Here is a 72,089-nt window from a genome sequence, read left to right on the forward strand (position 1 = left end):
CTGCAGTTAATTTATTTTTAAAGGTCAGTGTTGTCATGGTAATAGCTCACGAGGAATTTTACCATGTTTATACTTCCAAGCAGAGCACAACAACATGACCAGTGATGAGAGACTGTCACCCTGCTGATTCCATCGTGCTGTCGATGCATTATAATTTAAAACTTTAAAATATTTATACTTAAGAAAAAAAGCACAGGTTCAAGATTGCTCCATCACCTCAGTGGTGGTATTCCTCTTGTACCACCTTGCTAAATAAGTAATCCTGATCATGCGGTGATTGTATATTTAGCATTGTTCTGTCAGTTGTGTCAGTTCTTTTGAGTTGATTTGATTTGATTCATTATTGTCACACGTGTTAGTATACAGTGAAAAGTATTGTTTCTTGCGCGCTATACAGACAAAGCATACTGGACATAGAGAAGGAAAGGAGAGTGTGCAGAATGTAGTGTTACAGTCATACCTCGGGTGTAGAGAAAGAGCATTGTTGGAGAGTTTAAATCAGCTAGAATAAAGTTTTAGAAGCATAGAACGAGGGTAGAATTAGAGGGGATGCCCTCTTCTATCCTGATGTGGAGATGCCGGCGTTGGACTGGGGTAAACACAGTAAGAAGTTTAACAACACCAGGTTAAAGTCCAACAGGTTTATTTGGTAGCAAAAGCCACGCAAGCTTTCGGAGCTCCAAACCCCTTCTTCAGGTGAGTGGGAATTCTGTTCACAAACAGGGCATATAAAGACACAGACTCAATTTACATGAATAATGGTTGGAATGCGAATACTTACAGCTAATCAAGTCTTTAAGAAACAAACAACATGAGTGGAGAGAGCATCAAGACAGGCTAAAAAGATGTGTATTGTCTCCAGACAAGACAGCCAGTGAAACTCTGCAGGTCCAGGCAAGCTGTGGGGGTTACAAATAGTGTGACATGAACCCAATATCCCGGTTGAGGCTGTCCTCGTGTGTGCAGAACTTGGCTATCAGTTTCTGCTCAGCGACTCTGCGCCGTTGTGTGTCGTGAAGGCCGCCTTGGAGAACGCTTACCCGAATATCAGAGGCCGAATGCCCGTGACCGCTGAAGTGCTCCCCAACAGGAAGAGAACAGTCTTGCCTGGTGATTGTCGAGCGGTGTTCATTCATCCATTGTCGCAGCGTCTGCATAGTTTCCCCAATGTACCATGCTTCGGGACATCCATTCCTGCAGCGTATCAGGTAGACAACGTTGGCCGAGTTGCAAGAGTATGTACCGTGTACCTGGTGGATGGTGTTCTCACGTGAGATGATGGCATCTGTATCGATGATCCGGCACGTCTTGCAGAGGTTGCTGTGGCAGGGTTGTGTGGTGTCGTGGTCACTGTTCTCCTGAAGGCTGGGTAGTTTGCTGCGGACAATGGTCTGTTTGAGGTTGTGCGGTTGTTTGAAGGCAAGAAGTGGGGGTGTGGGGATGGCCTTGGCGAGATGTTCGTCTTCATCAATGACATGTTGAAGGCTCCGGAGGAGATGCCGTAGCTTCTCCGCTCTGGGGAAGTACTGGACGACGAAGGGTACTCTGTCCACTGTGTCCCGTGTTTGTCTTCTGAGGAGGTCGGTGCGCCACAGGGAAAAACCGCACCGACCTCCTCAGAAGACAAACACGGGACACGGCGGACAGAGTACCCTTCGTCGTCCAGTACTTCCCCGGAGCGGAGAAGCTACGGCATCTCCTCCGGAGCCTTCAACATGTCATTGATGAAGACGAACATCTCGCCAAGGCCATCCCCACACCCCCACTTCTTGCCTTCAAACAACCGCACAACCTCAATCAGACCATTGTCCGCAGCAAACTACCCAGCCTTCAGGAGAACAGTGACCACGACACCACACAACCCTGCCACAGCAACCTCTGCAAGACGTGCCGGATCATCGACACAGATGCCATCATCTCACGTGAGAACACCATCCACCAGGTACACGGTACATACTCTTGCAACTCGGCCAACGTTGTCTCCCTGATACGCTGCAGGAAAGGATGTCCCGAGGCATGGTACATTGGGGAAACTATGCAGACGCTGCGACAACAGATGAATGAACACCGCTCGACAATCACCAGGCAAGACTGTTCTCTTCCTGTTGGGGAGCACTTCAGCGGTCACGGGCATTCAGCCTCTGATATTCGGGTAAGCGTTCTCCAAGGCGGCCTTCGCGAAACACGACAGCGCAGAGTCGCTGAGCAGAAATTGATAGCCAAGTTCTGCAAACACGAGGATGGCCTCAACCGGGATATTGGGTTCATGTCACACTATTTGTAACCCCCACAGCTTGCCTGGACCTGCAGAGTTTCACTGGCTGTCTTGTCTGGAGACAATACACATCTTTTTAGCCTGTCTTGATGCTCTCTCCACTCACGTTGTTTGTTTCTTAAAGACTTGATTAGCTGTAAGTATTCGCATTCCAACCATTATTCATGTAAATTGAGTCTGTGTCTTTATATGCCCTGTTTGTGAACAGAATTCCCACTCACCTGAAGAAGGGGCTTGGAGCTCCGAAAGCTTGTGTGGCTTTTGCTACCAAATAAACCTGTTGGACTTTAACCTGGTGTTGTTAAACTTCTTACTCTTCTATCCTGCCAGGGAAAGAGGGAAGAAATGGGAAAGAATTTCGCTTACTTAGCGCCTTTCAAGTCCTCAGGATGTGACAAAATACTTCCCAGGCAATTAGGTTTTTTTTTTTAATGGTCACTATTGTTATGTAGGCAAAAACACCAATCAGTTGCACACAGCAAAGGTGCTGTGAACAGTATATGAAATAAATGATCCGTCAATCTGTTTTGATGGAACTCGCTGAGAGATAAATGTTGATCAGGGGAGATGATGGCCTAGTGGCATTATTGCTAGACTGTTAACACAGGAACTTAGCTAATGTTCTGGGGATCCTGGGTTCGAATCCCACCACAGCAGATGGTAAAATTTGATTTCAGTAAAAAAAATCTGGAATTAAGAATCTACTGATGACCATGAAACCACTGTTGATTGTTGGAAAAACCCATCCGGTTCACTAATGTCCTTTAGGGAAGGAAATCTGTCATCCTTACCTGGTTTGACCTACATGTGACTCCAGAGCCACAGCAATGTGGTTGACCCTCAACTGCCCTGGGCAACTAGGGATGGGCTATAAATGCTGGCCAGCCAGCGATGCCCATGTCCCACGATTTGATTTATTGTCACATGTATTAGCATACAGTGAAAAGTATTATTTCTTGCTCGCTGTACCGTTCATAGAGAAGGAAACTAGAGAGTGCAGAATGTAGTGTTACAGTCATAGCTAGGGGTAGAGAAACTTAATGCAAGGTAGGTCCATTCAGAAGTCTGACAGCAGCAGGGAAGAAGCTGTTCTTGATTCGGTTGGTACGTGACCTCAGACTTTTGCACCTTTTTCCCAACAGAAGAAGGTGGAAGAGAGAATGTCCGGGGTGCGTGGCGTCCTTAATTATGCTGGCTGCTTTGCTGAGGCAGTGGGAAGTTTAGACAAAGTCAATGGATGGGAGGCTGGCTTGCGTGATGGATTGGGCTAAATTCACGACCTTCTGTAGTTTCTTGCGGTCTTGTGCAGAGCAGGAGCCATACCAAGCTGTGATGCAACCAGAAAGAATGTTTTCTATAGAGCATCTGTAAAAGATGGTGAGCGTCATAGCTGATATGCCAAATTTCCTTAGTCTTCTGAGAAAGTAGATGGGCTTTCTAAACTATAATGTCAACATTGCGGGCGCCAGGACAGGTTGTTGGTGATCTGGACACCTAAAAAGTTGAAGCTCTCGAAACTATGAATGATTTTTTTTTAAAATGAGGACACTCAGAGAACTTGTGGCTGGTTTTTTTGGACAGTACCATGGAATCTTTTGTATCTAGTTGAGCAAATAGGCATGGCCTCACTTTAACATCACATTTGAAACCATCCAACTTCCACCCTGAAGTTCTCCCCTCAGCACTGCGCTGAAGTGTCGGCATACACTATGTGCTCAAGTCCTGGAGTGGTGCTTGCCACTTGTACCAATGTTCCCGCTAAGCTGTGTGTGTGCGCAGTCATGCAGGAATCTGGAAGGTGCCACACAGACTGCTCACAGGCTGTTCCCTGTAAGATAACATGTGTGTCATCACACAAACAAATGTAAAGGCGCCGAACTTTCAGATAAGTCGGCCACACACAAAGAAAATGCAACGGGAACATTACTTTGAATCTTTATTTTCTGACACACGGGGCGGGAATTTGTGGCCTCACTCGTCCTGAAAGCGTAAAATCCCACCTGAGGTCAATGGACCCTCCCTTGATCCTCCCCTCAACCGCTCCGATTCCTGTGGTGGACGGAAAGGTAAAATTCCGGCCATGGGCTACCACTGAGCTAAACTGACACAAGGAAGCATTTTAACGTGTGTTAAATGTATGGTTGTGTCTACTGCAAAAGGGTATTTCTAGCTTTTATTCTTTTGAAATAATAATGAGGGGCTAGGTTAGATGGTAGATAGTTGGAATCTGGTTTCTTGTGATGTGTGTTTAGTGTAGATCAGTGTATCTGTGCACACTAATGCAATGGCAATCACATCTCTCTCATGAATGGTTAATTAGTTCCTGTGTTCAAGTACTCATAAACTTATGTCACAGTCATTGGGAGAATTTCACAGCACAAACTGCTTAAAGTTGGCACTAATTGAGATTAAACTATTTAAACTACAGCTAGATCAGTAGCCTCAGAATTTCAATTCAAGTAGACATACATGAGGCTCAAAGTCAATGGCCAAGTTTCATAACAGAATTAAAATTATTCTTATTTATACACTACTAATACGAAAACCTGACTGCAACTGAAGGAACCACTATATAAAATCTTGACCATACAAATGATGTGAGACTCCACTTTGGTTACGTTTTTGGGCATTTTCATTCCAGAGCTAAGATACCCAGATAATACAAGTTTGCTCCTTGCCCATCCATGCTGAGTAGGCGTACAATCATACCTAAAATTTTAGGAATAGTAGGACCCAAAATCACGAGAAAGAATTTTTGGACATGATTTTAAATTGGCCAGCCAATTCACCGGGGAGGCCCTCACTGCCCAAATACAGGCAAGGGGCAACACTTTAGCTCAGTGGTTAGCACTGCTGCCTCACAGCACCAGGGACCCGGGTTCGATTCCTGACTTGGGTGCCTGTCTGTGCGGAGTCTGCACGTTCTCCCCGTGTCTGCATGGGTTTCCTCCGGGTGCTCCAGTTTCCTCCCACAGTCTGAAAGACATGCTAGTTAGGTGCATTGGCCATGCTAAATTCTTCCTCCGTGTACCTGAGCAGGCGCCGGAGTGTGGTGACTAGGGGATTTTCACAGTAACTTCATTGCAGTGTTAATATAAACCTACTTGTGACATTAATAAATAAACTTGAAACTTTAAACAGAAATGGGGATTAAGTGGACAGCAGTGAGGCGTGAATGTTTTAAAGAAGGAGCTGGCTGCCTTTATTTTGGTTCCTGGTTTAGTGGAGGATGGAGGAAGGAGAGGAACAGCGAGCGGCCCACCAGAACGACAGACACCCAAACCGATGTGGTTTTAATGTTCACTTGGAGGCGGTGTCAGAACCCTATCACATTCTTTACCCAGAAATCAACAGGAGAAGGCCCATCAGCCCAAACAGTCTCGGCAGAAAGTGGCAGAGGAACCGAGTAGATAAGTCTTATGAAGAATACCTGGAGTCAATGCTTTATTTCCCTTATTCTTTGGTGGGATGTGGGCATCGCTGGCAAGGTTGGCATTTATCATCCATAGATAATTCCACTTGAAGTGAATGGCCTGTGAAGCCATTTCAGGGGGGGGCATTTAAGAGGCCAGGCCAGGATAAGGAGGGCTAATTTCCTTCCATAAAGGACAGTCGTGAACCAGATGGTTTTTACAACAAAAGTTGTCATGGTCACCATTACTGAGACCAGCTTTATATTCCAGTTTCATTAATCCAGTTCAAATTTCACTGCCACTGTCTTCTTCATGAAGATCACGAAACCAGAGATGAGGACAAGGAGAAGGTTCATGGAACCTCGAGACTAATGCCTACCGAGCCCCAAAGTGTAGGGCAAGGTCAGACGGCGAGCGGTACTATGTCCGGGCTGTGCGAGTAGGGTGTCGAATGTAGCTTTGAATGTTGTTGGAGTTGTTGTGTTGCTATTTTGTACTGTTGTGGTTTTACTAATAAAGCGTCATGGGAGCGGCACGGTGGCACAGTAATTAGCACTGCTACCTCACAACGCCAAGGACCTGGGTTCGATTCCCGGTTTGGATCACTGTTGTGTGGAGTTTGCACATTCTCCCCGTGTCTGCATGGGTTTCCTCCGGGTGCTCCAGTTTCCTCCCACAATCCAAAGATGTGTGGGTTAGGTTGATTGGCCATGCTAAATTGCCCCTTAGTGTCCCAGGATGTGTAGGTTAGAGGGATTAGCGGGGTAAATATGTGGGATTACGGGGGCAAGGCCTGGGTGGGGTTGTTGTCGGTGCAGACTCGATGGGCCGAATGGCCTCCTTCTGCACTGTAGGGTTTCTATGACTCTATGATCATGATCAGATGATGATTTTATGGGTAAATGTCTCCGGATATGCGAGCGGGAACTAACCTGATCTGGCTCTATTCTCGGTGGTGTGACATTCCGCTTGGCTGCAAACCATGGTCGAGGCTGTATTGATTATCGAGATCAGCCCCCTGCTTCTGCCGACAGTCCACCCGGCTGTGGTCCATCTGGTGGGAGACATTCAGATTCCATTCTGAAATGCGTGGCATACGTCAACGAGCGACGTAAAGACTCGGACAAGGCATTCGAGGGAGTGTCTCAAAAATTGCCACACTTTCCTGCACAAGAGTGGGGGATGTGTCAGAAAGTGTGGTGAATTATGCCTGCAAGATGTGCCTGTCGTAGTTGACTGTACAAACTGCGAGATCTGGGTATGGGTTTTGCAGCACTGCTAGTTGTGTGTTTACGGTGAGGCTGTAAGTGTTAGGAGTGTGATGCTTCGATAGAAAATGTCAGTTGGTAAGTGAATAGGGGGACTCCAGTTTTCACGCGATTCCGGCACTTAGAATTTTTTTGGGAGAATCCCAGTCATTGTGTTTCAATCCCCATAGGAATCATTCTTCTGTTGACTGTGTTTATGAATGTATTATTGTCCTATTCTAAAATTATTATCTGTCGTAAGGTGTCTTCCAACTGCCTACCTATCCCCTAACCTTTCTTATCATCCTGTTTCTGTGAATCTGTTTCCTCATGAACACTAATAAATCTGTATAACTCTCTGTCCCTTTATTCCCAACTGGTTGGTTGGTTGACTACTGCTCTGCTTAAAAGCTTCTGCCAACTGAACATCCTAAAGGAAGCTTGTGGAGATTCAAAGTAACAATAGTGTCAACTTTTCATTGACACCTACATTGTTCTGTTAATCAGAGGCACAGAGTTCTTGTACCATTTAATGGCCTGTCACCAATAGTCAACCTGTATACTGATCTCACCATACAAAAACAGGAATTGGAAACCATAGATGCTTACTGCACAGGAAGTGGCCAACTGACCTATTTTTGTCCAATTTTTACCCACTCAAAACCTCAATTACACTGAGTTAAAATTGAGCCCAGTATTGCGGGGGCGATTCTCCCAACCCGCTGTGTTGCTTTTGTAGCATAGCAGGCAGGGAGACTCCAGAGGAGGCCTTTTTGCGAGTTCCCTGCTGGGCGCCATGACCTCTGTGCATTTGCAGCAGCCGGGTTTCTGCCACTGTTAGCTCCACACTGGAAATCGGCGTGTAGCTGAATACATTATTCAAATAGGGATTTAATGTATTTGAATATCATTAAAGTAAAAGTAAAGTTTATTTTTTAGTCACAAGTAAGCATTAATACTGCAGTGAGGTTGGTGTGAAATTCCCCTAGTCGCCACACTCCGGCGCCTGTTTGGGGTCAATGCACCTAACCAGCACGTCTTTCAGACTGTGGGAGGAAACCCATGCAGACACGGGGAGAACGTGCAAACTCCACACAGACAGTGACCCAAGCCGGGAATCGAACCTGGGTCCCTGGCGCTGTGAGACAGCAATGCTAACCACTGTGCCACTGTGCATTAGCGGCCCGGGACTGAAGTCTCCGGGCCCGCTAGCATCTCCCCCCCCACCGCCAGGAGTGGTTCACTCCAGAGGGCTTTAGCATCGCTCACCACATGCGGAGAGCTGGCAGCCTGAAGCCGCTGGGGTGAAGGAGAGGACAATCGAGGTGCCCTAGAGGGTCGGGTGCCGGGGGGGGGGGGGGTGGGGGGAGTGTCCCCTGGGCATTGCCACCTTGGCAGTACCAGCCTGTTCCCCGGCACTGCCTAACATAGGGCAGTGCCATGGGGGAGGGGCCTAATGGGGGGTGGGATCTGTTGGGGGGCCGGGGTCCCTGGGGGGGCAATCAGTGCGGGTGGGGGGTCCCGCTGCCACTCTGCATTTTGGGCTGAGTGACAGAGAGAGTGAGGCCAGTGATTGGGGCTAGCGATCAGAGTGGTGGGGGGGGGGGGGGGCGGGTGGGGAAGCCTGATGGGGGGGGTCAGGGCTGCGGGGTGGTGGGGGGGGGCAGTCAGGGCTGGCTCAGGCATGTTCAGGGGTCAGCAATCTGGCTGTGGGGGTTACGCGGCCGACGATGCAGGGGTCACGGGGCTGGCCAGCGATTGAGAGGTCGGCAGACAGGGGCCACTGTGCATGCGTCGATCTCGCCGCTGACAGATTGGTACATGCACAGTGGCTCCACGCTCTGCTTTGTAGACAGATTCACACTAATGCACTCAGCAGTGTACAGAGAGTGGGAAATTCAGTTTGAAACTCCCATTGGAAAAAACAGCGTGATTTACTCCAATTTTTTTGGGAGAATCGCCCCCTGTGTCTGTGCGGGTTGTTGAAGCAATAAATAATTAATCCCAATGCCCTGTGCTTTCCCTATGATCCTGCATCTTCCTCCATTTCAAATACTTTTCCATAATTTCTTTAAAAGATATGAGGTTCTCTGGCTCAGTTGATCCTTGTGGAAAAACATTCCATACTCTGTCAATCTTCTGCAGAAATGAATTTCTCTCCCCCTTTACCCTCTCTCTCTCAGTGATCATGTGAAGTTGATGACCCCTCGTTATTGATTCCCCAAACCAAGGAAAAAGTCTTTCCTTATTCATCCTATCAAATCACGAGATAATATTGAAAGTCTTTGGGAAATTCACCTTAAACTTCACTAGGAAGAATCCTAGGATTCTTTGGGAGGCAAGGGATGAGATTGCAGAGCCTTTGGCTTTGATCTTTGGGTCTTCACTGTCCACAGGGATAGTGCCAGAGGACTGGAGAGTGGTGAATGTTGTTCCTCTGTTTGAGAAAGGGAATAGAAATGACCCTGGTAATTATAGACCGGTTAGTCTCACTTCGGTGGTTGGTAAATTGATGGAAAAGGTCCTTAGGGATGGGATTTACGACCATTTAGAGAGATGCGGATTAATCCGGGATAGTCAGCACGGATTCGTGAAGGGCAAGTCGTGCCTCACAAATTTGATAGAATATTTTGAGGAGGTAACTAAGTGTGTTGATGAAGGTAAGACAGTTGATGTCATATACATGGATTTTAGTAAGGCGTTTGATAAGGTCCCCCATGGTCGGCTTATGATGAAAGTGAGGAAGTGTGGGATAGAGGGAAAGTTGGCCAATTGGATAGGTAACTGGCTGTCTGGTCGAAGACAGAGGGTGGTGGTGGATGGAAAATTTTCGGATTGGAGGCAGGTTGCTAGCGGAGTGCCGCAGGGATCAGTGCTTGGTCCTCTGCTCTTTGTGATTTTTATTAATGACTTAGAGGAGGGGGCTGAAGGGTGGATCAGTACATTTGCTGATGACACCAAGATTGGTGGAGTAATGGATGAGGTGGAGGGCTGTTGTAGGCTGCAAAGAGACATAGGATGCAAAGCTGGGCTGAAAAATGGCAAATGGAGTTTAACCCTGATAAATGTGAGGTGATTCATTTTGGTAGGACTAATTTAAATGTGGATTACGGGGTCAAAGGTAGGGTTCTGAAGACTGTGGAGGAACAGAGAGATCTTGGGGTCCATATCCACAGATCTCTAAAGGTTGCCACTCAAGTGGATAGAGCTGTGAAGAAGGCCTATAGTGTGTTAGCTTTTATTAACAGGGGGTTGGAGTTTAAGAGCCGTGGGGTTATGCTGCAACTGTACAGGACCTTGGTGAGACCACATTTGGAATATTGTGTGCAGTTCTGGTCACCTCACTATAAGAAGGATGTGGAAGCGCTGGAAAGAGTGCAGAGGAGATTTACCAGGATGCTGCCTGGTTTGGAGTGTCGGTCTTATGAGGAAAGGTTGAGGGAGCTAGGGTTGTTCTCTCTGGAGCGGAGGAGGCTGAGGGGAGACTTAATAGAGGTTTATAAAATGATGAAGGGGATAGATAGAGTGAACGTTCAAAGACTATTTCCTCGGGTGGATGGAGCTATTACAAGGGGGCATAACTATAGGGTTCGTGGTGGGAGATACAGGAAGGATATCAGAGGTAGGTTCTTTACGCAGAGAGTGGTTGGGGTGTGGAATGGACTGCCTGCAGTGATAGTGGAGTCAGACACTTTAGGAACATTTAAGCGGTTATTGGATAGGCAATTGGAGCAGACCAGGATGATAGGGAGTGGGATAGCTTGATCTTGGTTTCAGATAAAGCTCAGCACAACATTGTGGGCTGAAGGGCCTGTTCTATGCTGTACTGTTCTATGTTCTATGTTCACTGTTGGATTGTGGAATTGACGGTTATGCTTAAAAAAAAACCACACTAGGATCTACAATATTAACAATATTAGAAAATGAATGAGTCAAGTCTCACCAATGTTCTCACACTAATTGAGTCATACACTGTTACTTCACCCAATAGCTTCTTTCCCCTATTGACTAGTCACTGAGAGGACCAATGAGAGTGAAGGTTTAGTTTTGTGCTTTATGTATAGCATATTGAAATCATGTTCTTCATAAACAAGTTTACAATGTTGTCACACGCAGCACACAGGGTATGTTTTATCCTCCGTTGTAAGTCTATTCCTACAATGCACATAAATCATATACAAATCATATATCCCGTTGCCAGGTGTAACCACTGCTCTGATCACATTTAACAAGAAGATAAAAGTAGGCATTTCGCCAGTGTCACATTGTAAAGCTGGCCTTCCTTAAACAAATCTAAGATCCCAACTAACAATGTAATGTATTTACAGCAACGTGGGAGTCAATCTCCCATGGTAACTGAGATACAAATCGCAATCACCATCCATTGCCAGTGTTTTCCTGATTTAAAATCCCACCCAAGGCTGGCCATCTAGTTTTAGATTGTCCAAATTTTCTTCATTTTGAGGGAAGGGCAGGTACATAAATGTAGTTGTTCCTCCAGCTCCCTGGTTTCCCCATTAACACTTCTGAGATTTTCAGTCAGAATTGACATCAGACTTTGATTAGGTGTCCATAGTTACTTTGAGGCATTAAGTACATCTATGTCATTGTCTTGGCTGTGGATAGTAGCAGGCATACTTTGCTAAACTCGTTTAGGATTTCTGAAGTATTGCACTTTCTTTTTTCGCCTTTTCTTACTCTTTCTGCTCTTTGACATCCGGGGATTTGCGAGTCCCACACTTCTGCTTTGCGAGGTCATATTTGACCTGAACCTTCTTTGGCCCATCCTTGACAGCCCCTCACTGCTCCTATTGTGATTTGCCAAATCACAATGGATTGCAGTGGTTCCAGAAGTCATCTCACCACCACCTTCTTGAGGGCAATTAGGGATGGGCAATAAATGCTGCATATCCCATGGATGAATTTTAAAGAAGTCTCAGTTCACTTATATTTTTCTTTATTTATTCCACATTAGTAGTTGATTTCTGAGTGACACTAAGCCGGCAGCTCACCTGCTTCTTCAGCTAAGGAATTATTAAAGTTTGAAGTTTTAAAGTTTATTTATTAGTGTCACAAGTAGGCTCACATTAACACTGCAATGAAGTTACGGTGAAAATCCCCCAGTCGCCACATTCCGGCGCCTGTTTGGGTACGCTGAGGGAGAATTTAGCATGGCCAATGCACCTAACCAGCACTTCTTTTGGACTTGTGTGAGGAAACCTGAACACCCAGAGGAAACCCAAATTATTGGCCTATATTACAGACTTGAGAGGAAATGAAAGTCTGATCTCCCTGCAGCACGTGTCACACACCCCAATATCACTTCTTCTTCCTCTTTTCCTCCCTCGCTGTTGGGAAATACCTGGACTTTGCTGAGTACCTCCCCTCAGTGGATCAGCTGATTTCTGAAACGTCATACGTTGGGAACCTCAGCTAGGGCCCTGGCACTGTGCGCAGTATGTTAAGTTTCTAAACATACAACATGCCTATAAATACATTACAGTTATTGACACTACGAGTTGGCAGCATTCTTGCCTCTGATTACAAAGTTATGCGTTCAAGTCCACTTAATGACTTGAGTATATTATCTTTTGTCCCTTTAGTGCAATACTAAGTTTTCGTTTGATTGCGAGGTGTGACTTATTTCAAATTACATGTTAAAACGGAGCCTTCTATCTGTTGAGGTTGACATGAAAGATAAATGGTCCTATTCAAAGCACAAGACATTTTCCGGGTCAACATTCCTCCCTCAACCAGTACTACCAACAAAATGCTGACTCGTCTCATTTTCTGTCTGTTGAATGTTGCTGTATGTGAAATTGGCTGTTGCATTTTTCTACACGATTAGAAGCACTTTGGGATGCCCTAAAATTATGATAACTTTAAGCATGTTCTTTCTTTACTCAGTGGGAAGTGTTTTAACTGTAATTAATCTCCTTTCAGAAGCCATCTCACCAAATGAGAATGAATGAATCTTTGCGGCCTCCCTTAGCAAGGATGAAGATCGGATTAAAGAACAACAGCTGAAGTATGAACAGGTTGGACCAAACAGCAGCCACCAACAGTCACTTCTCTCCGGACAGGCTCACTGGCCACGTAGACCAGGTCAACCATCATCGTGGCAAAGGGGACTCTGGTTACAGTTCCTTCTCGGCATCTTTCAATGCTCCAGAATACCTGTCTCTAGCTCATTGCAGTGAGAGTCCCAGGCAGTCAGGGAATGTATTCCAACAGGCTCCTGATTCACTGGCACTGCAACAAACTGACGCAAAACTGACATCAGTCATCTGTGATGCTGGCACTGAAGAGAGACTTGTGTTCCTATCAATGGCGAACTCCAATTATAATGGCCATGATGGGAGATATAATTGGTCAAACCCACCTCCTCCACCGATGCGGCGTGAAAGTTTCCTAGTTGCCAGGCAGCACGATGGTCTTGGCAGTTATTACAGCTATGATGGGCCATGCCCACAAGATGTGACAAAGAGATCACCAATTGAGAGCCAGGCACTAGAGGTGACTATTGAAAATAGTCAGCAATCTCCGGAGACAATGAACCTGCCCCTTGATAGACTTCCTTCTGATCATGGACAAGCCTATTCCCAGGCTCCATGGTGCAGACCTACTTTAAACATGACTGGTTTTGTGGGAAAATGCCATCATTCACTTGAAGGCGCAGACAATTTTACTTCCAAACAGGCTGAGAAGTCACCTCAGAGCAACCCAACTGGTTCACCTCCTTCTTTTATCCATCCCAGCTCTGGCGTCCCACTTGACTGTACAGAATCACAGCAACAAATCTACTGCGTACCATTGGCACATGGAATTAAGCCACTTCCCATTAGCCAGCAGCACCTTGAGCTACCAGCTGTACAAAATCCTAATAGAGCCAGTGAAAGCAATCAGAAAGTGGCATCATATTTCTACATGGCTAGCACATATACCCATGCATCTGCTCGGGAGCCCAGGCAAACAGAAGGCTTTTCAGGCCCTATCGTGGGTACGGGACCAGAGAAGATGACAGAACCCCAAAAACCTGAGGTAGATTCTAAGTTTCATGTGGCGCGAGGTTGCAAAGAGAGACAGGAGTCTTTGAATGAGATAAATGACAGACACATAGCACTTCAGTCACCTGGTCTGGACTTGCAACCTACATGTGGGGAATTTGGGCTCAGGGGACATAACACTAGCAGCAGCCAGATCTTCTACTGCGGACCCAGGGAAAACCCTCACATCCCTAAGCCACACCCTACGGTGCCTGAGTCAGCAATGCAGAGCAAGTATACAAGCCAAAGGCAAATGAGACATAACGTTGACAGTGCAGGACTTCGAATGATTCCACAGTCAGATGTTAGAAGTAGCTTCAATGTTCTAGAGAACCACTCAGCGAGACCAGTAGGAGAGTTATGTACTGATGGAGTGATCACTGCTGAAAATACGCCAATGTTGCACCGACTTACTTTTGAAAGCAGGAATATGGCTAAAAATGCAGCGCTGAATGCAAAACTGAAAAGGCAACTCGCTGAGGGGCCAAAGGAGGAATACAAACAGAGGGAAGGAAACCAAGACCCACGCAGGGGGATCCAGAAGAAAATAGCACAGCTTCGAAAGTGCAAGAATTCTTCCCAAGTCTTAGATGAATCTACTGAACCCAACCAACTGAATGAAGGATCTTCAGACGCCTTAGGCTCACTAACTGATTCTTCTAAAATTACTTATAGAAACCAAGTAAAGCATGCACAGACTAAGGTGCTGAGGGAGACCTCTTTCAAACGCAGAGATCTCCAGCTCAGTTGGCCAAACCGAGCTAAGCAGAAGCCCACCGAGAGGCCGAGCATTGCACATTTGCGTTCAGGTTCTTTGACAGACCCGAGGGATGTCCATGATGATTCAACAACCACCACCCAGTTATCACAATTATTCCAGGAGGATCTGGGAGCGAGAGCTCTGTCATCCCAGCACCAGACTGCCCGTACGGGGGGAAGGAAAAGACTAACGTTGCAAGAGAAGAAAATGTATCATTCGGAACCCGAAAAAATAAATCAGTTGGGTGTGCCGAGCATTTCAAGAAAAGGCACTCCTCCGTGGGAGCAGGAAAAGACCGTCAACTTCCCAAACATGCAGGGAGAAAGGAGTTTCGTCGCCTCAAGGCGGCAACTGTTTGAAACGACTTCCTCGGCATTTAGTGCGTCAACTGTAGGGTTAAGGCAGATCCAGCACAAGGCTCTAGCTGAGTACATGGATCGCAAGAGAAGTCAGAGACCTAGTAGCACAGAACCCATTGGTGACCAAAGGCAAATGGTAAAGTTGCAGCATCGGAGGTTCTCGGAGTGGAGTCACAATCCCTGTTCCAGCTTCAGCCCTGCAAAAGGGCAGAACATGTCTCGACACAAGTCTGCAGAGATACTGTGGGAACCATGGGATACCATGTCAGCAACCCCTGCTGTCTGCAGTGACGCATCTCCCGTCTGCGACAGCCAACGCTTCCAAAAGCAACAATTTGGCGTCACTACTTCCGGAATGTGCGTCTCAGCGGAGAATTTGCTGGACCAACTAAAACCTGTCCAGCGCCCGAGATCAAAGTCATCTCCATTGTCTCCACAGGTCTGTATCCAAATGTGGTTGAGTCATTCTGCTTTTTGCCTGGCAGGGCACTGGTCCCCTGAGTGGCGCAATCGGCAGAGCTCCTGCCTCTAAGCTGGGAAACCCTGGGTTCAAGTCCCACTTCAGGACTTATTGGCCACAGCAGAATCCAGCGGTGCTGGGTCCCCAGTATCGATAAATGGGGAGTGTTAGTGGCAGGAACGGCATCTGGGTAAACCTACCTATCAAATCCAATGAGTGATGGTTGATGTGAAAGGTAACTGACCAGCATTGCTATTGACAGAGGAAGCACGGACTGGGCCCTCTGAGTGCTGGGTCCAGACCCGATGGTTTTTAACTGGATTATGGTCCTATGTGAGGTGACTGGAGACAAGAAACGGAAAATTGGAACTGTGAAAACAGTGAGGGCTTTTTATAAAAGTTGTAAAATAATTTGAATATAGAATTTGAGATTTTGGAAATGTTCTGGAACTAAAACAATCAAGCGTGGGCGGCACGGTGGCACAGTAGTTAACACTGCTGCCTCACAGCGCCAGGAACCTGGGTTCGATTCCGGGCTTGGGCCACTGTCTGTGTGGAGTTTGCACATTCTCCCCGTGTCTGCGTGGGTTTCCTCTGGCTGCTCCGGTTTCCTCCCACGCTCTAAAGATGTGCGGGTTAGGTGGATTGGCTGTGCTAAATTGCCCCTTAGTGTCAGGGGGACAAGCTAGGGTAAATGCATGGGGTTATGGGATTAGGGCCAGGGTGGGATTGTAGTTGGTGCAGACTCGATGGGCCGAATGGCCTCCTTCTGCCCTGTAGGATTCTATGATTCTAATCTCTTAGTTCAAAAGTTCCGGTTACAAATCACCAGATTAACCCCAGGGGAACTCTGGCTAATGCTATTCCTCTTGCAAAATTTGTTTTGCATTTTCACATTTAACCACAATGAAATCCGAGTTTGAAAATAATTAATAGTATATGAGTTAGTTGGATGGTTTGTCAAGAATTGGAAGTGTTGTTACAATCCTTTGCAGACAAACATGGTGACACTTTTACCATGTTCTACAACATGATGTAGAATTACATAGAATACAGAGCACAGAAACAGCCCAACAAATACCGTGCTGGTATTTGTCCTTACAACCTCTTCCTTTTTTCTCTCACGTACTCGCTTAATTTCCTTTTGAAAGCATCTGAGCTACTTGCTACTCGTGGTCGCAAGTTCCACATTCTAACGCCACTCTCTGAGTTATGAAAGTTCTCCTTATTTCCCTATTAGATTTATTGGTAACTAAGTTATGTTGATGGCCTGAGTTTCCACAAGTGGAAACATTTCCTCCATACTTATCAGGCCCAACCTGTTCAAAATTCAAAAGGTAGGTTCTTGATTGGTCAGGGGATCATAGGTTATGGGGAAAAGGCAGGAGAATGGAGTTGAGAAACATATCAGCCATGATGGATTGTTGGAGCAGACACGATGGGCCGAATGGCCTAATTCTGCTCCTATACCTGAGGGTCTAAGATCTCAGCCTCTTTAATTTTTGTAATTTAATAGCTCCGTTCTGGTACTCTCCTAGTAAACCCTTTTTGCATTTCATTGTATGAATACCAGGAATTTCCATTGTACTGGCTGACTAATGTTGCCTAACTAGGATCCCATGCAAGTTTAACATGGGTCTTTTAAAATGTATTGAGTTTAAATCAAACAAAGAGACTGACAGATGTTTTTATTAAGCTTTGTTTTCTGGTGCAGAAGGATCCTGTTCCTGGTCTATGCTCTGAAACATTGAGGCAAATCAGTAGCAGCAACAACTCTTCCAGGTGGGTGACAAGATATCTAACTTTTGAAAAGGGCATGTCCTGTGCTTGAAGCTGCAACATTGCACAGGCAGAATTGAGGTGAAGGAGCTCTTCTCCCCTGTCCTGATGATACATTCCTGACCCTGCTATCCAGCGTGGGGATCATTCCACATGAAACACAGATCTGTGGCCTCAGTCAGAGAGTTGTGTCCATCTTGGGATGGAGCCATGGATAGGTATGTCTCCTGCTCACAGACCCTGCCATGACAGCAAGGGGAAGACAGTTACAAGACATCTTCTGATGCAGATGCTATTTTAATCTTTTTAAATTGAACAGGGTTCTCCTGGCACCTCTATATAGCAGCACTCTGAAATTACTTCCAGAGGCCCTTCCTACAGTCCTGTCCCATTCCTTCCTTTGGTGACTTCTAGGAATGTGTTTCCCTTATCCATCATTGCAATACAAATGTAGAGCCGTGTTTGCCACATTTACCTGTCTCATGGGCAGCCACAACTTCTACTGCTGCAACCAAACCACAGAAGGCAGAAGGTGGGCAGTCAGACCATGAAGCTCATCCCCAAGTTGCTTTCTGCCTGTTCGAGATCCAATGATAAAATCTCTGGGGCACAGGGGGAAATCCTATCCCAGTGTTGGAGAGACACAGGAGTTGAATGGTAAATGCTTAGATAGGGTAGCAACCCTGTGGGCAGTGCTAAGGTGCCCCTTGGGCAGTTCCAGGGGGCCGGAGATTTCAGTCCTGGGCCCGCTAATCGGATGGTAATGAAGATTTTAATATATAAATCAGCTCTGTGCCGATTTCGGGGATGGAACTGATGACGCTGGAAATCTGGCAACTGGAGACACGTGGAAGCCGTTACACCCAGTGGTGAGCCCGCTAAATGGTATGTCTCCCAGCCCAGCGGGCTGAGAGAATTGCGCCCATAACCTTTCTGGTTGGGAAATCCACGTCATCTTCCTTCTCTGCAACAAAGGATTAGAAAAGAAAAAAAAATGTATGGCTATGGGGAAAAGACTGGGGTGTGGGATTGGCTGAATTGCTCTTGCAGAGAGCTGGCATAGAAACGACAGGCCGAATGGCCCCTTTCCGTGCTGTAACTGTTGTACAATTCCAGTCAGTCAATAATTACAGCATCTAGAGAAGTTCACTCATTCACCAGCAGAGGGTGCAGTCAACTCTGCCTGACACAGCCCTGTTAGAAAAAGAATACATGGGGTCATTTTGGATCATCATATTTCATATGTTACTGGACTCTATTTACCTGTGATTATTTTAATCTGTCACGATTCTGCTCTCAGCAGATTCTATTTCCAAAAGGAGCTGGAAAAATAATCATAGAGTCCTACAGTGCAAGAGGAGGCCACTCGGCCCATCGAGTTTGCACCAACCACAATTCCACCCAGGCCCTATCCCCCATAACCCCATGCATTTACCCTAGCTAGTCCTCCTGACACTAAGGGGCAATTTAGCATGGCAAATCCACACATCTTTGGACTGTGGGAGGAAATCAGAGCACCCGAAGGAAACCCACGCAGACATGGGGAGAACGTGCAGACTCCACATAGAAAGTGACCCAAGCCGGGAATCGAACCCGGGTCCCTGGCGCTGTGAGCAGTGCTAACCACTGTGCCACGGTGTCGCCCATTTTAGCTGGAGTTTTATTCTATATGTGGGAGTCAGGACGAGAAAACATTCTAAAATCAGCTTTGCTTGAAACTTGTTAATTTTGTGACGTTTGTGCTCCAGTTCTGCACTCACAATCCAAATCTTGTCAATTTGTAATGTTCCCTCTCAGGCCCGTCACGGCGAAAATCAATTCTGGAAGGGAAGCAATTTCCTATTCAAAATGTAATGAAGGTGAGCGCGAAAGGATGGCACCCAGCATTCCGCTAAGAACAAGAGGAAAGTCCCTGGATGAATTGGCATCGTCAGGAGCCAGTACTCCCCAGCTCCTGAGCCAAAGCTCTGACCAGCTCCACTGCTTGGCGACTGACTTTGAGCCAGAATTCAAAACAGGAAATTTGGGATCTCTTGGAAGAAAGAGCGGAGCTCAAGCTAAATGGAATAATGTAGCGCAGACATTGAAAAAGGCGCCCGTTCCCCCACCGAGACTGTCCTTTTCTAAACAAAACTGGACTAAATTGAAGAGGGAAGACATGAAGTTAGGAACCAACCAGGTTGCAGCCGCCACTGTATTGGAGAGAGGTCCCAACGTGGCCAAGGTTCACGCAGCTTCTCTTGGTGCCGAACCTGCCTCTCCTGGACCCCCATCTCCACACTCCAGCCTGCCGTCACCAATCAGGAAAGTGGGAGATCAGCCGAACTCTCCTTCTTCTCAGTCATGCTGGGAGGATGAAGTGTTCGTTGAGGATTCCTCTACCATATCAGAGAATGATGCGACAGATCCTTGCTTAGCTTCTGAAAACATTTCTGTTCAACCGAACCTCACACCACAGCAACTCTCAAAACCATTCGCAATTTCACCCATGGAAATATCAACAAGTAAAGAAACCAAAATCATGACACAATTGACCAGGTAAGGCGACAGAGAGGGGTTTTATTTTTGCTCCATTGCAATTTTTAAATACTCTGACATTTATTTTACCCACAGACACCAGTAGTGAAAGGTTAAGAGTCTCGATTAGCTTGGATTCAGGTGTAGCAGAGTCATTGTGCTAAAACTAGAACCAGAGGGCACAACCTCAGGCCAAAGGGACGATCCTTTAAAACAGAGATGAGGAGGAATTTCTTCAGCCAGAGAGTGGTGAATTGGTGGAACTCTTTGCCGCAGAAGGCTGAGGAGGCCGGGTCATTGAATGTCTTTAAGACAGAGATAGATAGGTTCTTGATTAATAAGGGGATCAGGGGTTATGGGGAAAAGGCAGGAGAATGGGGCTGAGAAAAATATCAGCCATGATTAAATGCTGGAACAGACTTGATGGGCCGAGTGGCCTAATTCTATCCTATGTCTTATGTTCTTATGGTCTAATGTATTTCAGAGCTTCAGTCTTTTTTAAAATTCCTTTTATGGGGGGTCATTGGCTAGACCAGCATTCATTGCCCATCCTGAGTTGCCCTTGAGAAGGTGGTGGTGAGCTGCTTCCTTGAACCGTTGCAGTCGCTGAGGTGTAGGTATGCCCAGAGTGCTGCGAATATAAAACTCAGCATTAGGGACAAGATCACCCCATTGAGTGTAGTCAGTGTCTCCTTCGCTGCTCATGTTTCATGCTTCACCTTTGAAAGTGCCAGATGATAAAGACAGCATAAAGGTGAGCTTGGCATCAAAATTGCTACACCTCAAGTTGCCAGTTTGTTGAATGTCAATCTTGGTGCTGCTGAAAATGTTAATTAGTCGTGGAGGGGAGGCGGGGGAGGATGTGGAGGGTTATTGCTCTGTGGAGGCCTGACCTTCAATGTCACTGCCCATAGCCTCAGAAATCCTTAATATGGCTCTGCCGGTAAGTGAACAGGAATTTTCCTTTATATAAACCGGGGGATTAATCTCAACCGTGATCATAGTGGGAGCTACTTCTCATCTGAGCCGCAATCATGAGGAAAGTCTGTGCTGTTTGAGCTGATGCAAGAAAATAAATTTAAAACAAAATATACCTTTTTATACGAGCCCAAAAATATATTAAATGTTCTGATGTTATTTTCTGTGAAACTATCCTGCTTGGAGTCTATTAACTAAAAGTCTATTAGCTCAGGGCTGTATTAATAATCCTCATCACAACCTTTATTGCCTCACCAGGGAAATACAAGAACTATGTTGGAAAATACCTTTCCCAGCACATTTTCACTTTCTTTTCCTTCTCTGATAAAATGGTTACTGACCTTAAATGCAATACAGACAGTTGTGGTGGGTGCGTTTGGTAGTGAGGAGGAACCTCCTTAAACAAACTAAAAATTAACTCCTTCATTGTGAATCTGAGATGCTTGTCAAATGTCATCTTAACTCTAGCTTTTAGACCTGACTCCATGTTTTTCTCTCCTAGTGGAAAGAATTCACTGCCAACCAAGGAATCTGTTCAAACAAATCCTGGAAGAAGTGGCAAGGAACAGCGTTACAGGTACGTGCCATTGGAATTGGGATCTTTGCCAAACTGTGCAAGCACCAGTTTCGAAAGGCCCATGCCAACCTCTGTGGCACAAGTTGCAACATCTGTTGAAGGTGAAAGTGAGAACAGTAGGTTGTTGCCAGTAGAAAACGATCAAGATAATGGGGAAGAACCAACTCAACAACTTTCAACAGATCCAGATACCACCTCTGTCCATCCGAGGGTGAAGACAAAGTCCCCCGAAGATTTGAGAATGGAGGAGCTTATGAAGGAAATTATAGATGAGGATCGTTCACTAGCAGATGTCCTTGATCCCAATCCCAGAAGGAAAACGATAATGGATCTTGTGGAAGAGTTGTTTCGAAAGGATATCTTAGTGCTTGAAGCTTGTCAGAGGAAGCAAATGTATAATCAGACAATGGAGAAAGATACCAAGAATAAGTAAGTAGTTTAAGCATTTCTTTTTTATTCATTGTGGGATATGGGCGTCACAGGCTGGCCAGCATTTATTGCCTATACCTAGTTGCCCTTGGAGGGCAGTTGAGAGTCCAACCGCATTGCTGTGGCTCTGGAGTCACATGTAGGCCAGACCAGGTAAGGATGGCAGATTTCCTTCCCTAAAGGACATTAGTGAAGCAGATGGGTTTTCCTGACAATCGACAATGGTCATCAGTAAATTCTTAATTCCAGATATTTTTTATTGAATTCAAATTCCACCACCTGCCGTGCTGGGATTCGAACCCGGGTCCCCAGAACATTAGCTGAGTTTCTGGATTAATTGTCTCGCGATAATACCATAGGCCATCGCCTCCACTATGATATATATTTTGTGCATACTCTGCCAATAAATTATAGTGTGAAAGGATTACTGGAAACTGAGTGAGCAAAGTGATATCTTTAAGGTCTTAAAATCTGTCAATAATGATTTTGCAACAGCTGCCATCATGCTTAATGTAATCTGAAAAGTCATTTTAGCTATTAATTCTATTCTTTGACCTCCACTAATGTTGTATTGCATAGTGCAAGAATGAACTAGAATGCTTCTCCTTCCAATTTCTTCACTTCCTCCCAGCAGATTATTTGTCAGGTGTCGCCAGTACATCTTCATTGTTTTTTATTCATTCATTCAGGGGATGTGAGCTTTGCTGGCTGGGCCAGCATTAATTGCCCATTCCTAGTTGCTCTTGAATTGAATGCTAGGCCATTTTAGTCGGCATTTAAGAGTCAAACTGGTCACTGACCTCCATGCAAACTTTCTCTGCATGGAGGTCAGTGACCAGTGGAGTGCCCCAGGGATCTGTTCTGGGACCCTTGCTGTTTGTCATTTTCATAAATGACCTGGATGAGGAAGTGGAGGGATGGGTTGGTAAGTTTGCTGACGACACCAAGGTAGGTGGTGTTGTGGATAGTTTGGAGGGATGTCAGAAGTTGCAGCGAGACATAGATAGAATGCAAGACTGGGCGGAGAAGTGGCAGATGGACTTCAACCCGGATAAGTGTGTAGTGATCCATTTTGGCAGATCCAATGGGATGAAGCAGCAGTATAATATGAAGGGTACCATTCTTAGCAGTGTAGAGGATCAGAAGGACCTTGGGGTCCGGGTCCATAGGACTCTTAAATCGGCCTCGCAGGTGGAGGATGCGGTCAAGAAGGCGTACGGCGTACTAGCCTTCATTAATCGAGGGATTGAGTTTAGGAGTCGGGAGATAATGCTGCAGCTTTATAGGACCCTGGTTAGACCCCACTTGGAGTACTGCGCGCAGTTCTGGTCACCTCATTACAGGAAAGATGTTGAAGCCATTGAAAGGGTGCAGAGGAGATTTACAAGGATGTTGCCTGGATTGGGGGGCATGCCTTATGAGGATAGGTTGAGGGAGCTTGGTCTCTTCTCCCTGGAGAGACGAAGGATGAGAGGTGACCTGATAGAGGTTTACAAGATGTTGAGAGGTCTGGATAGGGTAGACTCTCAGAGGCTATTTCCAAGGGCTGAAATGGTTGCTACGAGAGGACACAGGTTTAAGGTGCTGGGGGGTAGGTACAGAGGAGATGTCAGGGGTAAGTTTTTCACTCAGAGGGTGGTGGGTGAGTGGAATCGGCTGACGTCGGTGGTGGTGGAGGCAAACTCGTTGGGGTCTTTTAAGAGACTTCTGGATGAGTACATGGGATTTAATGGGATTGAGGGCTATAGATAGGCCTAGAGGTAGGGATATGATCAGCGCAACTTGTGGGTCGAAGGGCCTGTTTGTGCTGTGGCTTTCTATGTTCTATGTTCAAACACATTGCCATGGATCTGGAGTCACTTATAGGCCAGACCGGGTAAGGATGGCAGATTTCCTTCTCTGAAGGAGATTTGGGAACCAGATGGGTTTTTACAACAATCAATTCATGATCATCATTGAACTTTTTAATTCCAGATTTTCTTTGAATTCAAATTTTACTATCTGCTGTGGTGGGATTTGAACCCGGTTCCCTAGAGTATTATCTTGGGTCTCTGGATTACTTGTCCAGTGACATTGCGCCACCATCTCCCCTCTCAAGATTGGGAGCAGGGTCAGAGGGGAATTATACACGGAGTTTAGTGGCATAGTGGGATATGAATTAATGCATCAGAAAATGGGTTCAGAGCAAGAGTGGTTGGGGAACACTAGTTGGGAAGTCAACTAACATTTAATAGCAACATTTTAGCTCTTTGTGTGATATGGAAACGGGTAAATACTGGACAGAAGTATTCTGCTCTGACACTGACAACATTCTCTTTCTCCAGTGTTATAAACGCTATTGATATGGTTCAAATGTAAAGTGATTATTGATTAGCATCCAGGGTCATCCTCAGCCCAAGCCATACAGAAAACCTCACTCACTCTCACCTTTCCCGAGTACATGACAGTGCCACTGAAATATGTACTGAGAACAATTGCACAAGATGTGCTCGAACTGCTCTCAGTGCCATCTGCTGCAACAGGCTGAGCCAGTGCTGGAGGTGAGCGGAGATGAGGGTCCAGCAGCGACATAATGTGTTACTGGTCATATGGCATCATATTGTGCAAAGATGTAACAAAAGCTATTCACACAATGGTGCACAGCAAGGAGCAATAACTAGCATTCCAATTTATTTAGCATTTAGAGTTTAATATAAAACTGTCAGATATCATTGATTTTTGGATCCATCAGTAATTCCCTGTGTTCCTATCATTTGCTCCATTGTAAATGGAGTGACTGATGTGACATTGACATGTTTAACTGTATCACACAGTCTCTCACACAGCCTAGGAAAGGATTGCAACAAGTGTGCAACACCATGGAGCTGCATTCTGCTCAACACCACTGTTTGGCAAATTTATCCTAAACAAGTCATTGTTGGGGTGTTTTATGCTATGCGCAGGGTGAATACTGACATGAGGAAGAGTACTTGATGCTCTAATATCATCCATATGGAAATAACATGCCATTGTCCCCATTGTGACATTTGTTTGATAAATGATTCTAGAAGTATTGTTCCATTGTTCCATGTGCAAGTATCATCTCTGTTCATTGATCGACCCTCACCTGAACAAGAGGTTTCTTTTTATTCATTTGTGAGACATGGGCATCGCTGGCTGGCCAGCATTTATTGCCCATCCCTAATTGCCCTTGTTCAGAGGGCAGTTGAGAGCCAACCACACATTGCTGTGGCTCTGGAGTCATTTGTAGGCCAGACCAGGTAAAGATGGCAGATTTCCTTCCCTAAGGGACATTAGTGAACCAGATAGGTTTTTTCTGACAATCGACAATGGTTTCATGATCATCAGTAGATTCTTAATTCCGGATTTTTAAAAATTGTATTCAAATTCCACCATCTGCAGTGGCGCAATTTGAACCCAGATCCCCAGAACATTAGCTGAGTTTCTGGATTATTAGGTTAATAATAATCCAGAAACTAAGGCACCGCCTCCCCACTATTAGACCTAATTTTGCCTTTTCCTAAACTTGCTCTTGAGCCCTTTGTCCTATTACCACAAATAGTGGTTGATGGTGTGGATCTACCTTTTTCAACCTGGTTACCATTTAAATGCAGTAAAATCTTTATTATATGTGAAATAACATCTCTAAGGCTGGTGTTCCTTCACCAGATTCCCTTTATTTACAAACTCAATTCCAATCCTCATAGTGCTTCAGGTACAAAGTCAGAATCGGAAGTCTCAATATATAAAGATGAGACTCACTGATTAGACAGGCAGTCATTACCTCAATCAGGGAGCTCATACTCCAAGAGGCCAACCTCATGGGCCTCAATGAGGTCATTACAATCTGGCAATAGATGGTGCCAGTCAATCAAAAATGCTGGTTAACAGAAATTTCCATCTATCAATGGCATACAGCTTTATGCTTGTAGCATGAGAAAAAGGGACATGCTATTAAAGTTTTTCATTTTGAACTCATCAGGACAGCTTGCAAGAAAATGGAGTTCAAGATGCAGGCCTGCTCATCCGATTTTTGTCCCTTTTTCCACCATAATCCTGCACAATCTTAGTGGGACCATGGCGGTGAACCAATGGTAGGGTTGGTTGGAACCAGTTAAAATCAGATTGAACCAATCCTTTCCCACTCTAATCTGGCCAGCTGCAAATTGAAATGATGGTGGCACAGACACATGGCGCCTGTCCTCTTGATTTCTCATGCCATCTCTTCCAGCAGTACAGCGGAAGTCATGCTGTAATAGTGTCGACTTTCCCAACCTAAATGGACAAACTTCTTTTTAGTGACAGAAATCCAAGTGGTAGCCCACATTACATAGATTTTACAGGACAGAAATAGACTATTTGGGTCAACAAGCCCACTCTGTTGCTCCATTCCTCTTCAGCTAATCCCTTCAACATATCCTTCTATTCATCTCTCCCTCATTAAAACACTTTGTATAGGAAATGACCTCAGACCCAAGAAAATGGGTTGGGTTACAGTGGAGTGTCCAGAAGTCCCTCTTCTGCTCCTAAAAGAGTGGAGTTGAGGCTGAATATCTTGCTGAATGGCAGTACTGACTTGAGGAGGCCCTGTGCTCTTCTCCTGTCCTATTGCTCATATTAAAAAAAATTCCCACCTGATAACATAAGAACATAAAAGCCCGGGGCAGGAGTAGGCAATTCAACCCCTCGAGTCTGCTCCACTATTTAGATCATAGATCACAGTGCAGAAAGAGGCCATTTGGCCCATCGAGTCTGCACCGACCACAATCCCACCCAGGCCCTACCCTCACATCCCTACATATTTTACCCACTAATTCCTCTAACCTACACATCTCAGGACACTAAGGGGCAACTTTTAGCATGGCCAATCAACCTAACCTGCACATCTTTGGACTGTGGGAGGAAACCGGAGCACCCAGAGGAAACCCACACAGACACGAGGAGAATGTTTAATACGATCATGGGCGATCTCATCCCGGCCTCAATTCCGCTTTCCTGCCTGATCACCATAGTCTTTCAGCCCCTGACTAAATAAAAATCTTCCCACCTCTTCTTTAAATTTACTCAAAGTCCCGACACCCACCATACTCTGGGGTCATGAATTCCACAGATTCATGACCCTTTGAGAGAAGTAATTTCTTCTCATCTCTGTTTTAAATCTGCTACCCCTTATCCTAAAACTATGACCCCTTGTTCTAGATTGCACCACAAGAGGAAACATCCTCTCCACATCTACTTTGTCAATCCCCTTTATCATTTTGTACACTTCAATGAGATCTCCTCTCATTCTTCTAAACTCCAAGGAGTATAGGCCTAAACTGCCCAATCTCTCTTTGCAAGACAAATCCCTCATCTTTGGAATCGATCTAGTGAACCTCCTCCGAACTGCCTCCAATGCAACTACATCCCTTCTCAAGTAAGGGGACCAAGACTGTACCTGATCTATTGCTACTCTCTATTGGAGGGAGGCAGGGAATTTCTCAATTGAGAATTCTCATCAACAGTTTTATGCTCTGGACTCATGCACACCTATTAAACACTTGCTTGGATCTCACTCAAACTTATTTAATCTAAGACTCTATTGGCCCTCCGCCCCCAAGAGATAGGTTTGAGAAGGATTTGAACCCACATCGGAGGATTGAAACTATATTATATTAGTTCACTGCATCACTCCAATCTCTTACTTTCTGAATGATATGTCTCACAATGATAGTTTGCTATTGGTAAAGTTACAGTAAGGGTAAGTGGAATCATGCTGGTCGTGTTGATGCCTGATATTCTGTAGTGTTAATGCAGACCATTGGAAGCATAACCCCCGCACTGTTATCCGATTCTTTTCATTAGAGATGAGCAAGATAATCAATCCCCATCTTCTACAAAAGAAGATTCCCAATCTGAAATACCAATCAAAGTTAATCAGGAAAAAGAGAGGGCCACGTGTGAAATGGAGTGCCCAACTGGTGCCACAGAGAAGAAGGTGAGTGTTTCATGATGAGATCCCAGTACATCTTTGTTCCTTTGAAGCCAATTTTGGGGATAATACTAAGCTTCTACATGCACCAGCTAACTCATTTTCTGCACTGCATTCCTGTTGCTTATACTCTCGGTACAATGCACTTTTTCACTATAGCAACATGACACGCTATCTTTGTGTTAACCACCTCTGTGCTTAGGAAGAATTTTCACCACGTCCTAATGCCCTTTCACAGGTGATAATCTTCAATGGCCTGCTTCATGGCTAGTGACCTAATAGTGGGAGATACCCTGCTACACTCTAATGCATACAATATTACTGCCCTCTTCCAGGCAACAGCATTATTGCCTCGTGCAACAATGTGTAACAAGAGATTTCTTCTCTGCAACAACATCATTAATGTATTCTTTGGAAGTAATTTTGTTGCAACGAGGATATCCTCACATTGTTACTAATTTGCAGGGATGTGATATTTTCACATTTAGTAGTTTTTGATTTTCTTTCTCTTGCAGAAGGTTTTGGGATTAATCATAGATTCCCTATAGTGCAGAAGAGACCATTCGGCCCATCGGCCCTGCACCAACTCTCTGATAGATTATCTTAATGTGGAGATGCCGGCGTTGGACTGGGGTAAACACAGTAAGAAGTTTAACAACACCAGGTTAAAGTCCAACCTCATCTTTGTCCATCTAAAGTTGGACTTTAACCTGGTGTTGTTAAACTTCTTACTGAGATTATCTTATCCAGGCCCTCTCTCCCACCCTATCCCTGTAACTCCACACATTTAACATGGCTAATCCGTCTAACCTACAAGTCTTTGGGCACCAAGGGGCAATTTAGCGTGGACAATCCACCTAACCTTCACACCTTTGGACCGTGGGAGGAAACCAGAGCACCCGGAGGAAACCCACACAGACACGGGCAGAATGTGCAAACTCCCCAGTCATCCAAAGCTGGAATTGAACCGGGTTCCTGGAACTATGAAGTAGCAGTGTTAACCACTGTGCCACCATGCTGCCCAAACTGTGCTTTGAGTGTTGTATTTTCAACCATACACTATAAGGAGGAATGCCACAGGTGTGGGCATTGAAATATGTATTAAAACCAGATGACCCAATATGAGAACAGTCACAACTTAGAATGTATTTCAAATTCATATGACAAGATTTATTTATTGTCTTCTCCCAGATCCCATTAACTGGGATGACTGGGAATAATTAGTCATCTCATCCCGGATGGTTAACAAGTATTCCCACCTTGTGGGGCAACAATTCTTTTTCATGGCTCAGCCTTGATGTGACTGTGGAGCATATATTTCTGGGCGAGTGGGTAGTCCATTTGGTTGACAGGCCTGCTGATGAATCAGCAAGAGGCGGCACGGTGGCACAGTGGTTAGCACTGCTGCCTCACAGCGCCAGGGACCTAGATTCGATTCTCGGCTTGGGGCACTGTCTGTGTGGAGTTTGCACGTTATCCCCGTGTCTGCGTGGGTTTCCTCTGGGTGCCCTGGTTTCCTCCCACAGTCCAAAGATGTGCGGGTTAGGTTGACTGGCCATGCTAAATTGCCAATCATATGGGGGACTAGCAGGCTCAATACATGGGGTTAAGGGGATAGAGGCTGGGTAGGATTGTGGTTGGTGCACACTCGATGGGCCAAATGGCCTCCTTCTGCATTGTGGGGATTCTATGATTCTATGAATCGCTGGATGAGAAAATGTCAAAGACGACAGCCCTCTGCTTCTTGGGGTCAGAATTAACAGACATTGGAAGGAAACCTATAGTTGGGAGTAGTTTGGGGTTTGAAAATCGGACTCCCAGCATATTCTTGGCCCTGAGCTACAAAACTAACAATTTAGGAAGTTGGATTTGGAAGTTGATATTTATCTAGAAAGAAAAACAAAGTAAGTCAGTCCCAGAAAGAAATAGGATGCTTGGTTTATCATTTTTTTTTGCATTTTTCAAAGAGAGAAGTGAGATGGAGTGGAGCAAAATTTTATTTGTTTGTGACTTTCGTGTGATCACTGGCCATTTCTGAAATTAAGCACCTTAACAATCCCTGCCTCACACTGTTGCACGAAGTATTCCTCTGTCTGCCTTCAAAATATATGGAAAATCACACGTGAAGACTGTCCAATTTAGATCACAAGGGATGCCATTGATATATGCTTGTGCTATAGAGGAACCAGCTCTGGAGGCATAATCATGTGACATTCGATCGCTTGATATAATCTGCTGTTTCTTTTTTAATTAAGTCCCTTTACTCCCCAACTCCTCCCCTTTCCAGGTTGAGTCGCTCTGTTTCTTCTTATAAGTACTTAGGACTGAATTTTATGGCTGCCATCACAGAGAGGAGGAGGGAGGAAGGGGCCTGGAAAATGCAGCAAGCCATTCAAAAGTCCATGGCCGGAATTCTCCGGCTGTTCATGCCGGCGGGATTCTCTGGTTCCACCGGCAGCACACTCCCACCCGCGGGTTTCCTGCCGGCGTAGGGAGACATTGATGGGAATTCCCATTTACAGCGGCGGGACCACAGAATCCCGCTGCCAGCAAACAGCGCGCACCTCCCGCCGACAGGAAACACGTGGCTGGGAGGCCGGAGAATGTTGCCCGATATATTTCTGTTGATATAACTTAATATGGGGCAGTGTGAGCATACTCCACCATGTGCCGCACACTGAGTGAAGACACACATTTTATAGAAAAAATATATACTTTAAGTGGATTCCTGATTATGTTGCACATAAAACGCAGATGACACCTTCACCCCATATTGTTGCTAAATCCTGAGATGTATATTAAGCAGCATGGCAAGGCCAGATTTTAAACCTGCCTGCCTGCGAGAACAGAAAAACCCAGTTTATCACATGATGGCCAAGCGCTTCCTGCAGCTTTTCCAATGTGTTCCAACCCACAGTCATTGTAAAAGGTCGAGGCTGAATAAAGGTTTAATTGCCAAAAACCTAATAACACACGTGTGCAACAAGATAAGACTGGACTACAAATGAGACTGCTCTTCTGGACTCCCTAACTCCAACTGTGAGACCTGCCTCAACCCGTAGTCCATGCCGATTGGCTTAGCGTCCTGCCAGGATGATCCAAAGGGTCCTCGCTGATCACCTGGCCTTCGGAACATGCCCCCCCACCCCCGATTCAAGGGCTATGCTATTTATTGCAGTCATTTTAACCACCAGGGTCAGGCAGAAGCCATTGTTAAAATCTCCCAGACTTCACATTGCTGAAACCAAATATTTTTATCACTCATGTTGGCCCCAACCTGTCGCTGTTACGCCCCAGGTTGGAATCAGGCCTGCTGTCTCTTGGGTGGATGTAAAGTTGCTAATGTGTTTAAAGAGAATGCGCATGCTAAAAATTGTTCTGCTTTGATTTCCAGAAGGAGTTAATTAACGCAATCAAATGTAAACTTCAAAAGCTTCAGCAAGCTAAAGCGAGCTTAAATGAAGATGTCAAAATGAATAGCACGCTAGGTGGGGATATTGAGGCCTGGGTCAACGATGTCTGCACACCGAATGAAATCCAGAAGTACAAGACCTTCATTGAGGACTTGGACAAAGTGATGAACTTGCTGCTGTGTCTATCGAGCCGTCTGGTGCGAGTAGAAAGTGCCCTGAGTAAAGTCAACGAGACCACTGACTTGGGAGAGAAGGTTTGTGCAATAATCCAGTTGTATTTGGTTTGGCATTTTACCAGAGCAGACATTACCAAAAGAACCAGGAAAATATTCTATTTGTTACTACCTGAATATTCCCAGTGATTTTAGCTGTGGATTCTTGTGGAATTTGGGATTCCCTTCCAGTGATAATCTAAGCACAAACCAAAATCACTTGCGTCACATTTTAAGGATTGTGTTCTAATGATTGTGCACTTAAAGCGAAAAAACGTTCAGGTGTGGACGCATTCCTTCTTCCTAGAAATACGGTATAAAACGGCATGTCACCGAGCATAGCCGGAATGTTACCGCCGGTGGGATTTTCCCATCCCGCTGCAGTGTACAGAGATTTTGCTGGGAGCCAAATTCCTCAACCTCGCTGCAGTGGGAACGTGGGGTGAATGGCCAGTAAGATCAAGCCCAATGTTTCATTCCTGAGAAGTATTTCCCATGTACTGCCAACAGTTAAATTTAACATTAGTGTTAGCTGATAACACGTTCACTTCTGATTCAGAAGTATGTAGATTTAGATTTACTTGGACACACAACTTGGGTTAATATTGAGAGGCGAATCTTCATCTGGGAAAACCCGACCTGTACACTTCCATGGCTGGCAAACTGCGCATCCCGTCATTCACAAATCATTTTTGCCTCAGATCACCCATGCCATTCATTTCACCCCAATATCCCATTTGTATCCTCCACAGCCATTTTCCCAGTATGATACGAAAAAAATATTCAAGATGGCATTGGAGCAAGGCGACTTCTTGCAAGCTGTGCCCAGCATAACCTTCAAATTCTATCTTTTACTCTCGTTCTATGACTCAAACTTCATTCTAACTCTTTTACTGTAACAATACATTCTGCACTCTCTCGTTTCCTTCTCTATGAATGGTATGCTTTGTCTGTATAGCAAGAAATAATACTTTTCACTGTCTACTAATATATGTGACAATAATAAATCAAATCAAAATCAAATGATAACTGCCAAGTAGCATTCATGTCACACAAGTGCCAGGCAGTAATCATCTCCAGCAAAAGAGCATCTAACCATCCCCACTTGAAATTGAATGGCATTATTATCACTGAATCCCCCACCATCAACATCCTGGGGTTACCATTGAATGGAAACTGAACTGTATCAGCCATCTAAATACTGTATCTACAAGACTGGGTCAGAGGCTGGGAATACTATGGAAGTAAACTCACTCCTGGCTCCCCAAATCCTATCCACCATCATCAAGGCACAAGTCAGGAGTGTGATGGAACACTCTCCAATTTCCTCGATACAAGCAGCTTCAACAACACTTAAAAAGCTTCTCACCATTCAGGACAAAGCATTGGGTTTGATTGGCACCCAAACACCACCTTCAACATTCACTCCCAACATTACTGACACACAGTGGCAGCAGGGTATATACCAACTACAAGCTGCACTGCAGCAACTCCCCAGGCCTCCTTTGACAGCATCTTCCAAACCCGTGACCTCTAATATCTAGAGGAACAAGGGCAGGGCAACAGAAGCATGAGAACATCACCACTTGCAAGTTCTCCTCCAAACCCACTCCATCCTGGCGTGGAACTATATCGCCCTCACTGTCACTGGGTCAAAATCCTGGAACTTTGTTCCTTACAGCACTGTGGTTCTGCCTACATCACATTAACTGCAACAGTTCAAGAAGGCGGCTGAACAGCACCTTCTCATGGACAAGTAGAGATGGGCCATAAATGCCTCATCCCATGAACAAATAACAAAAACTGGCCAACGTATAGTCCTCAAATTCAATTTAATATCAATGGAAAATATTTTACACTTGTTGGGAATAAAGAACATCTCACCATCTAATAAAAGCCTCCACATCATTTATTTAGGAGAAAAACATATTCTAGCATGTGAAATAAACCTTGTAACACTTGCAATCTGATTAGTGTATGTCAACAAACCAGAAACCACGTCAAAGACACCAGTTGTTACTGCAACTTCTTGAAACTGTCTTTAATGTCCAGATGACTGAAACCCATTAGTACTTGAAACTCAGCCAAGCATTGATAATGGCCACATGTGTCCAAACAATAGACTACTCTATTGGACATAAAGAAAAGAAGGCACTCATTTCAACCAGTCTTCTTTCCTGCCAGAGCCATTTAAATCACTGTAGAAAAGATGACAGCATATCCTGATAGGACACTTTGATGCATGTTTTTCTGCATTATGGTGCTTTCTCCATTGGAAAAGGGTCAACTTCCCTTTAAAGGACAGATCTAATACAGCACCTAATAGTGATATCTGGAGGTGTGAAAATGCTTTACACTGACCCTTCAGAATATTCCAGACTCCTCAGCAAGCTTTCCATTTTCTCATGAACTGACAAACATGACTTTCTATTAATGTGCTTCCAAAACCTTGCACTACCAGATGAAATTCTGAAAAATTGGTGCAGCCTGGTGGCAGAGTGGTTAACACTGCTGCCTCATAGTGCCAGGAACCCATGTTCCATTCCTGCCTCGGACGACTGTGTGGAGTTTGCACGTTCTCCCCGTGTCTGTGTGAGTTTCCTCCCACAGTCCAAAGAAGGGCAGGTTAGGGGGATTGACCATGATAAACTGCCCCTTAGTGTCCAAAGATGGGCAGGTTAGGTGGATTGGCCATGATAAACTGCCCCTTAGTGTCCAAAAATGGGCAGGTTAGATGGATTGGCCATGATAAACTGCCCCTTAGTGTCCAAAGTTGTCTAGGTTAGGGGGATTGACCATGGTTATAGGGATAGGGCAGGGGTAAGAAACTCTGTCAGAGAGTCGGTGCAGACCCGATGGGCCAAATGGCCTCTTCTGCACTGAAGGGATTCTATGATTCTATGAAAATAGAGTGTGGGCGAAAATCCAAATGTTGCCCTCCATTTAAAATGGGGAACCTGACCTCAGGGCGCAGGGTTGGAAATGCAAAGAAAAATCGGATTTCCTTCAGAAAAGCACTAAGTGTGGCCATTCGCACATCAAAACATGCCTCTGAACCCTGAGAAATATTCAGCCCTGAGAGAGTGCTGTATTATTCTGTGGAATGTAAAATTAAGGCCTGGCCTACCTGTTTGTGCAGATGTACAATATCCCTTCACCATATTCAAAGAAGAACACCAACAATTTTGCTTCAACCAAAATTTAAATCAATTGACCAGTTTGATATTTATTGGCTCTTGCTGTGTGTAAACTGGCTCCTGCAATTGCTCACTAAAAGCTGACTACACAACATGAATTCATTGTCCTTTGGGATATCTTCAGGATATAAGAAGGCAGCATATAAAAGGAATTTTTTGATGCTTATCTAAAGGGGTGAAGAGGCATCAGGACAGTGAATTCCGCACAGGCAACTCTGAAGTTCCCAAATTGATTGGACAAAATATACACGTGAGCAGAAAAATGGCAGTTGGGATTTAATATGAACATGAACAGCATGGTAGCACAGTGGTTAGCACTGCTGCCTCATAGCTCCAGGGACCTGGGTTCGATTCCCGGCTTGGGTCACTGTCTGTGTGGAGTTTACACATTCTCCCCATATCTGTGTGGGTTTCCTCCGGGTGCTCCGGTTTCCTCCCACAGTCCAAAGCTGTGCGGGTTAGGTGGATTGGCCCATGCTAATTTGCCCCTTAGTGTCCCGGGATGCGTAGGTTAGAGGGATTAGTGGGGTAAATATGTGGGGGTACGGAATGCGCCTAAGTGGGATTTTTGTTGGTGCAGACTCGATGGGCTGAATGGCCTCCTTCTGTACAGCAGGGTTTCTATGATTCTCTGAGCAAACTACTGCACAAAGGTTTAACAAACCTGAAGAGAAGCTCCTCAGGTGGGGTGGGGGTTCGGGGGGTGGGGGGGGGGGGGGTGGAGTCATTGGAGACGAAGGGGTTGCCTTTTCTGCCACCATCCCTTCTCTGTCTGGCGCATGGAGTGTTTGGGCGCATGGAGCATCTGGGCACATGGAGTGTCTGGGCACATGGAGTGTCTGGGCACATGGAGTGTCTGGGCGCATGGAGTGTCTGGGCACATGGAGCGTCTGGGCGCATAGAGAGTCTGGGCACATGGAGTGTCTGGGCGCATGGAGTGTCTGTCTGGGCGCTTGGAGTGTCTGGGCTCTTGGAGTGTCTGGGCACATGGAGTGTCTGGGCTCATGGAGTGTCTGGGCACATGGAGTGTCTGTCTGGGCTCATGGAGTGTCTAGGCGCATGGAGTGTCTGGGCGCTTGGAGTGTCTGGGCTCTTGGAGTGTCTGGGCTCTTGGAGTGTCTGGGCTCTTGGAGTGTCTGGGCTCTTGGAGTGTCTGGGCTCTTGGAGTGTCTGGGCTCTTGGAGTGTCTGGGCACATGGAGTGTCTGGGCTCATGGAGTGTCTGGGCGCATAGAGAGTCTGGGCACATGGAGTGTCTGGGCACATGGAGTGTCTGTCTGGGCTCATGGAGTGTCTAGGCGCATGGAGTGTCTGGGCGCTTGGAGTGTCTGGGCGCTTGGAGTGTCTGGGCTCTTGGAGTGTCTGGGCTCTTGGAGTGTCTGGGCTCTTGGAGTGTCTGGGCTCTTGGAGTGTCTGGGCGCTTGGAGTGTCTGGGCGCTTGGAGTGTCTGGGGGCTTGGAGTGTCTGGGCGCATGGAGTGACTGTCTGGGTGCTTGGAGTGTCTGGGAGTATGGAGTGTCTGTCTGGGTGCTTGGAGCACCTGGTTTCAATGGCTCTCAGGTTGGTGCAGTGATGCGTCCTTGGTGTCCTCTCCATATAGCAGGGTCTGCCCTGTCACTGGCAAGACACCAGTGGCTCCTCTTAATGTCCTCTAATAGGGGCATTAATTATCCAACGAACAGATAGACTCTCTGCACCCAGGCTACCACTGGAAAACTTCACCGGGACTGCATCAGGCAGCTGTCCCAACCCTCCTCTGTCCAATGTTACTGCTGCCCTCTCCCCTGCCCTCCCCTTCCATTCCTGCCACCCAGGGGCCAAATATCCAGAACCATCAGAAAAATACAAATTCTAGAGTGCAAACAGGACAAACTAACAAAAGATGTATTTAGAATTGGTATCACAAATTTTCTTCACACAAAAGAGTGATGAATATATGGAATAGATTTCCAGATGGACTTGTGGAAACTAGGTATTTAAGAAACAATTAGATGTTTCAATGGGAAGACTTTCTGGGTGGACGAATTAAAGTGAACCAAATGGTTTTCCTCATTTGTAATTATCTTGTGCTTCTGTGAAAAGCACTTTACCTTATCAGTTGTGGGGAGGGGACATTATAGAAAAAGTGCTGGTTTCATGGCAATTACCTACACATTCTATTGGCTGTGCCTTGACTGCGAGATTTGATGGGCGGCATGGATTTGCAGGAATCTGTGTTTATTACAACTCTGAACTTTCATCTTAATTTGCCTTTGCCTGAAGTGAATTTAACTAATCATTTACAGCAAACACTGCATCCACACTCAGTTAACTGGGTTTGCAACAATCCTCCTTTGGCTTTGTGACCACATAGCAGATAACTGAAACGTATGTTTTCACTGATATTTCGAGAATAAAGGAAAACAGAAGTGATTATTGCGGAGAACAAAGAACTTTACATCAAATTTTTCATAGAATTATCATAGAATCCCTACAGTGCAGAAGAAGGCAATTCAGCCCATCGAGTCTGCACCAACAACAATCCCACCCAGGCCCTATTCCCGTAATCCCTCATACTTACCCTGCTAACCCCCTGACACAAGGAGCAATTTAGCATGGTCAATCAACCTAACCCGCACATTTTTGGGGTGTGGGAGGAAACCGGAGCATCCGGAAGAAACCCACACAGACACGGGGAGAATGTACTAACTCCACACAGGCAGGGACCCGAGGCCGGAATTGAACCTGGGTCCCTGGTGCTGTGAGGCAGCAGTGCTCACCACTGTGCCACATGCAGCCCCAAAGGGGGTTTTCAAGGGAATTTTTGTTGTTTATTGACTGTTTGGCTGTTGCTGTATCTAAATTAGGAATAATTTCAGGCTCAATGTTCTAGACTCTCAAATAATGTGAGCAAACAGTAGAATGATGCAGATGAGCATGTGGTAGATATGGGAAGTGTAGGGCTTCCATTGTTTCATGCATGCAAATCACAATTGATAATAGCACTTAGCCTGTTAAAAGAAATTGCAGATTGATCAACAAGAGCTTACTTTCATGTAGTGCCTTTAACATAATAAAATGTCCCAAAGCACATCACACGAGCGTTATTTAACAGTATGCCACCAAGCTTCAAAGGGAGAGATTAGGTCAGATGACTAAAAGCTTGGTCAAAATTATAGGTTTAAAGTGTAGCAAAAAGGAGAAAAGCAAGGTAGAAAGGTGGAGCAGTGTAGTGAAGGAATTTCAGAGCTTAACCCATAGGCAGCTGAAGGCATAACCATCGGTGAAGTGAATACAATCAGCACCGCTCAAGGAGCCAGAATTAGACAAGTGCAGATGTCTTGGATTGGAGAAGATTATAGAGATTGGGAGGGGTGAGGCCGTGGAGGGAGAAGGGTGGCGTGATCAACTATGTCAAAAGCTGCAGACAGGGTCAAGAAGGACAACAGGGGATTATTTTCCTTTGTCACAGTCATACAGGATGTCATTTGTAATTTTGATAAGAATTATTTCAGCAGTGTGATATAATTTCAAATATTACCATAAAATGTTTCGATAAGGGTGTAAAAGCTGTTAATAAGTCAAATATCATATGGCACAAAACCTAGGTAAATCAATCGTGGTTGTAACCAAGCACAGACATGAAGAATCTCAGTTTATTTATTAGTGTCACAAATAGGCTTACATCAACACTGCAATGAAGTTACTGTGAAAACCCCCTAATTGCCACACTCTGGCACCTGTTCTGCTACACTGAGGGAGAATTTAGCATGACCAGTGCACCTAACCAGCATTGACAAAGGGTCATCTGGACTCAAAACGTCAACTCTTTTCTCTCCTTACAGATGCTGCCAGATTTTCCAGCATTTTCTCTTTCGGTTTCAGATTCCAGCATCCGCAGTAATTTGCTTTTATTCACCTTGCCAGCATGCCTTTCGGACTGTGGGAGGAAACCAGAGCACCTGGAGGAAACCCATGCAGACATGGGGAGAACGTGCAGACCCTGCACAGTGGCCCAAGCCAGGATTCAAACCCAGGTCCCTGGCACTTTGAGGCAGCAGTGCTAACCACTGTGCCCACCGTGCCACCCTCAGTTGTTAAAATATTAAGTAATTAATCTTGCTGCTGCATGTAAGCTCGCACATTCTGGCTGAACCGCAAACATGCCTCAGCCCTGACCACCTCAAACTGCAAAGCCTATTTTTAAAATGTAAGTGACAAAAAGGAGTAATGTGGATATTTTTTGATCAAGCAGAATGGTTCATTATCCTTGTCTGAGGAAACCACTGTCATTGTTCTGAAATGTTTTGGTAAGAGCTAAGAGTGATTCTCAAGCTAAATCAGCACAAGTTGCTATTTCATCATCAGAGCAATTGAGTCTGCTGATTCCTCTTGTCTGCTGCACAGTACAATGCTGAATCTTAGTGGAGAAAAAAGCTCAAATATGTTGCAGCAACTGCTTCACGAAGGGATTAACATTCCAGCGCAATAATGTACAAAAAGGTCACCTTAAAGTAGCACATTCTTGAGATACTCAGAGCACATCAGCTGATTTGATTCATGCATATTAGAGCTTCATTCCCCATTTGGAAATGCTGCTTGAGGAAAATATGAGTCCTTTATTCAGCCTTTTCATGATAAATTTATTTTGCAGGTTGTTGTAAAATCTAATGACAAGATTAAATGAGCAGCACAACAAAGCAAATTCAAATTCAATCATTGTCCTTCTGGCCTGTCTCAGATTGGCCAGAAATGTGACAAAGGATTTAGTTGAAAGAATCTGGAATTGTATAATGATAATGTGTAAGGAAGAAACTATATTTGAGACTTGAAGATCTCAGAATATCCAAGACTGACCTTGGTGTTAAAATTACAGCATTACTGATATTGGTATATGTTCAAAATATTCGAGTCAGAGATAACATTTTCTTTTGAATGAGACATTAGAACAACATCTACCTGTTCAGGTGGATATAAAATATGCCATTGCATTTTTTTTTAAAGAGAATGGAAGTCTCCGTAATGCCAAACCTTGAGAACTCCTCCCCACTGCTTGGCCATGTCTAGGTGTCTAAGAATCTGGGATGCCCCTTCTCAATGGGGAGGCAGTGGCACAGTGGTATTGTTGCTGGACTAGTAATCCAGAGACCCGGGGAAGTGCTCTGGGAACCCTGGTTCGAATCTCACCAGACGTTGGAATTTGAATTCAATAAACAACTGCAATCGAAAGCCTAATAATGGCCATGAAACCATTAATAACCCATCTGGTTCTGTCCTTGAGGGAAAAAATATCTGTTGCCCTTACCTGGTTTGGCCTATATGTGACTCCGGATCCACAACAATGTGGTTGACTCTCAAATGACCTCAGAGTTGGACAATAAATGCTGGCCCAGCCAGCTGCACCCACATCCCAGAAACAAATAAAAAACGTTTGCTACAGCCTAGGTAATCATTGCACAATGGTAAAGTCCAATGATTCATCACCTGTTGTCGTTATACTCTCATATCTGACCTCATGTTACCACATCCCAGTATTTGGCCAGGTACTTCCAGACCCAGAAAACTCCATCATAAACTGAACACCACATTGTCAAGCCTTAGTAACCCTCCACAGTGTTACTAAGGGCGGCACAGTGGCAGAGTGGTTAGCACTGCTGCCTCACAATGCCAGGGACCCGGGTTCGATTCCCGGCTTGGGTCACTGTCTGTGTGGACCTTGCATGTTTTCCCCGTGTCAGCGTGGGTTTCCTCCGGGTGGTCCGGTTTCCTCCCACAGTCTGAAAGACGTGCCGGTTAGGTGCATTGACCCGAACAGGCGCCAGAGTGTGGCGACTAGGGGAATTTCACAGTAACTTCATTGCAGTGTTAATGTAAGCCTTACTTGTGACTAGTCAATTAACTTTTTTTAACAAAAAAATCCGTGGAGTCCCCATCATTTTCTGAAATGCCAGTTAACCATTATCTAACATCTGACAACAATATGGTGAATTATCAGAATCACTGCAGCACTGAGGGAGTGCTGCATTGTCAGCAGTGCCTTCTCTTAGATGAGACATCAAACTTTAAGACTCTTTAAAGCCAGAAAAATATTTGTAGTTAAATATAGTATAATGTTCCTGCCCTTATAAAATAGCACATTCTCAGACTTACTGCAGCCAGTGAGGAAGGTTTGCTAGTTCTAATACAGGTTATTTTTTGTTTAGAAATCATTGAATGAAAGACACCGGATGCTCTCCCGCCAGCACGAAGACGCCAGAGGACTGAAGGAACATCAAGACCACCGAGAACGGGTGATCTTCAGTATCTTAACAAACTACCTCACTGAGAAGCAGCTTCAGCACTGTCAGCACTTTGTCCAGTTGAAAAAGGCTTTGTTAATCAAGCAAAAAGAGCTCGAAGAGAATCTCCGACTGATTGAGGAGCAACTTGAGTTTCTCGAAAGCACTCCTCAGATATGATTTCACTTTGCTGTTTCTCAAAACTAAACTGATCATTGCTTTCCCCCCCACACACACAAAAACCCACTAAAATCAAAAATAGATTGAGTAATCCAGTTCACAAAGTAGGTTAAAACAATCATTCCAAAACTAGCAAATTTTAACTGTACATTTGTTTTTACATGTAATAGCTAGATAATTAAATAAAATGAATTGGGGCTGTGCTATAGTAATAGAATCAACTAATGGCACACTGTTGCTTCTGGTTAACTTACTGGAAGCTTTTGTCTAAGTTGATAGCCATGAAGCAGAAGGACCCAGATTTTGCAGCCAGCGGTAAAGGAATGGTGCTCGTTGCTGACCTCGAAGAAGGTTGTCCACAAAGATCTAGTGATTTCTGTGGCATGGATTTCACCTTTCTCAATGTTAATTTGAATCTGGTGCCTAGTTAAGGGCACCTCCAGCTGTCCAACATTGCTGATGTCATTAAGCAGGGCAAGCACCCAATCATGTTGGAGAATTCTCACCAACAGCAAACCAGGAAGTCAAGTACACTAATTATCCTTCAATTTTTACCAGCATTTTACAGAATGAAATAAACATTTGGGCATGCATTAAGGTAGAAATATATATATATTTTCAAATGATTTAAAAATGTGAAATTTTATCATAATGGAGAAATTTAATATTCCATTCATATCGATTATCTTTCCAGGCCTGTGAGCTTGTTTAGCAATAACTAGGAACTTGATATACTGTTGAAAACTCAGTCACACCTCATTCAACAAGGTTAACTTTTTCAAATCTGCTACAGCAAGACTAGTAGTGTAAAAAGGGAAGGTCTCATCAGTTAATGATTTCGAATTCATCACATTTTGCAGAGACTTCAACTGCACACTCTCTGGAGGAGCACCGAATCACTGACAATAACTGCGGCATCTCTATTAAACTGTCCAACTCCAGATGTTCCTGTCCATTTCAGAGGAGTAATGACAATGACCACCATTGCCACTGCAGAATCTGGGTCAATATCACTCATAATTAGATGATACTGTTTCCATTGCAAAAAATACATAAAGTACATTACAAGATGCTTCTGCAATGCTCATACATGACTTAATCTTGGTGCCTGACTCTTTTAGGTTGAGTTGCTGCTCAAAGTGGCAGCAGTTCCCCCTTTAATAAACAATTTCTTCCATTAACTGTTAATAGGCTTTATTGTCAGTCTATAAAATATTTCCATTCCCAGAATTCCTCTGAATTCTTCACCAGCTTACTTTCTTATTTATTTATTTTTATAATATGGTAAAAATTTTGAATGATTCCACCCTTTAGCATTCACTCAACCTAGTCTGTTTTACAACCAGTCTGAAAGTGCTACACTGGTGGCCAACCTTCTACTGTTTCTCTCTTGCCATTGGGAAATGCCTTTGTTCCATCCAAGCGGTCGGACCACGACCATCTTTGCTCCTGTACATCTCGCCTGGTCTAACTAATATCAGAAGTGGGCACATGTTAAAGCTCAGCTACCATTCTGCCCCATCCCTTCACTTACTCCCTTTTCACCTTTGAACCAATTGAATCATTGTGCTGCAATGTCTAAATTAGCTTAGTTCCTTTTTGAGTCTCAGGGCAGAATGGGTACATTGTCGCAAGGAAAACCTTGGCCTCCCTCCCCTGAACTCACCCTTTTCTGCCTGAAAGACCCTTTCCAAGACCTTCCCTAACCATCACTTCCCCTTCTGGCAATTGCTCTGCACCCTCTTTGGAAGTGGAGTGGTCATTTTAAATGAGGCTTGAGAATTGAAATCACACAGACTTGAAATGCTGGCTTGCAATTCACACACGCACTGTGCCCGACACCGGCTCTGCTGGAAAATCAATTCCACATTTTGTCACAACGTATCGTATCAAAACCCTTTATGATTTTGCCAGCACCTCCCTTTAACCTTTCTTTTAATGAAAAGAGCTGCTGTATCTCTCATCTGCCTTTAGAACTGAAGTCTTTCATCCCCGTTATTGTCTCAGCGAATTACTTTGACACATTTTTCGTAGCCAGCCTTGACATCTTTGCTAAAGTAAGGCCTCCAAAATGAGTCACAATAGAGCATTAACCTCTTTGCTTTTGTATTCTATGCAGTAAAAATTTGTCTGGCTCTCTTTTCGAGACCAGAAACAGGGCTGCATCGGCAGCACACCTGCCAACTAGGCTGCCCCAAACTGGCCCAAAATTTATCTGCAGGCCTCAATTCAGTGACTTGTGCAAGTAAGTTGTCGAATGTCTGTTTTTGGTGGTTGTACGGAATGCCTACAAAGTTCCACATACCAATCCAGCACCACCGATCAGATAAATGATGTTACTCTCCAAAAGGCATCCATTTTTGCTGCTGTTTATCATTTGAAAATCATGATGACCAGTTTCTATTTGTATGTGCCTATTAATAACGCATATCTCATAGGATTTTTCAGCGATATAAGCATTTTTCCATTTGTGTATCTGAACTCCCAAAGCCTTTCTGCTCCTCGACATCTCTGTATCTATTTGTTGCTGTGGCAATGGAGCCTCGTGTGAACATTATTCCCTCCCCAAGTCAACAGACCTTGAGATTGGTGGGACCGGAAAATTTACTCCCATATCGCTACATGTTCTTCTCCTTCAAGTATTTATCCCTTTGAGGGCTGCTATTTAATCAGTATCCACCACATTACCAGGCACTGAATTCCAAATCCCAACTAATCACTACCTACACAAGACTCTCATGACACCACTGATTCATTTGCCAATCACCTTAAATCTACTTAAATATTTTATTATTTGAACACCTCTACCATATCTCTTCTTAACCTTCTCTGTTCTCAGGACAATGGACGAGATTTTACGGCCTCACTCATCCTAAAGCCGTAAAATCCTGCCAGTGGTCAACAGACCTTTCCATGGTCCGCCCCTCGCCCGCTCCGATTCCTGTGGCAGGCGGGACCATAAAATTCCGGCCCATATCCCTAGTGTATCTGTATAACTTCAATCCTTCATTCCTGGAAACATTCCAGTAAATCTGATCTGTATCCTCGCCAAAGGGTTCACATCCTTCTGAGAATGTGGTGTCCAGAATTGGATACGATGCTTCACTGGGGCTGAACTGATATTTTATATAGGGTTAGGACAACTTTCCGACTTTTGCATTCTCTGCATCTATTTACAAAGCCCAGAATCCCATGTGCATTATTAATTGCATTACCCTGCCACCTTTAAAGATTTGTATCTAAACCCCCCAGGTCTCTCCCTTCCTGCACATTGTATCATTTTGTCTCCTCATTCTTCCTAACAAAGTGTATCACACCAGACTGTCTTTCAGTTCTGTGTGTCCGCTCATTCCAACAGCTTCTCTTGAAGTTAATTACGATCTTCCTCAGTCTTTATTACACTCCAAGTTTCATACCAGAAACAAAATTTTGAAAGTGTGCTGTGTACACCTAAATCCAAATGTTTTAATTTAAAGGATATATCAAACGTCTTCATGAAGTTCCGATTACAAAAAAATCTTGATTTTAAAACTTAAAAACTTGATTTTAAAGCCGTAATCTCATTTCAGAGTTTTGATAAAAGGTTATAAACTGTTCTAGTTTCATCAGTCAGTTTATTGGCTTGTAATTATTTCTGGATATCTATTATTCTTTCCATCAATGTAAAAAAAAAGTTGTACATAGTAATTATTTTTCTTGCATTATCTTCTAATACTGAATGATCATACTGTCATGAATAAAATTTTGTACACTGCAGACCTATGTAAAAGTGTATTTTGCATCCATATATTTCAGCTTTAAGTGATGGCTTCTTAAAGGTGTTCTTTTCACTCATGGTCAACAACAAGAATGAAAAAAACATTCACCATTTACAGCAAGCGACAGAGTGATATTTTTCAAGCTGTAATACTTCCTGACATAAAGCCAATTATTCTTTCATGTGCAAGCAATTAAAAGAAAAGACACTTATTATTTGAAGAAGGTTGTGCCCATTTCATAAACATGGCTCTGTTTGTCAGATAGTGGAAGGTTTATTTCAAAGGCAGTGGACCAGGTCCTTGGGAAGTCAGGCCATCTCTGGAGACCTTCCGAAATGGCAGGTTGGACCTGACTGCTCAAGTCCCATCTCCACTTCTGACAGATTCCCTTTTTGCTGTTGGGGGGAAGGGGATGTGTGACTCTCACAAGTGGGAAACCTGAAGTCAGCAGGGCCGATTGAAAATCATGCTGAGTTCAAACAGACCCCGGGCAAGATTTTCAGGGTGGCACAGTTTCTCGTTGCCCCCGTTTGAAGAGTTGGCAGTGAGCACATCCCCGCCAACACTCTCTGCCCCATAGCAATTTTATGCTCCAACAAGCGGTAATTGGCTTCAGGCTGGATTTCTGTCCCTCAATCTGGGATCTAATTGGCCGGCAGTTCCTTAGCCCCTGCGACACCATCAGCTGCAGTGGTCAGGACAGGGGCTGCCAAAGTCCCATCTGACATGGAAGGGCGATGGGTGATAGGTGGGAGGTGGTAACGGCTAACTGATTCTAAAGCAACTGGCCTACCGATTGCCAACTCCTTCCACCCCCTCCCCCCCATCGCTGGCCTACCTGATCCCCTCCCCCCCCAATCGCTGGACCACCCGATCCCCCTCCCCCCCACCCAGGCCAGCCTCAGTCTCCCGCCCCCATAACCAGCCCCGATTTCCCCCCACCCGGCAATGTGCAGCTCCGATCGCCTCCTCCCTCCCTCTCCCACCAATCCCATTGTAGGGTGCGCAGCGGGTCCCCCCCACCACCACTGATTGGCCCACAGTAGGCCCCGCTGCAGTAGGCCCTACCCCATCTGGCCCTGCCATCTTGGCATTGCCCAGTGTCAGGGTGCCAGGCTTCATCCCCCCTGCCCCTGACCTCCTGGGGAGCCCTCAATCAATGGCTTCTGCCCCTACCAGTGGGGTGAGCACGCCTTGTCCCTGTTGATGGGCCCCAGTTGTAGACCCCGCTGGTGGGTACCTCTCCCGGTGGAGGGAGACACTAGTGGACCCGGTGAAATGTCAATCTCCATATGGTAATCAGCCACGCACCATTTTCCAGTGTGGGGCTGATTATGTCTAAAAACATAGCCTGGGAGACTCACGATCAGCCGGACGCAAGCAGCGCAGCGAATGGGAGGATCCCAGCCAAAATCTCTTTACAATAACTGTGGTGTATAACATTGTATTATTTTCATTCTTGCTTCCCTCCACCTATTGTTCTATTCTCTCCCGAAGGCACTGGGATATAGTTTCACAAGCACTGGGCATGCTCTAGCACCTCATCTAAATGGGCACTCCCTACAAATGTGAAGTGCAATTAAGCTCTACAAGATAGTCATTGTAAGCAGGTTTTTAAAAAACAAACACATTAAAGTTTAGTATTTGTGGCTCCGCATTGCCTGTGGATTCTCACAGACAAGTGATGAAAACTGCTTTATATTTCCCTCATTTGAGTTGGGTTTATTCTGCAGCAAGGCAACAATGTTTGTCACAGGGCACCCCTGGGGTGACAATTGAGAGTGAGTTTTCTCTTCCCTCATTCACGTGTGCCGAAGTCAACTACTGTAACTGAGAGAAATTAACACCAGCTGGTGATCAGGCCTGCAAGCTCCCTTGGCTGCATGAAACTATTCCTGCACAAAACTTCTAACCGGAAATTGTACAATTGGCGCTACTAATCAGTTTTACTTGAAATGAATGCTAAGGATTTCCCCTTGAGCCTCACTGAGTTTATTCATTGAGCAGTCGATCCACAAAGACAATGGGTGGGATTTTCCACCCATTCTCCTTCCAACCCCCACCCGCTGCAGCTGTTTTTCTGAAAGCTGAAGTGGTTCACCATTAGCCGCCGGTGGGATCTTCCAGTTCTGCCAATACGTATGGCATTTTACGTGGCTTGCTCAACCCACTGCCAGGGAATCATTGGGGCGCGGGGGGGGGGGGGGGGTTCACCTTCAGTGGGACCAGAAGACCACTCTGGTGGGAAATTATGGAAAATTTGGTCCAATGTTCAATCCCTAAGTTACGTACTTGCTATGGTAATAATGGAAGCCTTAAATCCGTGATTTGGGAAGGCAATGGCCTCATGGTATTATCAGTAGACTATTGATCCAGAAACTCAGCTAATGTTCTGGGGACCCGGGTTCAAATCTCTCCATGGCAGATGGTGGAATTTGAATTCAATAAAAAAAATCTAGAATTAAGAATCTATTGATCATGAAACCATTGTCGATTGTCGGAAAAACCCATCTGGTTCACTAATGTCCTTAAGGGAAGGAAATCTGCAGTCCTTACCTGGCCTGGCCTACATGTGACTCCAGAGCCACAGCAATGTGGTTGACTCTCAACTGCCCTCGGGCAACTAGGGATGGGCAATAAATGATGGCCAGCCAGCGACACTCATGTCCCATGAATGAATAAAATAAAAATTACAGGAAGTAAAATGAGTAAGAGTTTCCACTCCTGTCTGCTGTCCAGCAAGCCCTGCTGAAAATGCTTGCAGATAATTCTGATTTTGTGCAATTATGTAAAACAGGTGGTAGCGAATTGGCTGGTACTTTGTGATTAACTGTTGCACACTACCGCACAAAGTCAAAATAGTCCTCACTTGTGTGTGAAGATGTCAAGTGAGGACAAGGTCACATTTGGCAGTAATGTCGTTCCACCTCCCCCCATAGAATCATAGAATCCCTACATACAGAAGGAGGCCATTCGGTCCATCAAGTCTGTACCAACCACAATCCCACCCAGGCCCTATTCCTGTAACCCCCACACATTTATCCTGCTAATCCCCCTGCCACTAGGGTCAATTTAGCATAACCAATCAACCTAACTTGCACAAATTGGACTGTGGGAGGAAACCAGAGCACCCGGAGGACACCCACACTGACACGGGGAGAACGTTCAAACTCTGCACAGACAGTGACCCGAGGCCAGAATTGAACCTGGGTCCCTGGTGCTGTGAGGCAGCAGTGCTAACCACTGAGCCACCATGCTACCCCTGGAACTATTCTAGAACTATTATCTAGCAATGACAGCCTTCAAAGGAGGCGGAGAGGGAGAATTTTTTTTTAAAATTGTGCAGAGGAAAATAAAACTTTGGGGTAGATAGTATATGAGTTGGTATTTCCCTATGTTAAAAAACGATCTATATTTGAAGTATATCAGTGTTAACCTCTAGGCTGACAGAAAGGGAATTTACTAGGCTATTTTTCCCCCTGACTGATGATGTGTTATTTAGTATAAGTATATTTCTGTTTTAACATAAAATGAAGACCATAGAACTGATGTGATAAAATGATTGCTATTTTATTCAATGGCTGTGGAATCAAGAAGTGTTGCTGTTTAAATGCAAAGGAAAATCATGTTGATAAAGCCTGTGGAATGTGATCGTGTTTCCACTTGTTTTGGAGATGATATTGATAATTAAAAAGTTTGGCCTCAAGGCCTTTGTTACAGAATGATGGTATGGATTCATCCCCAAGCCTTCCCACCCTCTGTCTCCACAGATGGGTACATGCTGTGAACAGTCCAGAACAACATAAAGCACATTTGCACAAACACACCTGTGCAAGCACAGGCACATACAGTACTTATGACCAACCCTTGGAGACAGTAAATTAGAGAGAGAGAGTCATCCTACGTGGCATTTGAAGCAGCATTGTTAGGTTCTTGGGGATCACTTTTCTGTTCAACTGTTGCTGTGCTTTACCGGGAGAATGTGAAGAGGGAGAAAAAGGGAGCAGATACTCAAAAATAATTTAACTCAAAGATTTTACTGACTTTTTCAACTCTTAAGGAGCTGAGATTGGAGTGCACTGTGTCTGTTGAGCTGAGTTACATTTCACCTCCTCAGCAGCTATAATAATATAGCTACTATAGTGAGCCACATGCATACGGGAACAGCTAATTTATTGGTAATTACCTGGAAGAGGCGGCTTTACAATGGAAAGAATGGTCACCCTGTCAAAGCTATCTGGTCCGAAGCCTTGCCCTAGACAGTAAGCTTTAAAAGCCACACCATCATTTATATTTCATTCATTCAAAACAGCTAAAAATAGCAGATCAAATTATTTATTGAAGGCTAAGCTGGAAGAAGGAGGTTAGCGAGAAAGCCTCCATTTCACTTCCATTGTGGAGCCTCAGCTTCCCTAACTTTACAGCTATTAACTGTGAGTGAATGTGTTTCCACTGGCATCCCTGTAAAAAGCTGAACCAATACTCCAGCCGTCAGTACTGCATTAACATTGAAGAACATATTTGTCTTTTCTGTTGTTTCCTGTTAATCTAATTTTAATTTTTTAGTACAAAATCTTGTTTTTTTTCTCTCTATTCTTTCTCCACGTTTTGTCCCTTTCTCCCCCCCCCACCCCACCCCCCACCCCCCCCACCCCACCCCCACCAATCCCGACCCCTTTGCTAAAATGTTTAGTTGTTTCTCTCGACCTTGCTTTGGAACAATTGCATCCAACTCTTGCTTTGGAGAGCCAGTGAAAAACTGTACAGCCTGAGGTTTTTGCTGCTAATAAAGGTGATGTGGAGATGCCGGCGTTGGACTGGGGTGGGCACAGTAAGAAGTCTCACAACACCAGGTTAAAGTCCAACAGGTTTATTTGGAGTCACAAGCTTTCGGAGCGCTGCTCCTCCATCAGGTGAGGTGAGGTGAGGCTAATAAAGAGCTATTTCTGGTTCCAAAACGTTTCTTTGCTTCCTCTATGGATCACAATTTAAAACAGGTTTTAAAAAAAGCAAAGAAACTGAAAAAAAAGCAGTAGATCAAATGTAACAGACTGAAAACAAAAATCTAGGTTCGCCTTACCAGTGAGAAGGAACAAATAAATTCTAAAGTAAAACTTCTGTCAATTTATAAGCAAATGTTAAAAACTTTTTTATTTATTCTGATGGGAAATATACAATAATGAGATAGATAATGGGTGTATGTGTGATTTTTCAGAAATGTGCTGTCATTTTAAAATGACTGTGTACTGGGAGGTCTGCTTTGAACATACGGTGTATCTCTTCACAGACATGCCTGTGCAAGAGAACAATTAATGTGTTAATCCACCTCATAGTCTGTTTTGCTTATAATTCCCTGCAAACCTGGGGATGTGATTTGTGCACAGATGTGAACAGGCTTCGGTCATGTTCTGCTTTATTATTTTAATGATTCAGGAGAACGTTAAATAAGAGACAGACTAGAATTATAATCTTTAAACTATTATAATGGTTTATTACAAAAGAGTAAGCAGTATGAAGGAAATATAAGCAACGAGTGTCACGTCCTTCTGCCAGTCATGGACCCCGGTAACGCTGGCTGGTCTGGAGCTCGAGAGGTCCTGGCACCATTCGCGATACCAGTCTGAGGTGAAGTCCAATGTACCCGGGTTGAAGCACCCCTTTTACAGTGTGACCCAAACAACCTTACGTGAGACTTGGTATAAACACACATTTGGAAAACAATATTCAAAGATATCACTCGAAGGCCAGCATATTATTGTAGTGCATTTTTAGGTTTTCACAATATGAATATTGCTGTGCTGACTGGCGAATATCTTAACTCCTTACTTTCTATACAGATCACTATGTCTAAAAGTTCTTTAAATAGGTGAATCTTGCGTACGTTATAACAATGCTTTAAGTATTTTAAGACTTTATTTCTACAACTGAAGATTATTTTCAGCCTTCAGAAAGTTTTGATTTGATTTATTATTGTCACATGTATTAGTATACAATGAAAGGTATTGTTTCTTGCGTGCTAAACAGACAAAGCATAACGTTCATAGAGAAGGAGAGAGTGCAGAATGTAGTGTTACAGTCATAGCTAGGGTGTAGAGAAAGATCAGCTTAATACAAGGTAGGTCCATTCAAAAGTCTGATGGCAGCAGGGAAGGAGCTGTTCTTGAGTCAGTTGGTGTCGTCAGAATTTTGTATCTTTTTCCTGACGGAAGAAGGTGGAAGAGAGTATGTGTGGGGTGTGTGAGGTCTTGATTATGCTGGCTCCTTTTCTGAGGCAGCAGGAAATGTAGACAGAGTCAATGGATGGGAGGCTAATTTGCGTGAAGGACTGGACTTTGTTCATGATGCTTTGCAGTTTTTTGTGGTCTTGGACAGAGCAGGAGCCATATAAAGCTGTGATACAACCAGAAAGAATGATTTCTATTGTGCATCTGTAAAAGTTGGTGAGAGTCATAGTGGGCATGCCAAATTTCCTTAGCCTCCTGAGAAAGTAAAGGCGTTGGTGGGCTTTCTTAACCATAGCGTCAGCATGGAGGAGCTAGGGCAGGTTGTTGGTGATCTGGACACCTAAAAACATGAAGCTCTCGACCATTTCCACTTTGTCCCTGTTGATGTAGGTAGGTGCATGTCCTCCACCACGCTTCCTGAAGTCGATGACCATCTCCTTCATTTTGCTGACATTAAGGGAGAGATTATTGTCAGTGCACCATTCCACCAGATTCTCTATCTCTTTCCTGTACTCTGTCTCATTGTCAAGCTGTGCAAATTAAAGCCATCCCCACAACAGAGTGATGGTATTGATGTATGCAAAATTGGGAAAGGAAATTTCTTTTCCTTGTGAGAGTTGGGATGAGGCCATAGTTCAGAATCCAGCCTCAATACTTTGTTGAACATAGCCTTATTGATGCAATAATTCTGTCCATGAGCGATGCACCAGTTATAAGGAAATATAATATGGGAACTGGGCTGCTATTTTTCCTGAACTGACGTCAATGAGCAGAGTGGCATTACACCAGTCAGATCACAATTTAATAATCAGCTAATTTGGAATCAAGCTTCCTCTACCAGCTTCCACTTGATCCAAAAATTCTTGCTTGATGCTATCATCATTTGCTGGAGACGTTTGTGGTCGTATTCAACAAAACCCTCGCCCAAATTGTGGTCAGGCTTCCAATGTCTCAGTAGGCAAAGGCATTGCATCATTTGACACTGAGCTACACAGTTGGAGAAAGGCTCGTTTTGTACCCTCGCCAAACTGTATTCATAGAATCCCTACACTGCAGAAGGAGGCCATTCAGCCCATCAAGACTGGAGTACTGTGCTCAGTTCTGGTCGCCTCATTACAGGAAGGATGTGGAAAAGATTGAAAGGGTGCAGAGGAGATTTACAAGGATGTTGCCTGGATTGAGTGGCATGCCTTATGAGGATAGGCTGAGCAAGCTCGGTCTTTTCTCCTTGGAGAGACATAGGATGAGAGGAGACCTGATAGAGGTATGTAAGATGTTGAGAGGCATAGATCGGGTGGACTCTCAGAGGCTTTTTCCCAGGGTGGAAATGTCTGCTACGAGGGGACACAGGTTTAAGGTGCTGGAGGGTAGGTACAGGGGAGATGTTAGGGGGAGGTTTTTCACACAGATGGTGGTGGGCGAGTGGAATCGGCTGCCATCAGTGGTGGTGGAGGCAAACTCAATAGGGTCTTTTAAGAGACTCCTGGATGAGTACATGGGACTTAATAGGATGGAGGGTTATAGGTAGGCCTAAAAGGTAGGGATATGTTCGGCACAACTTGTGGGGCTGAAGGGCCTGCTTTGTGCTGTAGTTTTTCTATGTTTCTATGTTTCTAAGACAACAATTCCATCCAAGCCCTCTCCCCATAACCCTATGTATTTGCCCTGGTAGTCCCCCTGACACTGAGGAGCAGTTTAACATGGCCAATCCACCTGACCTGCACATATTTGGACTCTGGGAGGAAACTGGAGCACCCGGAGGGAATCCATGCAGACACAGGGAGAATGTGCAAACTCCACACGGACAGTATTAGCTAATCTGCACCCAGGCATCAGTGTCTGGGAGGGTGAAGTTGGTCTTGCTTTTCACTCCTCAGCTCTAACCAGTGTTCCCCTGCCCTCCATAGAAGGGTAGGCTCAAGTACCAATGACGTAGGAAGGAAGAGTGAGGAGGTCCTGAAGAGTGAGTATAGAGAGCTTGGTAGGAAGTTAAAAAGCAGGACCCCGAGGGTAGTAATCTCGGGACTGCTACCTGTGCCACGTGCCAGTGAGGGTAAGTGTAGGATGCTCGGGCGGATGAACACGTGGCTGAGGAACTGGTGTAGGGGGCAGGGTTTCAGATTTCTAGATCATTGGGACCTCTTCTGGGGCAGGTGGGACCTGTACAAGAGAGACGGGTTACACCTGAACTACAAGGGGACCAATATACTTGCAGGGAGGTTTGCTAGTGTTATTGGGGAGGGTTTAAACTAGATTTGCAGGGGGATGGGAACCAGAGTGCCAGAGCAGATAGTGGAGCGGGGGTGAAAATAAATGATGTTAATAGTTCATGCAAAATCACAAATAGAAGGGTTGCGTGTGGTGGTAATGATTTTCTGAGGTGTGTCTATTTCAATGCCAGGAGTATTGTGGGGAAGGCAGACGAGCTAAGGGCGTGGATTGACACATGGAATTATGACATTATAGCCATTAGTGAAACTTGGCTACAGGAGGGGCAGGACTGGGAGCTCAATGTTCCAGGGTTCCGATGTTTCAGATGTGATAGAGGCAGAGGGATGAAGGGTCGGGGGGTGGCATTGCTAGTCAGGGAAAATGTTACAGCAGTGCTCAGGCAGGACAGATTAGAGGGCTTGTCTACCGAGGCCATATGGGTGGAGCTGAGAAACAGGAAAGGTATGATCACATTAATGGGGGTGTATTATAGACCACCCAATAGTCAGCGAGAATTGGAGGAGCAAATCTGCAGAGAGATAGCAGACAACTGCAGGAAACATAAAGTTGTGATAGTAGGGAATTTTAATTTTCCACATATAGATTGGGACTCGCATACTGTTAGAGGTTTAGACGGGCTAGAGTTTGTAAAACGTGTTCAGGAAAATTTTCTAAATCAATATATAGAGGTACCAACTAGAGAGGATGCAATATTAGATCTCCTATTCGGAAACGAGTTAGGACAAGTGATGGAAGTGTGTGTAGGGGAACACTTTGGTTCCAGTGATCATAACCCTTACTATCCTTTTGCTCTCCAAAGATGTGCGGGTTAGGTTGATTGGCCAGGTTAAAAAAATTGCCCCTTAGAGTCCTGGGATGCGTAGGTTAGAGGGATTAGCGGGTAAAATATGTGGGGGTAGGGCCTGGGTGGGATTGTGGTCGGTGCAGACTCGATGGGCCGAATGGCCTCCTTCTGCACTGTAGGGTTTCTATGATTCTATGATAACGCCATTAATTTCAACTTGATCATGGATAAAGATAGATCTGGTCCTCGGGTAGAGGTTCTAAACTGGAAAAAGGCCAAATTTGAAGAAATGAGAAAGGATCTAAAAAGCGTGGATTGGGACAGGCTGTTCTCTGGCAAGGATATGATTGGTAAGTGGGAGGCCTTCAAAGGAGAAATTTTAAGAGAGCAGAGTTTGTATGTTCCTGTCAGGATTAAAGGCAAAGTGAATAAGAATAAGGAACCTTGGTTCTCGAGGGATATTGGAACTCTGATAAAGAAGAAGGAGAGAGATGTATGACATGTATAGGCAACAGGGAGCAAATAAGATGCTTGAGGAGTATAAAAAGGGCAAGAAACTACTTAAGAAAGAAATCAGGAGGGCTAAAAGAAGACATGAGGTTGCTTTGGCAGACAAGGTGAAGGATAATCCTAAGAGCTTCTACAGGTATATTAAGAGCAAAAGGATAGTAAGGGATAAAATTGGTCCTCTTGAAGATTAGAGTGGTTGGCTATGTATGGAACCAAAAGAAATGGGGGAGATATTAAATGGGTTTTTTGCATCCGTATTTACTAAGGAAACTGGCGTGGAGTCTATGGAAATAAGGCAAACAAGTAGGGAGGTCATGGAACCTATACAGATTAAAGGGGAGGAGGGGCTTGCTGTCTTGAGGCAAATCAGAGTAGATAAATCCCCAGGACCGGACAGGGTATTCCCTCGGACCTTGAAGGAGACTAGTGTTGAAATTGCAGGGGCCCTGGCAGATATATTTAAAATGTCGGTATCCACGGGTGAGGTGCCGGATGATTGGAGGAGAGTGGTAGTGGAGGATCGCTTCTCTGAGTGGAGGCCTGTGACTAGTGGTGTGCACAGTAAGAAGTCTCACAACACCAGCTTAAAGTCCAACATGTTTATTTGGACTGTTGGACTTTAAGCTGGTGTTGTGAGACTTCTTACTGTGTTCACCCCAGTCCAACGCCGGCATCTCCACATCATGACTAGTGGTGTGCCACAGGGATCAGTGCTGGGTCCATTGTTGTTTGTCATCTATATCAATGATCTAGATGATAATGTGGTAAATTGGATCAGCAAATTTGCTGATGATACAAAGATTGGAGGTGTAGTGGACAGTGAGGAAGGTTTTCAAAGCTTGCAGAGGGATTTGGACCAGCTGGAAAAATGGGCTGAAAAATGGCAGATGGAGTTTAATACTGACAAGTGTGAGGTATTGCACTTTGGAAGGACAAACCAGGGTAGAACATACAAGGTAAATGGTAGGACACTGAAGAGTGCAGTAGAACAGAGGGATCTGGGAATACAGATACATAATTCCCTGAAAGTGGCATTACAGGTGGATAGGGTCGTAAAGAGTGCTTTTGGTACATTGGCCTTTATAAATCAAAGTATTGAGTATAGGAGTTGGAATGTTATGGTGAGGTTGTATAAGACATTGGTGAGGCCGAATTTAGAGTATTGTGTGCAGTTTTGGTCACCTAATTACAGGAAGGATATTAACAAGGTTGAAAGAGTGCAGAGAAGGTTCACAAGGATGTTGCCGGGACTTGAGAAACTGAGTTACAGAGAAAGGTTGAAAAGATTAGGACTTTATTCCCTGGAGCGTAGAAGAATAAGGGGAGATTTGATAGAGGTGTATAACATTATGATGGGCATAGATAGAGTGAATGCAAGCAGGCTTTTTCACCTGAGGCTAGGGGAGAAAAAAACTAGAGGACATGGGTTAAGGTGAAGGGGGAAAAGTTTAAAGGGAATATTAGAGGGGGCTTCTTTACGCAGAGAGTGGTGGGAGTGTGGAATGAGCTGCCAGATGAAGTGGTGAATGCGGGCTCAATTTTAACATTTAAGAAAAACTTGGACAGGTACATGGATGAGAGGGGTGTGGAGGGATATGGTCCAGGTGCAGGTCAGTGGGACTAGGCAGAAAAATGGTTTGGCACAGCCAAGAAGGGCCAAAAGGCCTGTTTCTATGCTGTAATGTTTTATGGTTCTATGGTTCTATCATTAAGTCTCAAACAGAAAGATTGGCCTAAGGGCAGCTGATGGAATGGTGCCCCAGCCTGAGTAGCCACTTTGAGGCGGGGATGGTTAAGTGGAGCTATTTTGAAGAGAGGCCAGAAAAGAAAAAGAATGTTGAGTCACTTTTTCTTCTGCTGGCATCACAGCTCTTGAGTTTCCCAATGAGCCTGATGACCGACTGCAATCTTCTCATTGGCTGTTTTCTGACATTGCTGAGCTATGCATTGTGCCATGGCCTTTTATTAGTTAACCATTCAGCATTTGTCAAAATCGAGAGTGCTCCATTGGTCGGGATCAGGGTCTTTGATGCAAGACATGCAATTTTAGGAAACTGGCTAAACCAATCAGGTGATTTTTTTTAAAAGTATTTGTTCAGTGTGTGGGCAAAATTAGTATGACTGCCTTTATTGGCCATCCCTGGTTGCTCTCTCTGACATATTAAGACAGATCAAGATGCAAGGCACCTTAAGAGACAAAATAGCGGTACAAAAACTTGCATATGCTGGGGCAGCGCAGTGGCCTTACAGCGCCAGGGACCCGGGCTCAATTCCAGCCTCAGGTGACCGTGTGAAGTTTGCACTGTGTAGGTTTCCTCCGGATGCTCTGGTTTCCTCCCACAGTCCAAAGATGTGTGGGTTAGGTAGATCGGCTATGGAAAATTACTGTCTAAAGATGCGTAAATTATGGGAATTCGCAGGGTAAATGCATGGGGTTATAAGGATAAGGCCTGGGTAAAATGCTCTGGTGCAGACTTGACGGGCTGAAGGATCTCCTTCTGCACTGTAAGGATTCTAAATACAAAGATCTAAAGAGGAAAAATAAAGGGTCTCCAAGTTACAGTCATGCATTTTGCTGCTTGTTTGTACAGGCAGTGATATGAGCACACCCAGCAATATGAAACCAAAAGCAAGTTCTGTGACATTCCTTTCCTTCATGTTAAGATCAGTTTCATCAATGTGTTTAACAAAGGGATCCCTGATTCGGAAATATGTGACAAGTTAAACCAATATTTGGCCGTTTATTACATTATAGATAGAAACAGGGGCTGGCATTTCGCTGAAAATGTCAATAACCTGCAGTGCCTTTACAACTACTGCCTCTGAAATCGCACCTTTAGTGCAGAAAAAAAAATCCCACACTGTTTCATCGGAATATAATCAAAAACCCATTTGCACGATGGGTCTTTTCAATGTCAAAAGTATCATACCGCGTGCCATGTAATGTCCCTTACTTTATCATGAATATATCATTGCATTTGCACAATCAGACCACTGATCCCCATAGGTTTCTAAAGTAACTAGAAACATAATTTTTAATGTGAAAGTTTAACCCAAAAGTTCAGTAAATTACACACAAAGGCCTGATTAAATTCAGCCATTAAACTGTCTTTCATGTATTTGAGTTATTAGTTTTTTCTTGAAAGCCTGGATTTGATTATTATATTTTGTCTAGAGCTGTAACTTGGTGAGTCGAACAGTCGTTATGTTGTCTACATATTTTGTTGAGCTTAATTTTCTTGATGCATCCATGCCAGTAAACTGTAGTGATGGAATGTCATTACTTTAGTTTCTGACGCTTGCTGCTCTGGAGCTTTTGTTTAATAGAGGAATGCATGACTTCTAATGGGAATCAATTGCATTTGCACATGCTGATACAGTTATCCTTCTTCACCATACTTGATCTTAACTCTCGTCTATAATGCCAGGGGAGATTGACTAGTTCAACATTACGGTTCAGTGGCATAGAGAGGCACAGGCTGGATTCCTCGCGGTATTGAATTCTTACCATTAGTTACACAAATTTGAGATTTCTTGCTTTATTAGTTTTAAAGTTTATTTATTAGTGTCACAAGCAGGCTTACATTAACACTGCAATGTAGTTATTGTGAAAATCCCCGAGTAGCCACACTCCGGCGCCTGTTCGGGTACACTGAGGGAGAATTTAGCATGGTCCATGCATCTAACCAGCATGCCTTTGGACTGTGGGAGGAAACCGGAGCACTCGGAGGAAACCCACACAGACACGGGGAGAGCATGCAGACTCCGCACAGACAGTGACCCAAGCCGGGAATCAAACCCGGGTCCCTGGCGCTGTGAGGCAGCAGTGCTAACAACTGTGCCACTGTGTCGCCCCATTTGCACACATATGAAAGGCTAAGCATTTCCCCTTAAACTCTGTACATTAAAAATATTGATTTATTGACCCTTCACACGCTTTACAATATGATTAAGTCTAGGCTTTGCCTTATGTTACCGTAGGTGCTCGCTATGTTTCTCAGCTTCGCACATTTTCTGAAGTTAAAAACATATTTTATTTAAAAATATAGTTGTAATTTTAAGTTTAAAACTTATTCAAATGTATTGGCCTGTTTGTACTCAAATAACATTAATAAAAGTGAAATTGTGCTTTCATTTATCAGTGAATTCAAATAAAGCTGTCACAGCACTGTCCTGTGTGAAGATTTCTCACCACAGCTCTCTTCCTCACATGACAGGAAACAAGTTTAAAAAACTACAGGTCAACTTTATTTGAACAAAACTTCTGAAATTAGTCCTCTAGTTTTTCTTCAATTTCTGAAAGTTTTATAAATGGCAAGGGAACATATTGGTTTCAGCAGTAAGTGATGAACCAACATTCATGAATAATCTGACAAGGGAGATTCTTTCAAATAGTGATGGTAATATGTCGAATTTGATACTAGGTTTGAGAGTGAGAAGCAATGGTCACAAACCAATGCAAACTTTGAAGGCATAAGAAATAATTTGACCACAGTAAGCTGGGTTGAACTGTTCATAGATAAACTTGCAAACAGTGGGAATTATTCAAAATTGTATTTGGTATGACACAAAAGCAGTATGTACTAAAAAGGCCTAAATCTCCACGTTTAATTTCCACCGTCAATTGTCTACTAGATATCCAGCTTTGGGATTAAGTTGTCTCCAAAATGACAGTTTACGATAGAAAAATTGAATTAAATCAATGCTCCACTGGAGAACTCAGTGATCCAACACAAGGCAGATTGATCCACAGTACTCCAGGGCATTGACTCATTAAAGGGACCAGATTTATTCCCTCTCATCTCAGAATCACCATGAAAACAATGACCGAATGGGTTGGTTGGTCCTCACTCGACAAGCCCACAATTGCTTTGTGCAGTAGCAAAGGGGTTAAACACCAACAGTTATTTCTGTACATGCTTAGGATCATAAGCTTGAGCTATTACCAACGTGCACATAAGCTTTCTGGATTTGTGTAAATAAGCTGAGTCCCTCACGGTAGAGAGCATGCAGTTCATAATCAAATAAACAAGAATCTACTGTGGGATCTCTCTGTAACCTGAGCTGAAGATTCTTAAATACGCCTCAAAGTGGTGAAGATTCTGTGGGCTGGGGTGAGGGGAGAAGAGTGAGGGCACAGGGGCCTTCTGCTCACCATAGTGGCCTCCTAACCAAAAACTGCAGGGACGTAATCATTTAAAGATTCTGACCAAAGCACCTTGGACACATCAATGCTGCTGCAAATGATTTTGAGGCAGGAAGTCCAGGTCATTATTCAACTAAACATATAAATGTGAACAAAACACAAATCCCCACAAGGAATGACAGGTCAGCAGTAAAATCACTAAGTCCTGACAAAATTTATGAACTTCAGAGAGCCCACAACAAAACTCATTAAAGCGTTCTACCTGGGATAATGGGCAATCTGGGAGGCATGCCAGATATGAAGCCCCCCCCAACCATGGCCACAATGGTAGTCGGCTGCAGTCTGTGGGGCTATATTGTAACCTCTCTGTGGTAACACCAGAATTCTGACTCATGTCCCGCACATGCAGTAACCTCTGCTTTAATATTTTCATGTAACAGATAGTCAACTGACCATAAAAAAATTCTAGAAACAAAACGTGTTTATTACAAGACGGTGCTGTGCATAAACCACAGCACCGTAAACATTTATAAACTTTTGATTAGTGCACAAGATTACATTTTGACCCAATCACCCAAAAATCACCTATTAACACAACACCAGAAGCAGCAGCTTCATTGGTCCATTCTGTTCACTTTAAAAATGACTAAAGTGGTCAGAAGAACACTTCAGTCACAGGTCGACGTTTCAGAACAATCTCTTCTTGCTCTTCTTCCTCCTCGTTCAGTGAAGCAAAGTTCGTGCGCATTTTAGACCTTTTCTTGTGTCCACTTGGAGCAGTAAAGAACTTGCTTAGATTACTTGATTTCTTCAACGATTTGGAAAACTCCTGGAAGTTCATGTCATCAGCGAATGCACCCAGCAGAGTGTTCGTGCTACTCAGGATGGAAGATGCCACCTTTGAACCCCTTTTATGAGGAATAGATTCAGTGATGAAAGCCTCCGGGTCCCCCAACAACTGCCTCACTTTGAAGGAATTATCCTTGGTTAGGTAATGGTATGGCCTCTTGCCACTATAGTCCCTTAGAGTTGTTTTTGCTCCATATTTTTGTACCAGCTCAACAATGATATTCTCTTTGCCATGTATAGCAGCGATGTGCAAGGGAGTGTAACCACCATATGCTTTGTCATTGATGTCCATTGTAATGCCGTTGACCTCAGCTGTATCAACGATCCAACACATAATCTCACTGTTGCCGGATTTGGCTGCCCAGTGGATAGCGGTGAAGCCAGACATGAAATCCTTCTTCTCGGCCAGATAGTTGTCTCTCAGCAGCAGCCCCGACACTTGGGTCCAGTGGCCCAAGGCGGTTTTCACAATCCATTCGTGCTCGATGGGATCCAGCGGAATCTGATCAGAGAAACGAGCATCTTCGGCCAATTTCAGCAACCTAGACACTCTCTTTAGCTGAGGCGAGCTTGAACCTATCTCTGTCGGTTGGCTCCTTTTCATGTTGGATGCCCCTGGGGCATCTTGGTCATCCGAAACTGCTGCGCACCCATTCTTGATTGGAACGACATCTTCCAAACCCTTCTCCTCTGTGTGTTGATGGTGGCTCTGACAATTGGCATACCTATTGGCGTCTGGAGGCAGGCGGAGGGGGTACATATACGGCTTGGGTTTTTGGGTCGGTGCGGCCTTTGGAACTTTTGGAGCGTCCCCATCATTGGAATTAGCTTCATAGTTTCCGAGTTTTTGTTCGAAACTTAAATTGCTGTGGTCGGTGGGGGAAGGGGAGTCCGAGTGCTCAGGTTCAGAGACAATGTCAGTGGCAAGCACAGCATTAACCCCACCCGCAACTTGTTCAGATGAGTCAGAACGTACAGAGATTGAAGCACCCTCCCCAAATCCATCCTCCACAGGAGCTTGTGACTGCCAGGGGGGATTGTCCATGACCTCTTCAAGGCTATAGCTCTTGGTAAGGTGCAGACTGTGGTCCTCCCACCCCTGAGCCCCTGGATCCTGATGTTTGGTGGCAAAGGGGGCAGCCTCGGCGTTTCTCTGTTCCCCCAGGGGAGCTGGCAAGCCGCCCAGGGCTCTAACCTGAGTGGGTGACAGCGCAGAAGGGGCTGAATTCCTCCTTGCCCCCGGCTGATGGAAGCCCCCCGTGGCCTCAGCAACCTCCAGCAAGTCCCCCAAACTCTCCACCTTGCCCAGCACCTTGCCCCGCTCACTCTGCCGCCCTGCGGCCGGGGAGAAAGTCTGCGGAGCGCTCACCAGGTGCTGCAGTTTTTTCTTCAAGACCACAAACTTGACTCCTTCCTCTTCGCGCACCACCGCCACGTTATTAATGAACCTTTTGAAGAGCTCCCGGGCTTCTCGCTTTCGCTGGGCATCGTCGGATGCCAATTCGTTCCTGAAGTTGTGCAGCAGTTCCGAGTTCTTGACTTTGCCTCCAGCTTCCACTAGGAACTTAATGACCAGCTCTTGGCTCAGAACTGGCTCCATTTCACCTGGACTAAGGGAAGAGGAAATAAAAAACTCCACTCACTCGAGTGCTCCCCACTTCTCTCTAACGTAAAGGAATTGCTCTGCCCCGCTGAGCAAAGCTGTCATGAGGCTGAGTCCATCCACTCTCCCCCTCTTCCCTCCCCTTGTCTTTCCTGCAGTACCTGTTATTTCCGGAACAGGACTAGAGGGAGATTATCACACATTACGTGCGAGTGAAAACCAAAGGGAGGGGACTGCTTTGGAGTAGGGCTCTTGGGATTTGTAGTCCTGCAAAGTTTAATTAAACAGATTATGTGTGTTTCAATACTTGTGATCATCGCACCCCAGTCATATTGCAGCCCACTTTTATTCATGGTTATCAGGGGAAAAGAAAATTGAACAGGTTGTGGCAAGGAATTTTACCAGAAGGGTTGGGCCATTTGCAGATGACTGTGTGGTTTACCCATCAAGGAAAACTCCAGGTCCGGTCAGCTCACTGCAAGATTCTGGAATTGAAGAAATGGCGACACCACGATGGAAAATGGTTTTCAATGGCAAAAAATGCGGGGCGGAATTTTCCTGTCCCGCCCGCCATGGGAACTGTAGCAGGCAGAACAGGACCATGCAAAGGACCAGGCGAGCACAGCCAGAAAATCCCGCCCACTGTGTCACCAACAAAAGGGATCCACCAACAGTTCTGCAATTGAATTTGTCGACAGGTAGATAAATATAGGTGGATGCCAGAGGAGGTGGTAGAGGCAGGTACAATTACAACATTACAAGACATTTGGACAGGTGTATAGATAGGGAAGGTTTAGAGGGATATGGGCCAAACGCAGGCAAATGGGACTAGTTCAGTTTAGGAAACCTGGTCGGCATGGACAAATTGGGCCAAATGGGCCTGTTTCCGTGCCTTATATCTCTTGATACAACCGTACTTGGGGGTTCATCTTATAAACAATCTTCAATGGTCCAGAGGATGTTCACAAGAATGATCCCTGGAATGAAGATCTTGTCATATGAGGAACGGTTGAGGACTCTGAGTCTGTACTCGTTGGAGTTTAGAAGGATGAGGGAGATCTTATTGAAACTTACAGGATATTGCGAGGCCTGGATAGAGTGGATGTGGAGAAGATGTTTCCACTAGTAGGAAAAACTAGAACCAGAGGGCACAACCTCAGGCTAAAGAGTCAATCTTTTAAAACAGAGATGAGGAGGAATTTCTTCAGCCAGAGAGTGGTGAATCTGTGGAACTCTTTGCTACAGAAGTCTCTGGAAACCAGGTCATTATGTGTCTTTAAGACAGAGATAGATAGGTTCTTGACTAATAAGGGGATCTGGGGTTACAGGGAAAAGGCAGGAGAATGGGGATGAGAAAAGTATCAGCCATGATTGAATGGCAGAGCAGACTCAATGGGCCAAATGGCTTAATTTTGCTCCTATGTCTTATGGCCTTATGTGGATTCCACATTCAGCAGATATCATCCAAATCAAACAGGGTTCTTGGATTTCTGAGGAGGGATCTTAGGTATTGCGACAAAAATATCCAAGTTACCAAATATTTGTTCATCCAGAGTGCGAGTGTGCAGGTTCTCTGTTGGATCCTGATGTGGCAAGAGATATAAATAAGATTGAAGTGATCCAAAGATGTGCTGCACGATTCTGCATCAAACAGTATAGGAAATAGACCAGAGCACAATCCTTGATTGAAGTTTTGGAATGGGAATCATTACAGCAAAGGAAGGTGAAAAAATAGACTGACCATGTTCTACAAAATATTGACATGAACTGGTGAGACTTGGCAGAAACAAGAACCTGGTGTCCTCCAACAATAACAAAATACGAGGAAGTCATTCACTCAAACTGCAAAGACCATGGGCAGAATTTTCCAAAAGAAATGCCAGGTTTGACCTAAAAACCAACATGTTTCTCCCCAGAATCACAGTCAGATTTTCACTCCAAGGGGGGAGTTTTCCCATCCTGCCCTCCATGGAACCATAGCAGGTGGGGGGTGGGGGGCGGGGGGGGAGGGTTGGGCAGGGGGGACGGACGATGCAAAGGACTATTGAACTCAGATGAATTTTCCAGTTTTAGGGCAAGCGCAGCTGGAAAATCCCAACCCAAATCTTCTGACACTTTGTCACACAAAGCAAGGAAGTGTGTTTTACGGCATAATTCTGATGGGGCAGGGCCTGATACGGCCAGCAAAGCTGGCACAGAGATTGCGTGCCAGTTTTAAAGGCCGCCCCATCTCAAAATAAAGACACGGGCTCCTCTTCTCCCTATCCTCCCCACCCTCCATAGACGTTGGGACTCCCTCATCCATCCTTGCTGACATAATTCCTCCCCCGCCTCCCCATCTATCCTTACCGGCATTGTTACCCACCCCCCACATAATGGGAAACCCTCCCCGTCCCCTCCCCCAATAGGGTTCCCTGTCCTCTCCCCAGGCCCAACCCCTTGGCAGTGCCAACCTGACACTGCCAAGGTCCCAGGGGGCAGTGCCAGGGCAGTGCTCAGCCATGTCTCTGACCACCCGAGGGTAACATTGGCCTCCGCACCCCCAGTGTGCTCATTGACTACTGAAGAGCAGTAATAATTCCCAATGGCATGACATCAGACGGGACGGTCGGGAAATATCTGACCCCTCCAGAAGCAATGCCGTTCCGCCATTTAAGAATATTTAAATCTAGTTAAATTGGTAATCAGGTTCACGCCGTCTCTGGCTGTGAATCTGATGATGTTGCTGCCGGGGGTGGGGGAGGAGGGATAATCACATTTTGAGATCCTCCCAGCGCAAATTCCGTTATGTCTCTCTCGCGAGAGTTTGCAGCCATAATGGGATCTGCACCTGCGGCGAATTGGCCATGAAAATCCCCCTGCCAATTATTTCCGATGTGGAGATGCCGGCGTTGGACTGGGGTAAACACAGTAAGAAGTTTAACAACACCAGGTTAAAGTCCAACAGGTTTATTTGGTAGCAAAAGCCACACAAGCTTTCGGAGCTCCAAGCCCCTTCTTCAGGTGAGTGGGAATTCTGTTCACAAACAGAGCATATAAAGACACAAACTCAATTTACATGAATAATGGTTGGAATGCGAATACTTTCAACTAATCAAGTCTTTAAAAAACAAAACAACGTGAGTGGAGAGAGCATCAAGACAGGCTAAAAAGATGTGTATTGTCTCCAGACAAGACAGCCAGTGAAACTCTGTGGGGGTTACAAATAGTGTGACATGAACCCAATATCCTGGTTGAGGCCGTCCTCATGTGTGCAGAACTTGGCTATCAGTTTCTGCTCAGCGACTCTGCGCCGTCGTGTGTCACGAAGGCTGCCTTGGAGAACGCTTACCCGAATATCAGAGGCCGAATGCCCGTGACCGCTGAAGTGCTCCCCAACAGGAAGAGAACAGTCTTGCCTGGTGATTGTCGAGCGGTGTTCATTCATCCGTTGTCGCAGCGTCTGCATAGTTTCCCCAATGTACCATGCCTCGGGACATCCTTTCTTGCAGCGTATCAGGTAGACAACGTTGGCCGAGTTGCAAGAGTATGTACCGTGTACCTGGTGGATGGTGTTCTCACGTGAGATGATGGCATCTGTGTCGATGATCCGGCACGTCTTGCAGAGGTTGCTGTGGCAGGGTTGTGTGGTGTCATGGTCACTGTTCTCCTGAAGGCTGGGTAGTTTGCTGCGGACAATGGTCTGTTTGAGGTTGTGCGGTTGTTTGAAGGCAAGAAGTGGGGGTGTGGGGATGGCCTTGGCGAGATGTTCATCTTCATCAATGACATGTTGAAGGCTCCGGAGGAGATGCCGTAGCTTCTCCGCTCCGGGGAAGTACTGGACAACGAAGGGTACTCTGTCCACTGTGTCCCGTGTTTGTCTTCTGAGGAGGTCGGTGCGGTTTTTCGCTGTGGCGCGTTGGAACTGTTGATCAATGAGTCGAGCGCCATATCCTGTTCTTATGAGGGCATCTTTTAGCGTCTGGAGGTGTCTGTTGCGATCCTCCTCATCCGAGCAGATCCTGTGTATACGGAGGGCTTGTCCGTAGGGGATGGCTTCTTTAACGTGAGCCCCAGAGCGGAGAAGCTACGGCATCTCCTCCGGAGCCTTCAACATGTCATTGATGAAGACGAACATCTCGCCAAGGCCATCCCCACACCCCCACTTCTTGCCTTCAAACAACCGCACAACCTCAAACAGACCATTGTCCGCAGCAAACTACCCAGCCTTCAGGAGAACAGTGACCATGACACCACACAACCCTGCCACAGCAACCTCTGCAAGACGTGCCGGATCATCGACACAGATGCCATCATCTCACGTGAGAACACCATCCACCAGGTACACGGTACATACTCTTGCAACTCGGCCAACGTTGTCTACCTGATACGCTGCAAGAAAGGATGTCCCGAGGCATGGTACATTGGGGAAACAATGCAGACGCTGAGACAACGGATGAATGAACACCGCTCGACAATCACCAGGCAAGACTGTTCTCTTCCTGTTGGGGAGCACTTCAGCGGTCACGGGCATTCGGCCTCTGATATTCGGGTAAGCGTTCTCCAAGGCGGCCTTCGCGACACACGACGGTGCAGAGTCGCTGAGCAGAAACTGATAGCCAAGTTCCGCACACACGAGGACGGCCTCAACCGGGATATTGGGTTCATGTCACACTATTTGTAACCCCCACAGAGTTTCACCGGCTGTCTTGTCTGTAGACAATACACATCTTTTTAGCCTGTCTTGATGCTCTCTCCACTCACGTTGTTTTGTTTTTTAAAGACTTGATTAGTTGTAAGTATTCGCATTCCAACCATTTTTCATGTAAATTGAGTTTGTGTCTTTATATGCTCTGTTTGTGAACAGAATTCCCACTCACCTGAAGAAGGGGCTTGGAGCTCCGAAAGCTTGTGTGGCTTTTGCTACCAAATAAACCTGTTGGACTTTAACCTGGTGTTGTTAAACTTCTTAATTTATTTCCGAGACAGTGTATTAACAATCTTTCCTTTCAAGGGCAATACCACAGTGGAACAGGCTGTCCAAAGAAATAGTCGCAGCCCCATCACATGAAATCTCTAAGACCCATTTTTAGATTATTTCCATTTGAAAGTTCTCATCATCAGGAATACCATCTTAGCAGCTCCTGCCTAGTTTGGCGAGCAGCACCCATGTGATAATAGTTTGCCATGCTGACACGACTGGAGGAGAATCAGAGGCTTTTTTTCTCCAGGACAGAGAAGATTGGGAGGTCACCTCTCAATGATGAAGTTGTTTGATAGGGGAGACTGGAAAAAGCTTCCAATGATAGAGGAGGTCAGAGTGAGTGGTTATAAACATAAGATAATCACTAATAAACCCAATAAAGAATTGAGGAGAAACTTGTACAAGAATGGTTAGAATGTGTAACATGCTACCACATTTGAGTCATTGAAGTCAATCGCAAAAAAGCATTTATTAGGAAACTGGATAAGTACATAGAATCATAGAATCCCTACAGTGCAGAAGGAGGCCATTTGGCCCATCAGGTCTGCACCGACCACAATCCCACCCAGGCCCTATCCCCATAACACCATGTATTTACCCTAGCTAGTCCCCCTGACACTAAGGGCAATTTAGCATGGCCAATCCATCTAACCTGCACATGTTTGGAGTGTGGGAGGAAATCGGAGCACCTGGAGGAAACCCACACAGACACGGGGAGAACGTGCAGACTCCACACAGACAGTGACCCAAACCGGGAATCGAACCGGAGTCCCTGGAGCTGTGAGGCAGCAGTGCTAACCACTGTGCCACTAAATGAGAAAAAAGGAATGAAAAGACATGCTGATGCAGCTTGTTATATAGGGTAGGAGGAGGTTTGTGTGGAGAATAAACGCCAGCAGAGACTTGATGGGCTGAATGGCCTGTTTCTGTGCTGTGATTTCTGTATAATTCAATAAAATGTTGTTAAATGTGTAAGCTGTGTACCCATTATGGAAATTGTAACAGTATAATCAGATAGTATCCGCATGAAGCAAAATAGTGCTCAATTTTCATTTAAAAAGTAACTGAAATCTAGAATATTTTAACTGTGTGACTCAGTTCAATGTTCAAACCGGCAATACTTGAATCTGTGGTGGGTTGTTGTCACCATGGGAATGTGGCTTCCAAATCATTCTACCATTTATAAACTAGAAGGGTGAATTGTTGAGATGAATGTTACAATGTCCAAAGGAACATTACTCATTTCCACCATAATTCCATGCACAACATAATTGTAACCCTCATTCACATTTTTATTATCTTTCCACTCAACCTCAACACCAGCTTCACCAATCAACTGAGTTTCGCCCTGTATAATGCCCATCCCATCCAAAGCCCTGCTGCCTGCATTCTGTCCCACACTAAAACCTGCTTACCTCTCACCCAAATCCCTGTCAATCTCCACTGACTTCTGAAACCCAGAACAACAGATTCAAAATCATCATGCACCTTTATACCTTCGTCCATGGCCTTAACTCCCCCACCCCCTCAACCTTTGTAACCCCTTACACCGCATTAGGCTTAACTTAGGCATCAGAGTGACCAGACAACCCACCCCATTATCATTGGTGGCATTTGGACATCAGAACCCTACCTTCCACCGCCCCCCCCCCCCCCCCCCCCCCCCCACAATGCAGGCACCCACCACTGCAATACCTTCCCTCACCCCATTACTGCCATGTAGACACAACCCCCTCCACCTCCCACTATTGCCGCTCCCCAACATAATGGAAAGCCCCAGTTGAGTTCCGAGTGACCTTGCCCCCTTGCCTCACCCTTTACACTGTCACCTGGCAGTGCCACCCTCAAAGTGTCATGTCCCTGACCACCCCAGGGCTACACTGGCCTTCGCACACTTGGCATGGTCACCTTGATTGCTAGGGAGCAGTGCTGATTCCTGCCGGAGTGACATTGCACCGACGGGCAGGAACATCTGATGGACCCGGAAGCAGCAGCATTAAGTTATTTAAGAATATTTAAATCTATTTAAATTGATAGTAATCAGGTTTACTGATTATGTCACCGGCGGTGGGGTGGGGAAGATCTCATTCTGAGATCTCCCCTACACAAATCCCCTTGTGGCCTTCTCGTGAGTGTTTGTCCATTATCGCCCTCTTGTGAGCGTTTGTGGCCATAATGGGATTTGTGCCCCAGGGGAAGCAGGGTAGAAGAGGCGGCACAGTAGCACAGTGGTTAGCACTGCTGCCTTACAGCGCCAGGGACGCAGGTTCGATTCCTGGCTTGGATCACTGCCTGTGTGGAGTTTGCACATTCTCCCTGTGTTTGCGTGGGTTTCCTCCAGGTGCTCCAGTTTCCTCCCACATTCTGAAAAGGCGTGCTGGTTAGGTGCATTGACGCGAACAGGCTCTGGACTGTGGTGACTAGGGGAATTTCACAGTAACTTCATTACAGTGTTAATGTAAACCTTATTTGTGACTAATAAATACATTTTTTTTAAAAACCTTGAATGGACCCTGAAAAGTCCAGCCCCCACTCCCCCACATCTTCCTCCATTATTCGGGGAACTTCCCCCCTACTACCTCACAGTTCATCTTCTCTATGTGATCCATCTTCCATTCTCCTGACTGAATTCCCAGGGAATAGTTGACCAGCAAAATTCCTTTCCTCGCCCCCATGCTCATTGATGTTGTCAATTGTCCTTCTTTCAAAACTTGCATCAGAATTCACCTCCTCAAAAGAAACATTAAAAATCCTCGGTCCTTACAAACTACTGCCCTATAATTTTACTAAATTTACTAGGATGCTACCGGGATTTGATGGTTTGCGTTATAAGGAGAGGCTGGATTGACTGGGACTTTTTTTTCCCCTGGAGCGTAGGAGGCTGAGGGGTGATCTTATAGAGGTCCATAAAATAATGAGAGGTAGATGGTCAACACCTTTTCCCAGAGATAGGGGAGTCTAAAACTAGAGGGCATAGGTTTAAGGTGAGAGGGGAGAGATACAATAAGGTCCAGAGGGGCAATATTTTCACTCAGTGGGTGATGAGTGTCTGGAACGAGCTGCCAGAGGTAGTAGTAGAGGCGGGTACAATTCTGTCTTTTAAAAAGCATTTAGACAGTTACATGGGTAAGATGGGTATAGAGAGATATGGGCCAAATGTGGGCAATTGGGACTAGCTTAGTGGTAAAAACTGGGCGGCATGGACAAGTTGGGCCAAAGGGCCTGTTTTCATGCTGTAAACGTCCATGACTCTATAACTCTATAACCAAACTCTCTTTTCCTTTCCAAGTTCTCAAATGTGTTGTCATCTCCCAAGTCCATATTCATCTTGCCTACAAATGCATTTTGAATCTGGTTTCTGTCAGGTTTCTGTCCCTGCGGCTGCACTGAAATAATGCTAATCGACCTGAACTTATCTTCTCCCTCACTTGGTTTCACTCCAATAGTAGCCAAAGCACCCTCACTCAGTTCGACCATTCCACCGCCAACTCCCTTAACACATTCACTGCCCTGTGTTGTCAAAATGCTTGTCTGACTTGTGGCAGAGCTGCAATTTCCTCCCATTGAATACTAGGAAGACCACAGAAAATTGTGCTTGGCCTCCCCCACAAACTCCACAGCCTCCTCATCAATCATATCCACCCTTCCACCCTTCCCACAACTCAGTGTGGACCAGATTGTTGGAATCTCAGCCTATTTGACCCTGAATTGAACTTCTGGATCCATAAACTAAAACCACTTACTTCCATCTCTGTAACCTTTGCTTTAACTTGAACCTATCCTTTGCTGAAACCCCCATAAATGCCATTGTCACCTCCAGACTCAATCATTGCAATGATCTGCTCACTGGCTCTCATTTTCCAACCTCTGTAAGCTTCAGCTCATCCAAAGCTCTGACCCCTGTTTCTTGTCTTACATCATCCTATTCACGTGCCGCTCCTATCCTTGCTAACCTACATTGGTTCACAGTTTGCTTTCCTGGTTCTGGCCCTCCTGTCACTGTAATCTCTTGCAGTCCCTTAACCCCTGCCACAAACTCTTATCTCTCTTTTCATGGTGGCACAGTGATTAGCCCTATTGCCTCACAGCACCAGGGACCCGGGTTTGATTCCCAGCTTGGGTCACTGTCTGTGTGGAGGCTGCACATTCTCCCCATCTCTGTATGGATTTCCTCCGGGTGCTCTGGTTTCCTCCCACAGTCTGAAAGATGTGCTGGTTAGGTGCATTGGCCATGCTAAATTCTCCCACAGTGTACCCAAACAGGTACCAGAGTATGACGACTAGGGGATTTTCACAGTAACTTCATTGCAGTGTTAATGTAAGCCTACTTGTGACACTAAATAAATAAACTTTAAATCTCTTTGGACCAAACTTTTTATCACCCCTCTTCACATCATTTTATTCTCCCACTCGTGTTAATTTTTGTGTTAATGAATCTCAGTGAAATGGTTTGGGACATTTTTCTATTTAAAGCTGCTGTAAATGCAAATGATCTTTTTCTTCATATTGAATTCCTGCAGATAGATTTCACACACTGTCAGATTTGTTGCCTGGAACACTCGAACGCAACATCTTTAACACAGGATTAGCCTTCATCTGTTCTCCTGTGGCTACTGGGCCCCATCTTTAGCCCACCCCTAAGCTCTATCTGATGTCTCTGTAATAAATCAAGGGTGACTTGATGAGGCTTCAGAACACAAAGGCTTTATTGCTAAAGCAATAAATAACAATATGTACAAATAGGGTGCAACTGCACACAACTCTTCCCTGGCTTGCACTGCCATTTCTCCCTGACCCGGGATACACACCCTCACATTCCATTGGCTCAGTTTCCTGCGATGACACCCCATAGGGTCCGGCCCGACCACATGGCCCTCAGAGAACGCCCCCTAAAAGGGGCCGCGTTACCATAGTTTCCCTATAACTTTGTAATTTCATTAGCCACAACAGC

The 72,089-nt window shown here is 45.1% G+C and overlaps 2 protein-coding genes across 2 annotated transcripts; one reads left to right on the top strand and one right to left on the bottom strand.

Annotated features, from left to right (window-relative positions):
• The first annotated feature begins 12,965 nt into the window (after positions 1-12,965).
• Positions 12,966-41,069, top strand: shroom1 (shroom family member 1). The gene is given in 7 exon segments (XM_078231565.1): positions 12,966-15,539; positions 17,275-17,342; positions 19,137-19,895; positions 21,391-21,840; positions 27,685-27,817; positions 31,206-31,478; positions 40,815-41,069. Coding segments are annotated over 7 exon segments (4,512 nt in total).
• A 19,125-nt stretch (positions 41,070-60,194) lies between these two features.
• On the bottom strand, positions 60,195-62,318 carry LOC144505460 (ankyrin repeat domain-containing protein SOWAHA-like). The gene has a single exon (XM_078231566.1). The coding sequence runs from the start codon at positions 62,170-62,172 to the stop codon at positions 60,379-60,381; it is 1,794 nt and encodes a 597-aa protein (XP_078087692.1). The 5' UTR covers positions 62,173-62,318; the 3' UTR covers positions 60,195-60,378.
• Between the last annotated feature and the right edge of the window lie 9,771 nt (positions 62,319-72,089).

The sequence above is a fragment of the Mustelus asterias genome, chromosome 16 (assembly GCF_964213995.1).
Source record: "Mustelus asterias chromosome 16, sMusAst1.hap1.1, whole genome shotgun sequence".
Classification (NCBI taxonomy): Eukaryota; Metazoa; Chordata; class Chondrichthyes; order Carcharhiniformes; family Triakidae; genus Mustelus; species Mustelus asterias.

What these genes read in the sequence shown, in the direction of transcription:
- LOC144505460 (XM_078231566.1), bottom strand. Translation starts at nt 62,172, where the DNA reads ATGGAGCCAGTTCTGAGCCAAGAGCTGGTCATTAAGTTCCTAGTGGAA.